The following is a 68,514-nucleotide window of genomic DNA, read 5'->3' as shown; positions in this document are numbered from 1 at the left end:
GCTCACTGCAAGCTCCGCCTCCCGGGTTCACGCCATTCTCCTGCCTCAGCCTCCCGAGTAGCTGGGACTACAGGCGCCCGCCACCACACCCGGCTAATTTTTTGTATTTTTAATAGAGATGGGGTTTCACTGTGTTAGCCAGGATAGTCTCGATCTCCTGACCTTGTGATCTGCCCGCCTTGGCCTCCCAAAGTGCTGGGATTACAGGCGTGAGCCACCGCGCCCAACCTAGCTTTCAGAAATTATACCAGTAATAGCTGCAGAGTACAGAAAACAACAGTAAAAACAGAACTAAAAGTAAATGTTTCTTGCTCATCCTACTCCTGTTGCCATATTCCAAATGTAACGGCCTTTAAAACTCTCCTGTTTTCCTTGTTCTCACGGAATTCTAATATGCTTGTAGTATCTATTGATTCCCTGCTAGAAAAGATGAAGAACTGAGTTCATTTGTACCTCCTTTCTACTCTGCTAGCATTGTTACATTATTTTAAATTCTATTAATTTCAGCCAGGCACAGTGGCTCACACCTGTAAGATGGCTCATGGCCATCTTTTGTCTCGTCCTCACTCTCCACGCTGCCTAAGAGATCTCACCCATGACTACACTTGTAAGTGGTTGCTTGCTCATGATGTTCCAATAAGAGGGCAAGGGAGGAACACCTCATGGGCAATAGATTTGTTTTCTGCATGTCTTCCCTTGGATGTCCTGCAGAGATCTCAAATTCCAAAATTCCCTCTCTGTGCACTCCCTAAGTCAGCAACGGCACCCTTATCCATCTAGCCACCCTGTGCCAAAAACCCCAGAGTTAGTGTCTAGGCTGTTCCTTGCTCCTCCACCTGCTCCATATCACAGCAATCTTCAAATCCCATCAGGCTTTAGTCGTGCCCTGCTTTGACTGCTCTAACAGTCTCCTCACTGATCTCCCTGCCCCCAGTGTTGTCCCTCTCCAGTCCATTCTTTACCCTCTTATCCCTATGATCTTCCCAAAATGCAAATCTGGATTTGTGACCTCTCATTAAAGGCTTCCCTAGCTGGGTGCGGTGGCTCACGCCTCTAATTCCAGCACTTTGGGAGGCCGAGGCAGTGGATCACTTGAGGTCAGGACTTAGAGACCAGGCTGACCAACATGGTGAAACCCCATCTCTCTTAAAAATACAAAAATTAGCTGGGCGTGGTGGCGGGCACCTATTATCCCATCTACTTGGGAGGCTGAGGCAGGAGAATCGATTGAACCCAGGAGGGAGGTTGCAGTGAGCTGAGATCGTATCACTGTACTCCAGCCTGGGCAACAGAGCCAGACTCTGTTTCAAAAAAATAATAAATAAAATAAACAAAGGCTTCCCTAAGCCTTAGGATAAAATCTGTATTTCTAGCATACTATTCAACAGCCCCTATGATCTTGCTCTGCCTGCCTCTCTGATCTATAATAAATATGCTTTCTCTCTCCTCCATTTTTTTTCTCAGCCTAAAGAGTTTTCCTGCTCTTCTTTTCTTGGTCCAAAAGAACCAGTAAATCTACCCTTAGGCTGGGGCACGGTTCTCACACTTGTAATCCCAGCACTTTGGGATGCCGAGGCGGGCAGAATGCTTGAGTCCAGGAGTTCGAGACCAGCCTGGATGACATGGCAAAACGTCATCTCCACAAAAAAATACAAAAATTAGCTAGGTGTGGTAGTGTGCACCTGTTATCCCAGCTGAGGTAGGAGGATTGCTAGAGCCCAAGAGTTGAGGCTGTAGTGAGCCCTGATTGCACCACTGCACTCCAGCCTGGGCGACAGAGTAAGACCCTGTCTAAAAACAAAAAAGGCCGGGTGCGGTGGCTCACACCTGTAATCCCAGCACTTTGGGAGGCTGAGGTGGATGGATAACGTGAGGTCAGGAGTTCAAGACCAGCCTGGCCAACATGGCAAAACCCCGTCTCTACTAAAAATTGGCTGGGCGTGGTGGCACGCGCATGTAATCCCAGGTACGCAGGAGGCTGAGGCAGGAGAATCGCTTGAACCTGGAAGGCTGAGGTTGCAGTGAGCTGAGATTGTGCCACTACACTCTAGCCTGGGCAATAAGAGCGAGACTCTAGTCTCAAAAAAAAAAGAATCTACCCTCAAGCTCAGGGGTCATCTAAGGATGCCTTTCTATCTCCAGCCTTTCCCCAGCCTGAACCCTTCCTTTCTTCCCCACAGTGCCTTTTACCTCAGTTACCATTCTGGAAGTTTCATCTGGTTATTTTTCTCCCAAAACAGAGTGTGAGCTCCATAAAGATAAGAAGTCAATCTTTTGGCCGGTTGCAGTGGCTCACACCTGTATTTCCAGCACTTTGGGAGGCCGAGGTGGGCGGATCACCTGAGGTCAGGAGTTCGAGACCAGCCTGGCTAACATGGTGAAACTCCATCTCTACTAAAAAAAAATGCAAAAATTAGCCAGGCATGGTGGCGGGTGCCTGTAGTCCCAGCTACCTGGGAGGCTGAGGCAGGAGAATGGTGTGAACCCAGGAGGCGGAGCTTGCAGTGAGCCAAGATAGCGCCACTGCACTCTAGCCTGGGCGACAGAGCAAGACTCTGTCTCAAAAAAAAAAAAAAAGCCAATCTTTTATCTCATCTCTGAATGCTCTGTGCCTGGTTTCCTGCCTTGCCATGGCAGAAATCTGCTAAATATTTGAAGAATGAATTTACAGTACCTGCAACTCTAGGTTCTCAGTGTGTGGTTTCCTGATGAGAAAGGAGGCACTCTCATCCCAGACAGGGGCTGAAGTTTGCGAAACAGTCTGGTGGAGATGAGGGCTTATGATCAGTGGCTGATACTCTTATTTCTCTTGTCCCTCCCATTTTTACCCTGCAGCATTTGTTCATACCTTGGTTTTATGAGAAGTATCTCCCACAGTGAGAGTAGCATAAGGGCTGGGGTGCTTGGTGCCTTTTCGCAGCTAGAAAGACAATACTGTGTTAGTCTTAAATTTGGACCTAGTTAGGCAGATCCCCTCACAGATTATATCCACAGCCAGCAGCCATGTCTCCATTATTACTTGGCAGCCACTACCCCTGTGGCCTTGAACAGACAATTTTTCCCACCCCTGCACCACCCTCAGGAAGAGGGGCCATTTTTCTTATTCTAAATACTCCAGGACCATCCAAACCGGAGGGAAGTGGAAGAAGGGCCAGGAAGTTATTGGGCGTGGGGAGCGGGATCTCACCGGCAGGTCCTCTGCCCGCTCCATATAGATGGATAGCAGGGCCGCCGCCAGCTCCGCACTTTTCTGAGTCTGGATCAAACTATTCACCTGCAGCACCTGTGGAGGGGCACACGGGGCTGGGGAGTGGTAACTGACACCTTGGGTTCTGGCATGTGCCTTGAACGCTAAGAGAAGAGCTCATCCTGCCCCACCTTGGGTCCCTTCCTTCCTCCAGTCTCCTGCCCTACCTCCTCTAACTCAGCAGCAGTGGGACGGGGGGTGAGACGCTCCAGGCGCAAGTGCAGGCGGCCAGATGGGACATCCTCCAGGGTCAGCCACTGTGGAAGTAGGCAGGGTGAAGACTTGGGGATATGCAGACAGGAGAACTATGAGAATGAAGCTTGGGCAGGATCAGGAGGGGTTGTTGACCCTTAATTCCATGCTTACCTCATCAAGGAAGCCACTGTTTAAGACTGTGGTGAGACTCACTTTACACCTGTTGAAGAGAAAGATTAAGACAAAAGCTAGATGGTGAGAACCAAGGAGGCCAGACTCCATGGCCTAAAGAGCCCCAGCCTCTTTTTCACCTAGACTCCTATGCTCTCACCTGCCCAGAAAATCATCCTTGTCCAAGTCCTTGTCAAAGACTTCAACCTCTAGCTCCTGGCCTGGAACTGATGTGACAATCACCTAGTGGGAGAAAACAGTGCAGATGAAAGAAGATTCTCTCCTTTTCCTTTGCAAATGACTGGACCCCCCCAGTCAACTGAACCTCAGAGGTTTCTGGACCACTTTTGGGATTGGGGGAAAAATGGGGCAGAACCAGGAGTCACAGCCACTCAATTCTGACCTCAAAAACCTCATTCCAGCGGGGATTGAGATCTTCCCGAACAACATGGCTCCGGAAGCTTCGTCCTGCCAGCTTTAGTTTGACATAGGGGTCTGACTTGCCCTTCACCAGTCCCCCCAAGAAACGGTCTTTGGCAATCAGGTCCTGGGCCTCTAATACATGGATCCGAAGCACATGCTGCAAAAGGGACAGGGGGGTGCCAGATGGCAAAGGGAGAGAGACCTGTCAGAATCTGCCCTGAAATAGGCTTTGCACACTTAGCGGGGCAAACAGACCCTAGTCCTTTCCAGATATAGACTCACCTCGGTCCCAAACTGGCTATCAGGAGTCGTGTGACAGGGTCGAGGTGGGGCATCCACACTGCTGCCTCTCTGGGGATTCTCACTGTCCACGTCCCAAGCACCAGGACAACCAGGCACAGTGGGGAAGCATATTTCTGATGAATCCAAGTACAGGATCTAGGAAGGGTAGCATAATGCTGAATCAAAGAAGTGCAGCTCGCCACCAGCAGGCAAGGCATGTGGGGTGGGGTAGAGGAGGGGCTGTGACAGGGGAACTAGGTGCTGCCCTGGCTGGGCTCATCTTTACAGCGTTCCCTCCGCACCCCCTCAACTCATAAGCCATTCCTTCCACCAGTCAGATCAATATGTTTTTGTGCCTGCTTGGCACTTCTACATGTATTAGCTCTTTTAATCTTAGGAGGCTCCCTTTCCTTATTCTTAATACCAAAGAATCAACAGGACTTTCCCCACCTCAGTACCTCCTCTATTTCCATACCCTCATGACTAGTTTCATGTAGAGTCTGGAGTTTGGGCCAGAGCTGCTGAGCTGGAACCACTGGTCCAGGATGAGTTCTGGGGCAGTCAGCAGGCGGGCCAGAGGCAGTGTCAGTGCTCCTAAAGTCAGGGCCCTGGAATCATCCTTCACCTACAGGCACAGGAGGAAGGACTGTAGTGAAGGGATTAGGGGAAAGGGAGGCATACTGTGAAAATGATAACATGGCTCCAGCTTCATTCGTCTCTGTGCCAATCACAAACCTCCTGCTCTACTCAGGGCCATCTTTTTTTTTTTTTTTTTTTGAGTCAGAGTCTCACTCTGTCGCCCATGCTGGAGTGCAGTGGCGCCATCTTGGCTCACTGCAACTTCGACCTCCTGGGTTCAACCCATTCTCCTACCTCAGCCTCCCAAATAGCTGGGACTACAGGCGCATGCTGTCACGCCCAGCTAAGTTTTTGTATTTTTTAGTAGAGACGGGGTTTCACGGTGTTGCCCAGGCTGGTCTCAAACTCCTGAGCTCAGGCAATTCGCCTGCCTCGGCCACAGCCGTCTTTTATAGTCCTCTGCCCAATCCATGGCCCCTTCCACCTTTGTTCATTCTGCTCCCACTATTTGGAAAGTCCTCATTCTCTTCCCTCAGCCTATTTAAATCCTACTCATCCTTCAAGACGCAATTAAAATCCTACTTCTTGCTTCACAAAATCTCCCTAGTTACTCCAGCCTATCCCTTTCTCTGACCCTCCTTAGTCCTATGCTATGGATATTTTACTCCCACAATTCATATGTAATTGTTGCTGTTCTTCTGTTCTTTTTTTTTTTTGAGACAGAGTCTTACTCTGTCGCCCAGGTGAGAGTGTAGTGGCGTGAAATCAGCTCACTACAACTTCTACCTCCCAGGTTCAAATGATTCTCCTGCCTCAGCCTCCCAAGTAGCTGGGATTACTGGCACATGCCACCACACCCGGCTAATTTTTGATTTTTTATTTTTTTTGAGACGGAGTCTCACTCTGTCACCCAGGCTGGAGTGCAGTGGCGCTATCTTGGCTCACTGCAACCACCGCCTCCCGGGCTCAAGCAATTCTACCTCAGCCTCCCAAGTAGCTGGGATTACAGGCGTGCGCCACCATGCCTGGCTAATTTTTGTATTTTTAGTAGAGATGGGGTTTCACCATGCTGACCAGTCTGTTCTCAAACTCCTGACCTCAGGTGATCCACCTGCCTTGGCCTCCCAAAGTGCTGGGATTACAGGTGTGAGCCACCATGCCTGGCCTTAGTTCATATGTACTTGTTCTTGAATGATTTTATGTATGTGTGTCTTGTCTATGAAACTGAAACTGGCCAGTAAGCATTGTGAAGGCAGATACTATGTTTTGTGCTTTTTCTATGACCTTTAAAATGCTGAATGTTGGGCCGGGCACAGTGGCTCATGCCTGTAATCCAGGCACTTTCGGAGGCTGAGATGGGCGGATCACCTGAGGTCGGGAGTTCGAGACCAGCCTGACCAACATGGAGAAACCCCGTCTCTACTAAAAATACAAAAAAAATTAGCCAGGCATGGTGGCACATCCCTGTAATCCCAGCTACTCAGGAGGCTGAGGCAGGAGAATCACTTGAACCCAGGAGGTGGAGGTTGCAGTGAGCCGAGATCACGCCATTGCACTCCAGCCTGGGCAACAAAAGTGAAACTCTGTCTCAAAAAAAAAAAAAAATGCTGAATGTTAGCAATTTTATTGAGGCATAATTTACATACCATAAAATCACTCATTTTAGGTACCGTGCCCAGCCTCAGAATAATTTTTTATAATTGGGAATTGTATACCTAAAATGAGTGATTTTATGGTATGTAAATTATGCCTCAATAAAATTGTTAACATTCAGCATTTTAAAGGTCATAGAAAAAGCACGAAACATAGTATCTGCTTTCACAATGCTTACTGGCCAGTTTCATAGACAAGACACACATATATAAAATCATTCAAGAACAAGTACATATGAACTAAGGCCAGGTGCAGTGGCTCATGCCTATAATCCCAGCACTTTGGGAGGCTGAGGCAGGCGGATCACCTGAGGTCAGGAGTTCGAGACCAGCCTGGCCAGCATGGTGAAACCCCATCTCTATTAAAAATACAAAAATTAGCCGGGCATGGTGGTGCGTGCCTGTAATCCCAGCTACTCGGGAGGCTGAGGCAGGAGAATTGCTTGAACCTAGGAGGTGGAGGTTTCGGTAAGTCGAGATTGCACCACTGCACCCCAGCCTGGGCAACAGAGCGAGACTCCATCTCAAAAAAAAAAAAAAATTATTCTGGAGTGACAGTTGGGGAACAGTGGAGAGAGATTCAGGGAGGTGGGGAGTCTAGGTAGATGGATTAAAAATAGGAATCAAGGGAAAAGAAGGAGAGGAGAAATGGTATAGATCTGGGAAGACAGAATAGGGTATTCAGGAGGGATGAAGAGGTGATTATCTCACTTGCACATCGAGCTCCTGGCTTTGAGGGTCTTGTAGGAAGAACCGGAACGCTTCCTCCCACACTGGGCAGTTGGTACTGTAGACAGCCTGGAGATGTAGAGGAGGGATTAAGGGTGTATACCACAGCACCACTCCTGTTTCTGCAAAAAACCCCTGCACGTAACAGGCATTCTAAAGGGGAAACCATCCCAAGAATAGGCCTCTCCCTGTCCTACCTGGCCACCCACAATGATGTCCTGGCCCTCACCTTGCTCTCCTGAGTCACATCCTGAATTGATAGTTGTACCATAGGGTTGGGTTCCTTGTTCCCCTTCTTCAGCTGTGGTGGGTACAATTCAGAGGTCACCATCTTGGGGGATTTGGTTTTGGTTTTGGTGAAGGAAGGTGGGATCGCATCAGAATCCTTTCCCTGAGATGGATCTGATCCCCTCCCTGGGACCCTTGTGTTACATGCTGATACTTCTGGAGCAAAGCAGGCAGGCACATTTGCATCCTCAGCAAGGCAGGGTTGGGGAATGCTACATCCAGGGCTCCTGTTCACCCAGCCAAACTCACAGGAAGATCCTGCGCCCGATCCAGGTAGACAACTAAGATGGCAGCTGACGGGGGCTCTGGTCGAGAGGAGACTCCCTGATTCCACTGTAGAACCTGGGGAGGGGTGGCAGTAGTCAGATCTTGGTCACCGTTCCAAGTCCCCTACACTTGTAGCTACCTATTTCTCCCCTGCCAGCTTCCTATTTCCCATGTGGCTTACCTGCTCCAGTTTCTCTGCATCTGACAAAAGTGACAGCCATTCTAGCCTCAAGTGAACTTGGCCTTGCCCACCTTGTAGAGGGAACCACTAGAGGAAATTGAGATGTAGTAGAAATCAGATACCTGCTCAACTACTTCCCTACCAATGTAGCAACTACCGTCTACCCAAAGGGTGAGATCAGCCCCCACCTTCCTCTTCTCCCAACTTACATCATCCAGAACGCCAGCCTGTAACACCTTCCCTACATCTAGCTTCATTCTGGGGGTGGGGAGGGGAGAGGGTAGTGAAAGGAAGAAAAGGGGAGTGTTGTAATTAGCAGCATGTCAGTGGCCCTCCACTCACCCACCCAGAAATCAATGGCAGATCTCAGACTCCCTTCTTCCTCTCAGAAGACACTCACCTGCATGCCTGAGTATGTGCATGGTAGGGGCTGGGGGTGGGGAGGTTAGGAAGGAAAATGATACATGATTCCCAGGCCCAGAAAGTGAGTATAATTACCTCCAGAACCTCGGTAGCATGGGCTTTATTTTTTTTATTTTTATTTTTTTTCTTTAGAGACGGAGTCTCGCTCTGTCGCCCAGGCTGGAGTGCAGTGGCATGATCTCGGCTCACTGCAAGCTCCTCCTCTCGGGTCCACCCACCATTCTCCTGCCTCAGCCTCCCGAGTAGCTGGGAGTACAGGCGCCCGCCACCACGCCCGGCTGATTTTTGTATTTTTAGTAGAGACGGTGTTTCACCGTGTTAGCCAGGATGGTCTCAATCTCCTGACCTCGTGATCTACCCGCCTCAGCCTCCCAAAGTGCTGGGATTACAGGTGTGAGCCACCGTGCCCGGCCAGCATGGGCTTTAGAATCCTAACAGGCAGAGTCTCACCTGCCCAGAAAGTCATCTTTATCTGGATCCTTGTCGAACACCTCCACTTCAATCTCCTGCCCTGGGACCTCGTGTACCATCACCTGGGGAACACAGAAGGCTGAGTGTCTCATGGGGCTGCAGCTGTGAGGATCATCCAATCAGCATCTTCTCTCACAACCTCCTGGGGCTTCCCCATTTCACAGAGCTGCTCAACTCTCCCACCTCATAAGTCTCTCCCCACTGTGGGTTGAGTTCTTCATCAATGACACGACTGCAGAATGTCTGGGTACCCAAACGCACAAGTGCATATGGGTCTGACTTGCCCTCAATCAGGCCCTTCACATATTTGTCCTTGGAAGTCAGCCCTCGAGCAGCCAGCAGGTGAATTCGAATAATGCCCTGGAGGAAGGAATCAGATGGTGAGAAACTAAGGACCCAGCAAGGGGTTCCTGAGAGAAGGATCTATCTAGTGGGGGAAAGGCCATACCCTGGGCAGAGGGGAACGCAACTGAGCCACATCTTGAAGGTCAGGCACAAGGGGCACCAGTAATCGATTGGGCAACACGAGGAAGGCAGCAATGGAGTCCATGATCATGGTGTCAGAGAGTGAGCTGAATGGGGGAGTAGAAAGGAGTGGGTATGGCCTCAACTTCCAATTTTCTCCTAACCCCAACTATGTTTCCCACACCCAAGAGAGACCTAAAGCTGTAAGAAAGTCCTTTTGTGAAAATCCTTTGTGCTACTCTCCTACCCTAATTCCCCACCTACTGCTCTCTCCCTTCTTCACTGCCATCCCCATTGCCTTTTGCAGTCTTCAGCCCTCTTCATTCCCTACCTGCTCCCCCAACCCGAAGAAAAATCACAGTATCAAACTTTCCAGGAGTATTTGTCTTCGCTCCCCAACTGAAGTTGAGGCTCCTAGAGGACATAAGCAGCATCTCTGACTGCTCTGTGTCCCTTAAACCCCCAACCCAGCGCTGGAACACTCAGCAGGTGCTCAATAAGTCCTTGATACCTAAGTCCTGGGATATCCAGCAGGTTGGTCATCCCTGTCCAGTTGATGTCTAGGGTCTGGAGGGAAAGAGCAGGGGTCAGGACAGATCCTTTGGGGTGTGGTCATACCCATCAAACAGTTGCCAGAACCCCTTGGCCTTCTTGTCAATTCCCTTCTCATTCCCCTTCACTGGCTGCCCTCATCCTCCCAGTCCTCTGTTTCTCCTGATTCCCCATACCCCTTCATTGTTTTCCCTTACCGGGCGTCGGATGAAGAACATTGACACAGCCCCCACGATGGGAAGGTCCCCAATGAGTGGCTCCAGTATCACCCGCAAAACGCCATGTAGCTGAGGCAAGAAGAGAAAATCAAAGCCTTTCCCCAGAAAAGTCCCTCTTCTGTCCTCCCAGACTTTGTCAGCCTTGGTCTTTCCAACCTCACACTTCCCCATATCCCATGAAACGCAGGACAAACATTCCCTATTATGTGGCCCCTGACATCTGGCCTACCTGCATGCCCTTGACTCCTGCTTTGCAAAAATATTTCTTCACTTCCACATCAATCTGCACATCACCTACATAGCTGGGGATTGGTAAAGAAGAGAACCAAGAGAGTTAGTCCTTGGCTGAAGTTGCGGGGAAGGGGAGTGAAGTAGCCTGGACTGACCAGGACACATTGAAGGGGAAGCAGTAAGAGTGGTGAGTGGTATTACCTGATGTTCAAGTCCAGCAGGATCTGCTCTTTTCTCTGACCTGGGTGAACCTTGACTCCAATGATGCGCAATGGCTAGGGAGAGAGAAATTCCTGAGAGAGGGGAGGGAAAGGGAGAAGTACCTCAGTCTACTCCGGGCCACTCACCCTCCCTAGCCCACCTCCTCACTTTCCCTTCTCCACACATACCTTTTCACCCAGTTCCACTCGTGTAAATGTAAATGTTTGCAGATGGGGGTTAGATCCCCTAACAGCCGGAGCCACAGTTTCAGCCAGAAGCTTCTCCATATACTGGCCCAGGAAGGGCCAGACCTGGGCCACAATCTGGGATGAAAGAGAGAGGGTCAGAGGAGAGTCCAGTCTTCCCTCTCAAGGCAAGTTCCTCCAGAATCCTCCCCATGGAGAGCACTGAGGGTTGAGGGTGGGTCTGGCAAGAAGAAACAAATTCCCATTCTCCCCTAAAGATTTGAAGACTAAAAATCAAATCAATCCTCACCTTATTGAGCCACTCAGCCTTTTCCACGTCTGGGAAGCTGACCTGGAGGTGGGGAAGGCAGAGACAGTGACGTGCACACCCTCGCCTCTAGTTTCCTACTAAGATGCTGGTGGTGTGCCGCAGAGGAGAGGGAGTGTGTAAGTGTGACAGACTCCTCACACCCAGGGTGGGTGAGTGGCTGGGATGCCCCAAAGGTTCATTCCTCACAGAGTTTGGGGGCTGAGGTCTCTCTAATAAGGGGAGCTGACAGGGTAGAGGTCACACTGTTGCCCTGTGGATAGCTCAGGGACGTGGTGAAATGACAGCTGCTGAGAGAGGAGCGGGAGGAGGAGAAGGGCACATTCTTTCTGGAGGGGGAGGTCCGGTCAAATTGGAGTTTGAGGGAATCCTGGGATTTAAAAATTCCTGGTTCCAGGCTGGCCGCGGTGGCTCACATCTGTAATCCCAGCACTTTGGGAGGCGAGGCCGGCGGATCACGAGGTCAGGAGTTCGACACTAGCCTGACCAGCATGGTGAAACCCTGTCTCTACTAAAAATACAAAATTAGCCGGGTGTGGTGGCGCATGCCTGTAATCCCAGCTACCCAGGAGGCTGAGGCAGGAGAATCGCTTGAAGAGGCAGAGGTTGCAGTGTGCCGAGTTCGGGCCACTGCACTCCAGCTTGGCAACAGAGCGAGACTCCGTCTCAAAAAAAAAAAAAAGTCCCCTTTTCCAGCCTTTCAACTCCCCTCAGACGGGGCTTCTAGAGTAGGAAGGTGAAGAGGGAAGCAAGTCCTTCCTTGAGTCAGGGAGGGGCCAGAAGACCTAATTAGGCCTGGCTTTGTGGGTTTTTTGGGGTGTGTGTGTGTTTTCCTCTATCTTTCTTTGTGTGACTCCTTTTAAGGGAAAGGACACCTGCGCTTTGTATTGGGGGTAGGAAGATTAGTTTCCATGATGATGATGAGGAGACAAACACTTGCTGCCTAGGCTACAGGTCCCCTAGGGCCATTTCGCCCTCTTTCTCCTCCCCTTTCCAGTCCAGGGCCTGGGAAGCTTGGCTGTGTCTGCCTAGTGTCAATTTTGATTCCTCTCTGCTGCCATTCTCCCCCTAGACTGGCACCTCTGCTGGGAGGGGCCGGGTAACGGGCTTCGCCTCTGCAAGACTAGAGAGAAGGCATCCGCCTCAGCACAGGAGACGCGGCCGCCGCAGAAATAAGGGTCTCTGCCCCAACGGTACAAGGGCAGCCCACAGTCCGGAAAAGGGTGTGGCCGGCCGAGGGGTGGGGGGGAGTGCGGGCCGCGGGCACTGCAGCAGCCGCACCACCTCCTCCCGTAGCCCGCCCTCCGTCCAGCAGCCGCCTCTGCCGCGCTGCAGTCTGGCGGCTGGTGGCTTGAAGGTGGCTGCCCGAGGGTCGTCCAGGGGCCGGGGCTGGGTCCTAGCGGGTACCCGGGGATAAAAGCGAGAAAAGAGAGAACCGTATGGCTTTAAGTAGGTAAAAAGTCTCGAGGAGGCTGAGAAAGACTAGGGAAACCTTTGAGAGGTAACGGGACCAGGATTTCCAGGAGCAGCAAAGGCGCGAGTGGCACCAAAAGCAAGAGGGACGTTCAAGATGGCTTGGCTAGGAGGGAGAGCTTCGGCTGAGACGGGGTCCCCAGATGTTATTACTGCTGTTGCCCAAGTAGAGGAAGAAGTCCTGATTCTGTGGAAGGATCCAGTCTGGGCATGCGAAAGGGTGGGTGGGGAGAGTGAGCAGTCGGTCCCAAGAGTAGCGCGTCCAGCAGGCAGGCGGCTAGCGGGGAGAGAGGGGAAAGTCTGGGGCCCAGTGTCCCAAGGCAGGGAGCTGACTCTAGGCATAAGGAGCCCCAGATGGAAGGGGTGGAAGGGGGCTATGCTGCACAGAGGACCGAGGGTGGTCGCTCACCCAGGCAGGTAGCTCTCGATGACTCATATAAAGAGTTTTCGCCGTGAGCTGCTCCTCATCGTCCAGTAGCTGCCTCGCTGCTCGAAGGCTCCGTTCTTTCTCGTCGCGGACCCGGCGCCAGCCCAGGTAGAGGGCGAGGCCGAAGAGCACGAAACCCACGCTGAGTCCCACTGCCCCGGCCAAATACACAGGTATCAGCACCAGCAACCGCTTCCCGAATGAAGTCAGCACCGCCAGGGCCTCACCCGCCGCGCCAGGGCCAGCAGGTTGGCCCCCAGAACCTGGGTCTGGCTTTGCGTGAGCAGCGGGGGGCTGGCCAGTGGGGTCGGAGGGAGCAGAGGGCTGGTCCGTGGGGCTGGGGCTGGGGCCCTCTCCTGGAGATCGCTCCATTGTGCCACCTCTGGGAGGATCCGCCCGACCCAGGGACTGGCTGGAGGTTGCCTAGTCTTGCGATCAGCTCCCCCCGGCAAAACGTGATCCCCGGGATGGAGGAGGGGACTTCAAGCCACGCCCCTCCTTTCTGGCGATTTGGGTTGGTCCGCGCTGCACAGACCAAGGTGGAGTTAAAAGGTTGAAACTCCACCCCTCTTCCGCGGGGAAGGGACCGGGTTTCGGATAGGTAGGGCCTCCCTGATTGGGCCCGAAGGCCAAGATGGGAGGTCTGAGATGGCGGGAAAAGGAAGAAAGGGGCTCAGGGGCGGCATTCGATTGGTAATAAAGAGGAGGAGGCGTGGTGCACCATTTCAGGAGAGGCGGGACCAAGAGCTCCCCCACGTGGGATTGGAGTGCCTGTGGTATGACGTCATGCAGAGCCGCACCGCCAATTTCTTGGTTTTGGAGAAAGCCCAAGTTGCGAAGTTGAGGGGTTGTGGAGCTTCAGGATTTCCCTCTACTCATTCGGACGGTTTGGCAGGATTTGGTCTGGGATATATATATATATATATATATATGTTCTTTTACCGACTTTCTCTAGTTTTCATACTCTAAGCACATTCCTTACCCTTCAACTTTTTCCTGCCTGCCCTTACAAAAGGAAAGGATACGATCGTATTTGGAATGAAAGTGTTTGAAGACTAACCCTGTCTATCCCGTCCCCAATCCCCTACCTTGTTTGTGTGGTGTAACGACTGACCCTGGAGAAAACTGGAGAGTCAGAAAATTACAGAGTTGAGATAATCCAGCCTTCAGGGAAAGGGGGGAAAAAAGCAGAGTGAATAGAAAGTGAGGCTTTATTTCTTTTTGGAAATTTCCAAGAGTTAGTAAGTCATCTCTATCTTAGAGGATGGATGTAAGACTAGTTGACTCCAACAGGGAGGGAGGCAGCGCAAATTATTACATTTTCCAAGAATTTTCTGACCCTGAAGAACTTCTAGGACACTAAAATGAGGGATCAAGAGTAAGGGAAAGACAATTCCCTTTCACATTTGCCCGAGTTAGAAGGAAGGTTTGCCATACAGTCAGGTGCAGAACTAATGCAGTCCCACAGTGTACGGTGTAGGTTTAGGAAGGAAAAAGTGCAGGGTACACCGATGACTATTGTTACTAGTTAACTGGCCTTAGAGGTGGAGTGTTGTCCTAGGATCTAGGTACTAGACTAATTGGAAGTTGATGAGGGAAGTGTTGGTCATAAGATGATTACCTTTTAATGCAGTATATATGGGGCATATTATGTAAATCTGTTAGATGCAGCAGAAGAACTGGGGTTGATCATTGGGGAGAAACTAGCCATTTCTTAGAGGAAGTGTCTTACAGGATGATGCCTGTAGCTGATAAATTTTATCTGGTTCTGCAGGGCATAGATTTCATCAGCCTGTGTTTACCAAAACTGCTTAAAACCTGTCCCTGCCCAGCCTCTATCCCTTAAATTTATTCACTTCCTTTTTTCTACTTCCCTAGGGCTAGCAGTATCTCCACTGCTTCATTCAGTTTGCAGAACTATTTAAGAAACAATATTCTGTCTCTTATATCCTCCATATTCCCAGAGGTGAGCAGGTAGAAAAGGGAAACAAGGAACTTAGAGGAATTATGAGTGATCTGCTCACCAACTGATAAAGCAGAACTACAGAAGGAACATGGATGAAACTTAGAGAGAAACCTCTCTATAAACTGAAATTTGCCAAGCACTGGAGTAGGCGAGGAGGTTCCTGAGAATGGGGGAATGGAGAGGGTGACCTATGGAGGTTCTTTTCCAAACTTCTCCCTTCCTCACCTCATCCAGATCATCAGAAATTATATAGGGGATAAAACTTCATCCTCAGGAAGTTCTTGTCCCAGCTGGGGCCCAGGAGCCACAGGATCAGCAGCTGCAATGCAGTTACCAACACAAGTAAACAGGCTGGGTCCCCGCCCACTGACAATTCTGCTGCCCAGGTGCCACCTGGTGGTGATAAGCAGTAAGTGGACAACAGGAAGGGGTGGCCATTTGTTAGAGGAAGTGTCTTACAGGATGAGGCCTACAGGAGGAGAGAGAGTAAACTTCCTGGACTTGCAATCTGCATTTATATGTAAACCATAATCACCTCCAAGGGGCAGAGAGTGAGATAACGGTACTCTGATCTCAGCTCACAAAGATGGGAAGGGCAACAAGATTTGAGGAAATTCCTTCTGTATTCTTTATTCCTCAAAAGTTACTGCCAAGCCAGGCGCGGTGGCTCACGCCTGTAATCCCAGCACTTTGGGAGGCCGAGGTGGGCGGATCACGAGGTCAGGAGATCGAGACCGTCCTGGCTAACACGGTGAAAGCCTGTCTCTACTAAAAATACAAAAAGAAAATTAGCCGGGCGTGGTGGTGGGCACCTATAGTCCCAGCTACTCTGGAGGCTGAGGCAGGAGAATGGCGTAAACCCTGGAGGCGGAGCTTGCAGTGAGCAGAGATCGCGCCACTGCACTGAAGCCTGGGCCACACAGCTAGACTCTGTCTCAAAAAAAAAAAAAAAAAAAAAAAGCCATTATTCTAGAAATCCCTTATTTCCTGTGTAGCAAACAGGATCTTCCTCCACTGTGCAGCCCTTCAAATATTTGAAGACTTCTATTTGAAGCTTTCTCTTGCCAGCCTTTTCTTTTTTCCAGCAACACATTGGTTTGTCAATGGCCCTCTTTAAAAATTACATTTAGAACAACACACTACTAAGTGGTTACACTTAGGCAGAACATAGAACTGCTGTATTTGTAATCTATTACCAAGGTTCTACTACCCTTATGGAGCTCCTAGAAAGATGCCTAGAACATAGCAGGCTCTTAATAAATATTTATAAATGGACATCTTGAGGGCTAAGATTCTATTTTTTTGCAGCCAACTGGAAGTCCCAGTTTGTTCTCATGTGAATTATTGCTAAAATAGATCTCTAACATTGTTCCTCAGACTAGTTCAAGATCTAAGCAATTTTTTAGTGTGAGAGTGCTCCAGTGTTTTAGTCAATCCAAGTTACAGACACTTTGAATATTATTTAGCTCTTCCTGTGTTACTGTTGATAAATGGGTTTTTTATATGTTTACCCAAGTTGGGTTTTTTCTTTTTATAATAAAACATAGCCCTTGGGCTTATCACTAGAGAACAGAGATTTCTCTAACATAAATGCACTAACCAACACTAAGTGTTCAGTTTGATTCTACCAAATGCTACTATTTTTTTCTCATTATTTTTTGACCAGAGCCATTTGCATGGAAAAAATGCTACTATTAACTGACCCGTAATTTTCCTCTTATCTGTGATGACTTAGAAGGTGAGAGAGAGGAAAGCAGCTCCTGTAATCTGGGAATTGGCCTGACACAGCCAGGCTTCAGAGCTGTTAGGGCTGACCTGCTGCTTACAGGTAGCCAATGAGTTCTCTTGGACACAAACAATCTCACAAAACACCAGCATCAGACAAGGTCACTCAGTGACTGTGATGAAGTGAGACAAAAAACAAAATCACTACACAATTTTGTTTAAGCACAAAACAAGGTCAGTGTGCAAACCACAAAACAGCAAACATCCCCTTTCCCAGCTAGTGAGTGACTTCATCATTGACTGCGCTTAGGTTCACTTGTCTGCCCTTCTTCTAGACAAGCTACCCAATTATCCTGGATTCCCTTAACAGCACCCAATCCAAAAGAACACCCACTTTCTTGAATCTTCCCCAAAATCAGTTAACCAAAGTCTAAGTTCTCTAAGTTGTTCCTAACACCCTCATGCTGAGACACACCACGTTATCCCCAACGGTAAGCCCTCCCCCTCACTGCAGTGAGCATTAAACCCAACTTGCTCAATTACCAGGTGTATTCTTGGTGGTCTTCAGCTGGAGTAAATACATACAAGACATACAATGTCTAAAGTTTCCCAAATCTACCTCTTTGAAGATAACTTGGCAAGGAGGAAATAAAGTCAGTCAGGATTTGACTGAGAATTCATGTTGGTATCTATGGTTACATTCTTCTCTAAATGCTCTTAAACCATCTCTTTTAATAGTCTAGAATTGCCAGGCACGGTGGTTCACGCCTGTAATCCCAGCACTTTGGGAGGCTGAGGCAGGCGGATCACGAGAGATCGAGACCATTCTGGCCAACACGATGAAACCCCGTCTCTACTAAAATAAAAAAATTAGCCGGGCGTGGTGGCGGGCGCCTGTAGTCCCAGCTACTCGGGAGGCTGAGGCAACAGAATCGCTTGAACCCAGGAGGCGCAGGTTGCAGTGAACCGAGATTGCACCACTGCACTCCGGTCTGGTGACTGAGCAAGATTCCATCTCAAAAAAAACAAACAAAAAAAATCGTGTCCCAAAAAACATTAAGCTTATCAATGTGTTGTTTCTAAAATCCACAATGTTAGCCCACTTTTAGTCTTTAGGCTTTTTTTTTTTTAATGACTGGCCTTGACCTAGCCCACCATCTCCAGTGCCAGATGTGACCTGAGTGATCAACCAGACAAGAGAGCAAGAGGTAGCAGGAGACATGATGAGGGGGAACACAATCCAGGATCACTCTCTACCCCCAAATCTACTGTCCCATTAGACTAGACACCTGAGTTGTTTTCCCTACATCAGCCGTGAGCTGAGGAGGAACTGAGGTTTGACTACTGGGGCCCCTGGCCTTACTCACTTAAGTAGATTTAAAACTTCTGGTCCTATGTGGGGACAGAGGAAAGGAATGGACCCTGAGGCTTGTATCCCTAGAAGGACTCTCTTTTCCCAGACCCCCCAAGCCTTGAAGGCTTAAGGAACTGGCCACTGAAGAGGTGGGGTAGGAGGGACATTAACTGCCATCAACTGAGCGGCAATTGCCATCAACTCCACCTGTCCTGCTGTTTGAATAAGGATCTGTCAACTATGTAACATCCCATCCCCATTTCTCAGCAAATACACTCTCCTTACTGCCTGCCCTGCTAAATGACCCTAGGAGCCCTGGTTACTAAGGCAACCTGGGAATAGCACATACAGACAGAGACCAGAAACAGATGGCACTATTTTTAAACTAGACTAGGTGGCTCCAAAGCTTTTACCCCATAAAGTGCCTTCCCCAAAGCCCCATTTGGTCTTGTTCTGGGTCCCTATCCTTCTTCACTGGCTTCTGTCCATCTTACCAAGGCTATGTGAGGCTGGGGTCTTTATCCCATTTTGGCATGAGATCTATTTACTGCTCCCATCTTCCACACGGAATATCTAAGCAAGTTTTCACTGCCTCCATTTGTTAAAAATAATTGTTCTTTTATTTCTTTGGAAAGTAGTGGGCCCTGCCCTATGGATTTTCAGGTCAAACTAGGGTAATGAATGCTCCCCTAGACTTTGGGCTGGAGCACTATGGTCCCAGCCTTCCTAGGGCCCAGAAGCAATTCCTGTTACTGTCCAACCCAACCAACCAGGACCCAAATTGTCTGAAGGCTCCTATCAGGCCTTCTCTCCTGACCACCCACTTCCCAATCTTTCCTGGCTTTCTCTGTGGGCAGGGTATTTTTTTCTTCCAAAACCAGTGCTGGAACCTGTGCTGTGCAGAAGACAGGACAAGACGAGGGATGTTCCCGAATTCCCATAAAAGGACACAGCCCCTCAGTCAGTCCTTCCTCTCTGCTGGCTTCAGTCTGCACTCCTCTGCAAGCCCCCACTGTGAGGCTTGAAGATGGACAAGAGGACCCTCATAAAAGGGAGGTGAGAGAAAAGACACCATCCCAACCCCTCCTCAGGACATACTCCTTGTAGTCTCTTGTCCTAGTTCTCAAAGGAGCCCTTCAGACAGGGCTGGGGAAGGCTAGGTGAGTGGACAAGGGCCCCCTGACCCCAGCCCTGCGAGGCTATACCAGGGGAGTGTCCATTAGCCCCATCAGTGTGGCATGGCCGTGATGCGCATGCTCTGGGAAGCGATAGGGTAAGTCACCATGGGAGTGGTGGTGTGGCTCATTGTGATTCCTGCCAAGGGTTGGGCCATCGATACAGCCACAGGGGCCACAGGAGCCACAGATACAGCCACAGGAGCCATGGAGACAGGTGGGGGTGCCATTCCCTGGGCAATTGTTTGAGCCAGGGCAGCTGACAGTGGCGTGATCTCTGGGGTCAAGTGTGGGGGTGGGGGTGGTGGAGCAGCAGGAGGTGCAGCATTAGTTGGGGGAGCAGCTGGAGCTCCAGCAGGGGCCACCAGTTCTTGCTGGGACACTGGACGAGGCTGTAGAGCTTGGCTGCTGAGAGTAGTGTGAGTCTGGGCAATGCCATGGTTAAAAGTGGCAACAGTGCCCACAGTGGGGGCCAGAGTCTGCTCAGTCGCTGGTGCAGTGGAGCTCAGGGTTATGACCTTGGCCTGATTGCGGAACTGAGCATTTTGTTCCAGTAATACCTCATTGGTGGCCAGCAGGTTACTGACCTGCTTCTTTAACTCCTCTACCCGCTTCCTGAGCATGGCATTCTCCTCCTCTAGCAGTCTGCACTCCACCCCTCGCGGTGGAGCCAAGCTATATTCATATGACTCAAAATGAGGGCCATCAGGGGGGCAGCATCCACCTCGCCGGCGTTTTGGGCCTGGCTCATGGTCCTCAAAGCCCCTGTCAGGAAGGTCATAGATATCATAGAGATCATGACGTCGTCCTGGGAGGACTGAGCCTGTTGAGCCCCCACCAGTGCCTCCTCCACCCCGACCATCAAACTCAAAATCCCGTTGCAGGTGACGGAACTTGCACTTGGCTCCTCTCTGACAGTCACCCTTGAGAAAGTCACGGCAGATAGGGACCTCCTCCTTGCCATTTGGTAGGTCAGCCGGTGAAAGGCCAAGGCCAGCTGCTACTTTCTGCCTCAGCCGTGGGGGAAGCTCTCCTGTCTTCTTATAGCCGTCCTCATCTTCCTTGGAGCCATGGATGAAACGGCAATTTGGGCGGCTACACTCCTTGTTCTGGAAGTCATGGCAGAAGATGAACTCGTTTTTGCTCACCCCCAAGTTGGACACCTCGCTCATGTCTGGGTGGCGATATCGGCAACGCTTGCCGCGCTTGCACACATTCCTCAAGAAGTCTCTACAGATGGCATCTGAGCTGGCCCCGCCACTCCCTGCCCCTGCGCCATTGCCCTCCTCGCTGCCACCGCCTCCAGGGCCTCCACCGCTGCTCCCGGTACCGTTGGCATAGCTGTCCCGGTCAGGCATCCTGGTCCCGCCCAACTCAGGGTTTTCTTTATCTTGCCACTCTTGGTGACCACTACAAAAGAGGAGAACTGTATCAAACAGGAGTCCTCCAGGGAGATCCCACTCTTCCTGACTATAAAGCAGGCAGCCCAGAGGGGCAATGGCTTTAGAGATGGAGAATCTAAGGGATAAGAATTCTGGCTGAAATGTCTGACTCATCAAAAGTCCCTCCCAGGCTTTTGTGCACATGGTCTGGGTCAGAATGATTCACACTTGCCTGGCTAACGGAGGAGGGAAGGAGTTGGGGTGAAGCCACCTTATTTCACTAATGATGATAGGCCCAGGAGGGAGCAGGGAAAAAATAGTGTTGGATTTCATCTTTCCTTCTGAGCTGACCTTATTAAAGTTGTGGAAGTGAAATTAAAACTGCAGTCAGTATCTGAATAGTCTGGGAGGACTGGAAATAGTGCCCAAGATGGGCTACTGAGCTACTAGGGCTGTAGAAGATGGGACACTGGTAACAAAACTTCCTTAACCCCTTTTCCTTTTCCTCAGGTGAGGGCTGTGTACACATCAAATCTCTAGAAGCCAAGAAATCCTGGGTGAAGAGACTGGTGTCACCAGCTTGAGGGGAGTCTCAAAACCTGTCATATTTTAGTATTCCCTCCCAGCCGTCATCACTGTCAACCGCAGAGAGGTCAGCCCCCTCTATTTCAGGGTAGGAGTTCTAAGTTAGAGTCTCCACTTCTAGATTTCCCAGGACAAACCATTTGTGATAAGGTCAAGTGGGAAGGAGTTAATTTCACAGGAACAAGTGACCTTTCCCCATTCCCCACCCCCTTCCTACTCCCCTATGTGAAGATCCCACTGACATCCAACCACACCATTCCTCAACCCATAAAGATCCTCTTTATTTATAGACTCCATAAAAGCTTTTTAAGTCTCCTATTTCCCAAGAGAGCTTTGGAATGTCAGTCCACTGCCCTGGTTCTAGCCCTCCCCTCTCTCCACCCCCAGTAAGACCTGGAGTCCCTGCTACCACGTGTCTGACCTCCCAAACCTTTCCTATGCGGTGTTCAGGCTCCCCCTGCTGCTGAAATAGGAAAACTTCATATTGTTCCCTTTGAGCATAAGGGAATCTTTCCTGATTACTTTGGCCTTGACCCACCCCCACCCCACTGCTGTGACTTTGCCTTCAGATCTCCCTAAAATGAACTAACCAAACCAGAGGCCAGAGTTACAAGAGAATCTGTAAGAGGGTCCTCCTCCTCTAAAGAGAGGTAGTCCTAGAATAGAAGCAATCAAGGAAAGAAGTGGTAAAAGAAGATACAAACTTTTAGTAAAGGGGAATGACCGGGTGAAGTACAAATGCCATCTATCCAAGCCTGGCTCACGTTGCAAGTCGCACCAGCAGCAGATAATGTTATGATGCTCCTCCCCACCCAACTCTCCCAGAATTGATACCTGAGGTAGCTCAGGTGAAGTCCGGGGCTCCTGTGGGTCTCCACCTCCACATCACTGCTGGGTTCTGAGCAGGAAGAAAAACAGAGACTTGGGTGGAAGAAGGAGTAAGAGTGGAGGACTATGGGGTGGTTGTCACAGGAAAGAAATCTGACAAAACGGCAAAGCTTCGGGAACGTCAGGATTTCCTCAGGGTTCAAATTGAACTTCACCTCTCCAAGGGAGAAGTTGCCAGTAAGAAGAGTAAGAGATAAAACTAATTCGGAGGGACTGGGAGGATGGGTTGGAAAACCAGCCCTGAGTGAACAAAGAGTGCGGGGCGCCCTGCCTCAAGATGAAAGAGGATGTGAGGGTCAGAGCCCGGCTAAGGGTTGGAGTTAGTAATAGCTAGTGAGGAACCTTAAAAGGGCAGCGTCTGACAGTGCATTGGGATGGCCGATTAGACTTGAAGGCAGTGATTGTGACGCTTCCCAACACCCTAGAGTTTGCGAAAGAAGTCCTAGGAGTTTTCCCGCAGCAAGTCTTCTAGCTTGGCAGGTTCCGTGCAGTGCCGCCGGCGCTCAGCCGTGGGCTACGTGAATGGGACACTAAGGGCGCGCGAAGTGAAGCGGGGAGCTGGAGCTCCAGGTGTCATCAAGCTGAGGGGATGGGCAGGGTTGTGACGTCACGAAGCTGGCGTTTGCTCGCGATGCGGGGTCACTCAGAAAAGGGGCACTGCCCTGGGGTGTGAGGACGAGCCAGCTCGGTTCTGGGGGGCCTTGTGTGGCCCGGCCGAGCCCAGCCGCTGGGCCGGCCCCGACTCCTCCCCTCCGGGCGCGGCCTCCACCTAAGTCTCCCGCCTCCCTCACCTGCCGCCGCCGCCGTAGTTGCTGCTGCCGCCTGCCGGTCCTCTAGCTTCGACAAAGAGCCGCCTACCCGATCGCTCTTCCGCTTCCTGCGGAAGAAGTGACGCTCTAGCCCCCAGACCCGGAACTATACTCTGTGGTGTACGAAGTACGCGTGCGACATGCCGCAGGAAGTTCCCAGCACGCTTTGCGTGTCACCATGGCAACCCAACCCAAAGGGACGACGTGGTCTACGAAGCGGTAGTCGCCAAGGCAGGCCTCCTGGAAAGGGGCGGTACCAGTATTGGCCCCAAATAACCCGCGAAACCTAAAACCTGCCTCCAGAGATGTACCATATCCCATCCAACTCCAGCGAGATGCAAACCACACCACATAACCCAGGCTGTTGCCTTTATAGCTTTGATACCCTCCATAGCACAGGTACTGACAGGGCAAACTGTAATGACAGAAAACCCCCACCCGATGGAACCATAAAAAACATAATAGACAAGACGATTTAATTCTTCAGCTAAAACAGCGGAAGAGGTGATTTATTATATGGTTGTTACACTCGGCCACAAATAAACACAGAAATAGTCCAGAATGTCACAGGTCCAGGGCAGAGGACCAACATGGGCATTTTGTTTATGAGCAAGGTGGGTCTCAGAGGTGATCGGCGATCAGAGGGCGATGAAGTTCTAGATCCATTGAGACAAGCTCTAGACAGTAGAGTAGCATGCAGTCCCACAACTTGTACCAGCATCCCCAGCGTCTGGCATTCCATGTTTCTGCTCCTGTGGCCTCCACGGTGCAACAAGCTAGCGGTTTACTTGGACCTCTGCCTCATCTTTCTTCTTTTGCGCTTCAGCCTGAAAAGCAGACACAGGAATGGAATACACCTATCCTCAAACCAGAGTTGTCTTTCCCTCCCACATTAAATCAAACGTCCATATAAAGAATGAGGTGGTAAAATGAACAAGCACTACGGTTCTATCGTCCTCTGTTCTGTTCAATCCTTGGCTCTAGGAAGAAAACACTCAAACGTTTTCCTTCTAAAGATCTTTTAAGATTTCCAAACCAAATGTTTCTCCTAAGTTTTGTCCAAGGAACTTCCCTCCTCCTGGGCTAGCAAAGTCTCAACATACCTGCGCATTCGCTTCTTCCTCCACTAGCAACCGATCACAAGCAGCAGATAATTTTTTTAAAAAAAGAAGAGATGAAGCTTATTAGTAGGCTTAGGAGGAATATGAAGTGCACTCTTTAGAACCGTACAGATTCTTAACCAAGAAGTATGAAAGATTGGTCGGAACAACTACATCAGTAACTTGGACACCCTCCCAACATAAAATCAGAATTCCACCCTTTTCTAATCCCACCCTCTGTACCCATAGCACTTAACCGCTAGCTCTCTCACAAACTACCTTTTCTCTCCCACCAGTTCTTGGGCACCCTTGAAACCCAGTAGTTCAGGAGGTATGGCGGACTTGCCTTAGTCTCCCCCCTACTACTCGCCAACTCCTACGTTCCCAAGCTTACTACCAGGAACCGCTCACCTTGGCTCTCATGGCGCAGAGGTTTCTACAAGGAAAGACAGAAAGGCTACAGTTAGTTTGCTGTGATGATGGTAAGTGCCGAGGTCAGATGTCTATGGATTGTACACGGAATCCGAGCACAGGAACCAAAAACACTTACCCAAGAAAATGGCGCTAAAGCCGAGAGAAAGCCGAAGTTCCGTCTACGGCTATTTAACGGAGCGCCGGGTGTCGTCACTTCCGCTTTCGCGCCCTTCCCCCACCAAGGGCGGGGCTACCCAATGGGCGTAACAATGGTTTCGGACCTTCTTGTAGAGGAGTAGGTTGAGTTAGTTCTCTCGGAAGACCGAGTATTTGGTTTTCGAGTTACCAATTCCCCCCCAGATTTAGTATGAGGACGCTGTGTTATTTAAACGTCAGCACCTATTTCCAATATTGGACCTAGAGGTGCAGACGGGGAAAAAATAGCGACCTCCACCTTCCCTCGCATTGCTTTTTGGGAGTTGCAGTTCCCTGGAGAAGTCCTCCATTTTGCTATGGATAGGCGCGGACTGTACAGAAATTCTTGTTTTACTGGTTTGCCTTCTTTTCTTTCTTTATTTTTTTCTTTTTTGAGACAGGATCTCACTGTGTCACCCAGGCTGGAGTGCAGTGACGCGATCTCGGCTCACCGCAATTTCCGTCTCCTGAGTTCAAGCGATTCTCCCTCCACAGCTTCCCGAGCAGCTGGGACAACAGGCGCGCGCCACTTGGCTAATTTTTGTATTTTTAGTAGAGACGAGGTTTCGCCGTGTTGCCCAGGCTGGTCTCGAACTCCTGAGCTCAAGCGATCCGCCCGCCTCGGCCTCGCAAAGTGCTGGGATTACAAGCATGAGCCACCGCGCCCAGCCGGTTTGCTTTATTTTCTAAAATAAATTGCTGCAGGGTGATTCGATTCCGGAACCATCGAAGGTCCTAAGATTTCAGAACATAGGAAGATATAAAGTGGGGATTCGGAAAAGCTGCCATACTTCAAAAAATATTCTCTCACTGTTTTAAGACAGAGCAATTATTTTTCCTAAATTTCAAGAATAAAATAGCTGATTATAGTCTTTCCCCACGATGCCTGAAACAAAATATCACTAGAGATTCCTGGCTACAATGCATCATTTGTTCAGAAAATACGTCAGCGGGCTGGGCACGGTGGCTCATGCCTGTAATCCCAGCACTTTGGGAGGCTGAGGTGGGGGAATCTCGAGCCCAGGAAGTCAAGGCTGCAGTGACTTATGCAGTGATTCTCTAGGGGTGAAGAGCGAACCAACGGACATAGGGAGAAAATTAGCTAAATCTAGGGAAAGTATGACATTTGGTGTTAAGATAAAGAACTTCCCAGTTTGATTGTATGCTCAGGTGAGAAGCACTGGAAAACAACCGGATCCCCTAAGATTTGGCTACAGGAAACTTTTGAGTTAATGGGGGATGAAAAAGAACCCTTTCCCTATAGAGACTTCATCTTATAGTTTAAAATACTGTAACATTTTGTATGTGATTGTTACAATCCCTCTTTTTTTGTGGTTTCTCTTTATTATATTCCAGGATAGCATTTCACTTTCAATCCCTGAAAAACATTTTTAAAATTAGGTTCCTTCTAAGTAGTTGTAGTATTGTCACCACCCAAATATATATGACAATTTTTTTGAAACAAAAAAAAAATCCTAGCAGAATTATTTTGTATCAATTCCACCAAGATTTCAACTAACGATTGCCAACTAGTCTATAAGCTCTTTGAGGGAAATTTTGTTTTGTTTGCTTGCTTTTAATACGGAATCTCACTCTTGTCACCCAGGCTGGAGTGCAGTGGCGCGATCTTGGCTCACTGCAACCTCCGCCTCCTGGGTTCAAGAGATTCTCCTGCCTCAGTCTCCCAAGTAGCTGGGATTACAGGTGCCCGCCACTAAGCCTGGCTTTTTGTATTTTTAGTAGAGATGGGGTTTCACCATGTTGGCCAGGCTGGTCTTGATCTCCTGACCTCAGGTGATCTGCCTGCCTCAGCCTCCCAAAGTGCTGGATTACAGGCATGAGCCACTGCACTTGGCTGTTTTTTCTTTCTTTTTTTTAATAGACTTAATTTTTTAGAACAGTTTTAGGTTCACAGCAAAATTGAGAAAGGTATAGACATTTCCCACACATATAGCCTCCCCCTTTATAAACATCACTCCACCCTGCCAGAGTGGTACATTTGTTAACAATAGAACCTACGTTGATATACCATTATCACCCCAAATCCATAGTTTTGTTTACACTAGGGTTCACTCTTGGCATTCTACATTCTTTGCCTTTGGACAAATGCGTAAGCAAGGAGAGAGAGATGAACAGGCAAAACACAGAGGATTTTTAGGGCACTGAAACTACTCTATTTTAATGGCAGATACACATCATTACACATTTGACCTGTGTTCAGTTCTGTTCACTTGTATTATCTCTAGTTTAGCAATTCCTGACATGTAGTAAGATAAACTAATTACCCATCTGACCTTAGTCTGGCCCTGAAAACTAGTGTACCAGACATTCTTCCTGGCTTCTTGAATTCAAGATAAACACTTGCAGTGCTGTTTTTGCAGTACACATTAAGTGTCCTAGCCCCAAACAAATCTTAGCAGTAAGGACTGTTTCTACTTAGAAAATTACACCACCCAACTCCAGCAGGTAACTTACTATATCATCAAAGATTCTAGGATTTGTGTCTTCTGCAAGTCAAGACATTCCTCATTTTGGGAAGGTAGAGCATGGCACTGTGGAGGAACAGTTCCAATACCACTTCAACTGACATTCTCCCCACCTCCATCAAATAAGAGCAGCATACAAAGCACATCATTATGAGCAAATCCAAATTTATTTTAATGTCATGTAATTTTCAATGTGTTTAAAAACCTCATAAGTTACTGGGAGCCCTAGTTTCCTGGGACAGCATGCCAGAGGTACTGAAATTTGTCACCTTTCTCTACAAACCCCCAGCAATCCAATCCAAGTCCATAGCTTCAGAAAGCCAGGAGTTGTGTCTTCAGTCAGTCTATCCTCTGGTTCTTGGTTTTTCTTTCAAGGGAGGGAGATCACAATATTTCAAACAGGGAACAAAACCAGCTGAGCTTCCAGCTCAGGTTTGTGTAAGATGGAGCGAGGAAAGACCCCACTGACTCCAGAGAAAAGGGTAAGGTTGAGATGGATTATTTCTTTACAGCTTTGTGAAAATGGAAGAAAAAAGATTTACAAATGAGGATCCATTTCATAGATGAGAATCTCTTCATAAATGAAGGCTCCAGCTCCTAAAATGGGAGGGGCCTGACTGGACAGCCTGAATCAGATGAGGAATCGGCCACACTGAATAAAAACAATCTGAAAAATAATCCTCTTAATTTTGAAGCCAGATAAAATATTTGGGGAGAATGGAAAAAAGAGGAAAAAGCCCCAAACAGATGGAAAAATGCTGACATCAGAGTGGTATAAAAAAATTCGGCTGAGTTTTCAGTGGTGGTGGCTAATTTAGCCCTGTTCTGTAGTAGGGCACAAACCTTGACCAAGCAGAGAGTAGTAGAAAAGGCTAGAAAGAGGGGCTTGAAGACGATGAATTTTGACTCCTGATTTTATTATTCAATTTCTTTTTTTCATTTAAAGTAGTCTTCCGTGGTTGGGAAGCCTCGCCTCCCAAGACCAGAGTCAGTTGGAGCTGGTTGTTGTTGGAAGGGAGTGGGTTGGGGAACTGGGGTGGGGGCAGGGAGATCCCCCCGCTCTGCTGGCGTTCCTAGGTGGAGAAGAAGAACTGCACTTCACAGAGTCTGGGGTTTGGTGGGAAGGGGATGAGGCAGGAGCAGCAAGCTGGGGAGATGGGACCCACCTCAGTCCCCAGCTTCATTTTCTTCTAATGTTTCCCCACTGGTGGCATTCTCTGCAGTCTTGGAGGCCTATATGCAAGGAAAGGAGAGGGAGAAGACGTGTCAGTTTCTAACTACTTGGGGGTGTCTAGGACCAGAGATAAAAGTATTTTTTTTTTCTGAGACAGTCTCACTCTGTCACCCAGGCTGGAGTGCAGTGGTACAACTTCCCTGGGTTCAGGTGATCCTCCCACCTCAGCCTCCCAGGTAGCTGGGACTATAGGCACATGCCACAACATACGATTTTTTTGTATTTTTTGTAGAGATGAGGTTTTACCATGTTGCCCGGGCTGATCTTGAACTCCTGGGCTCAAGTGATGCTCCTGCCTAGGCCTCCCAAACTGTTGGGATTATATGTGTGAACCACCACACCCAGCCATAAAGTTATCTCAATCCTGTGGGTCACAGCTGAAATAAAGACACACAGGTCTCTGACTTACAATGGCCAACTTGTGATTTTTCAACTTCACAATGGTGTGAAAGCAATATGGATATTTCAATACATGATAATTTGTTCAATAAATGTTTTGAGCACATTCAAGGTAGGCCAGGCTAAGCTCTGAGGTTCATGGTAGGTTAAGGTATATCAAAGCCATTTTGAGCCAGGCATGGTGGTGGCTACTCAGCAGGTCAAGACAGGACAATCGCTTGAACCCAGGAGGAGTTTGAGGATACAGTGAGCTATGATCATGCCACTACACGTCAGCCTGGGTGACACAGTGAGATCATCTCTTTTTTTGAGACAGAGTTTCGCTCCTGTTGCCGAGGCTGGAGTGCAACAGTGCGATCTCGGCCCAATGCAACCTCTGCCTCCCAGATTCAAACAATTCTCCTGCCTCAGCCTCCCGAGTAGCTGGGATTACAAGCATGTGCCACCATACCCAGCTAATTTTGTATTTTTAGTAGAGATGGGGTTTCTCTCTGTGTTGGTCAGGCTGATCTCAAACTCCAGACCTCAGGTGATCCGTCCGCCTTGGCCTCCCAAAGTGCTGGGATTACAGGCGTGAGCCACTGTGCCCAGCCAAAACAAGGCTGGGCATGGCAGCTCATGCCTGTAATCCCAACAGTTTGGGAGGCTGAGGTGGAAGGACTGTTCAAGGCCAGGAGTTTGAGACTCTGTCTCTTAAAAAAAATATATATATTTTTTTAAATCCATTTTGACTTACGATATTTTCAATTTATGATGGATTTACTGGGACAAAGTTCTATCATATAAGTTGAGGAGCATCTGTATAAAAATCCGTATTCCACTACAACTTAACACAGTGGGAGAAAGAGGGATCAGGTTCACCCTGCCAGAGAGGGATGATCATAATAACACACCTTCTTTTTTTTCTTTTTCTGGGTTTTTCGACTTGCAGAACTCTGGAGGAGGGCCTGGAAAACAGGAAGAAGGAAAAAAAATTTTGAGGAATGTGGAGGAAATTAAAAATAAAGGGTTACTTTCAGTACTGTAGCTCTTTTCAGGACTTTGCTGGCATTTAGCCCTCACTCCCAGGCAGGATACCATGTACATACTCACCACCTTCTATTCCATACTAACCTTTAGCTCTGCATCCTGGACCTCCATCTCAGACTTGTAGAGGTCAGGCTCGAAGGGACCACTGGTTATCCGCATGGGGCCATTGGGCATGAGCAGAACTGTAAATTTAAACTGGGCAACAAATTCACCTATGGCAAAAATGAAGATGTGTTTTGATAAAAAGTTCCTTTGTCATACTTAGCTCTTCTGAATTTACAGGAAGGATATCATATAATCAGGGAATCCAAAGTGAAGCTCTTTTTAGAACTCACCCTCCTTCTCATAGAGAACATTAAATGGTTGCAGCAGTTCATGTTTGGCGCACTCCACCACACCCATCCGAGCCTTCTTCTCATCTTCAAATGCTCTGGCAGGGAAGATGATATTCAGAGGTATCTTTAACTCCCCATCAAGTCTTACCATTTTGCTCATATTTTAAAATAGCTCCTACCCTCAGGCAGAAATCATGCTTAGGATTGCTCTTTTACATTACCTTCAGTGAGAAGGAGATGGGGAGAGAGAGGGAGGGACTGAGCACGTGCACGCTACAAGTCTAGGCAGGAAGGGAGAGGAAAAAGTGTTCCTGGGTGTATGGTCTGTGAGTCAGACTGGTTCCAAGTACTATCATTGCTAAGTGTAGTACCTTAAAGTAAACGGCATGGCATCAAAACGCCTTTCCACCTCACTGAAGAAGGCACGTGAAGTTTTCATTTTCAGTCCATACTGTTTAGAGGGGTCTCGTTTGTAAATAGTGGTTCTCTGTCCTGCATCCTTGGCCTGAAAGAGTAATTTAAGTAACATTTGGTCTGGTGAACATTCTCAGTCACCCCTCTTTGCCAACTCTGGTACTCTCCTCACCTTGCCCTCTCCTGAGCTGACGAGAACATCCACAGCATATACTTCATGTACCTCAAATTCAGCTTTTTCATGGTCCTTCCTAAAAGGAATAGAGAGAAAGGGAATTTTTTTTTTTTTTTTTTTTTTAACACAGAGTCTCATTCTGTCACCCAGGCTGGAGTGCAGTGGCACAATCTCAGCTCATTGCAACCTCCACCTCCCGGGTTCAAGCAACTCTCCTGCCTCAGCCTCCCAAGTAGCTAGGACTATAGGTGCAAACCACCACGCCTGGCTCATTTTTGTAGTTTTTAGTAGAGACAGGGTTTCGCCATGTTGGTCAGGCTGGTTCCGAACTCGTGACCTCAGGTAATCCACCCGCCTCAGCCTCCCAAAGTGCTGGGATTACAGGCGTGAGCCACCGCGCCCGGCCTAGAGAAAGGGAATATTAAGAGCATCAGGTCACTCCTGAAAACATGGAGTAGAGGGCAGACAAGATTCAGTTACGAGTATAGAAAAAAACCTGATGCCTAGTCTTGTGTGGTAGAAGGTGCTAAGTAGGGTTGGCACCTACTTCTGCTGGTCTGTGGGATTCTGGATAATGGTTTTTTCTCCATCGATGACATGCTGCTTCAACTGGTGTGACAACATACCTGTAGACAGGACACAACCTATGGAACAAGCTATCCAGTACCCCAAAAGGTTTCCAAATCCACCCACTTCAGTAGTTTGAAGGGGTAGGCAGTGAGAAAACTACCTGGTTATGGAAACACAGGGCTCTGAGATTTCTGGCTTAGACTGGACTGTAGCCAGGATAGATCTTCAAGGGAGCAAAAGCCTCAATTCTGCAAAGCCACTCATTCTTTTTTTTTTTTTTGAGAGGGAGTTTCGCTCTTATTGCCCAGACTGGAGTGCAATGGCGCAATCCTGGCTCACTGCAACCTCCTCCTCCCGGGTTCAAGCGATTATCTCGCCTTAGCCTCCCAAGTAGCTGGGATTACAGGCACCCACCACCATGCCCAGCTAATTTTTATATTTTTAGTAGAGACGGGGTTTCACCATGTTGGCCAGGCTGGTCTCAAACTCCTGACCTCAGGTGATCCACCCACCTCAGCCTTCCAAAGTGCTGGGATTACAGGCGTGAGCCACCGCACCTGGCAAAGCCACTCATTCTTAGACCCTCAACCCTGTTACCTGTTCTCACCTTCTATTGGCGTGCAGTTAAATGAGTGGGCGACTTTGTTCCAGGCTTCTGTCACTTGTGTGTTCTAGAAGTACAACATCAAATGAAAGGTGAGATATCAGGAGCTAATAAGTTCTCTACAATGAGAATAAGACGCATAAAAGAACTGAGCGTTCTTTTTTTTTTGAGATGGAGTCTGGCTTTGTCGCCAGGCTGGAGTGCAGTGGCGTGATCTTGGCTCACTGCAATCTCTGCCTCCCGGGTTCAAGCTATTCTCCTGCTTCAGCCTCCTGAGTAGCTGGGATTACAGGCACGCAACACCATGCCCAGCTAATTTTTGTATTTTTAGAAGAGACGGGGTTTCACCATGTTGGCCAGGATGGTCTCGATCTCCTGACCTCGTGATCCGCCCACCTCAGCCTCCCAAAGTACTGGGATTACAGGCATGAGCCACCGCACCTGGCAGAACTGAGCATTCTAATATGCTCCATGAAGTCCCAATGATTCTCATTCACTGGTTTTTCATTTCATAGCTTGATTATCCCTACAATCTAAAAATACTTTATACAGATGCTACTCAACTTGCAATGGGGTTACATCTCCAAAAAACTCATAAGTTGAAAATATCACTAAGTCAAAAATGCATTTAATACACCAAACCTACCTAACATCATAGCCTAGCCTATGTTAAATGTGCTCAAAGCACTTAAAAAACATTATCCTACAGTTGGGCAGAATTATCTAACACATGCCTATTTTATAATAGTGTGGAGTATCTCATGCAATTTACTGAATACTATATGGAAAATGAAAAACAGAATGGTTGTACGGGTACTCAAAGTATAGCTTCTACTGAATGTAGCATCAAGCTGAGGACCAGCTGTATCTGCATATCATTTTACCCAGTGCTTTCACAAAGATGGTCTAATTCAATAAATTTTGCAAGTGAACAGGGCAGATGGATATCCCAATCTAGAAGACAAGGAAACTGAGTCTCAGGTTAAATGATTTGCCCCAGGTTAAATGACTGTTAAGTGAAATAACTTGGTCATAAACCTGGGTTTTCTTTTTTCTTTTTGTAGAGACGGGTCTCGCCATGGTTCCCAAGCTGGTCTCAAACTCCTGGGTTCAAGCAATCCTTCTACCTTGGCCTCCCAAAGTGCTGGGATTACAAGCATGTGCCACCACATGCCTATAATGTTAAGTCCAGTGTTCATCCTTCTTTACCTGGCATTCTAATCTGTTTTGTGGGGACAGCAAATGCTTATTTTTCCTTTTTCTTTTGTGAGACAGGGTTTCATTGTTGCCCAGGCTGGAGTGCAGTGGCATGATCATAGCTCACCACAGCCTCAATCTCCCAGGCTCAGGTGATTCTCCCACCTCAGCCTCCCTGGAAGCTGGGAATACAGGCACGTTACCACGCCCAGCTAATTTTTGTATTTTTTGTAGAAATGGGGTTTCACCATGTTTCCCAGGCTGGTCTTGAACTCCCAGCCTCAAGCTATCCTCCTACCTTGGCCCCCCAAAGTGATGGGATTACAGATGTGAGTCACTGTGCCCAGCTAAATATAGCTAATTTTAAAAAGCTGTTTTATAAGGGGTCTGTAGGGGAGATTGGTAGTTTCATAGAGAGTAGCTATAGGTGCCTAATGCATCTTTGGTTCAACCGAGCTTTGGAATTGGATAAAATAGCTTACCTGATTTCCAGGTTTGACCAGGCGTAGGGCAGCTTCAGCACAAAGGTGAGCTGCCTTAATAACATCTGCTTTCCTCCCTGTTACTTGGGTCCCCTGTAGATAAGGACATGCAATCACTATCTTGCTGGAAAGTCTGTTAACTCAGCTGGCTATCTGGTTAATATCTGTGAGCCCATATGCAAAGACCAGCCAATGAACAGGACGGTAAAAACAACAACAACAACAAAAACCTTTCTCCTTTTGCTTCTCTAGAGACTCTCTCAACTTACGTGGTGATTGGGGGTGGGGATACGAAGCAAATGGCAGTGCATTCCCTCCACCCCCAAGGCTGAACAGAGATCAAAAGCAGGCCACCTACCTGAGCTACATCAACCACAAAAGTATGAGCTACATTAGCAATGAAGCCATCCACATGGACCCCAAGGTCACTGAAAGGCAAGATCAGAGTACTGCATTAGGAACTGGCATTTTGTAAATGCTTTAAAAAAAGAAAAATGCTTTAAAGCGGTTTAACCTTACATTTTTACCAAGTCACCTTCCTTGAGAATATAATCCTGGTCGCTCTTCAAAGGGGAGAAGTGACATACACAGTTATTTACCGAAATGCTGGTGGGAAAAGCAATACCTGTAAAGAAAGAATCATCAGCCTACTGCCTTGCTGTCTCCCAGGAGCCCTAGTGCCCTTCAGAAATGTAGAAGGATTTTTTCAGGGTCTTGCTTAAGTTTCATCAGTTTGGATTAGGTAGGAAACTGCTTATATCCCACTTGCCATTCCAAATTTCCAAATACCTCAGCCAGAGCTGGGGTGGGGACTGCATCATTACAGTGAAAAAAATAAAAACATATAGGATCAAGTAACGGTCAAATGGGAAATTAGTGAGGGATTTTTTTTTTTTTTTTTTACCTTTCTTCATTTCCTTTTCTTTCTTGAAGATTTTCCCTGTTTCTTCCATAATCATGGCATCACCTTTCTCACACAGGCTCAACACCGACACACCTGAGCTAGATGCTTCCACCAAGGACCGAAGTACCCCTGAGGACAGAATCCCATCATGTCAGCCTTGTATGTATTCATTGTCTAGTTACCACCCAAGGAATACCTGGAAGTTGAATTTAAGAGTTTCTATAACACTCCCTAGTGCCATTGCCCTGAGGCTGAAAGGTCAACATTCCCTTCTCTTCCTTACATTATGTGACAACTGGGTATATACAATCCATCTCCCTAGGCAAGGCCTCGGGCTTTCCAAAGACGCTACCTTTGGTGTGATAGGACAGAGTTATGAACTTCAGAGGGTTCTTGCCATGGTATCCCCACATACACGCAAAGACTAGATGAAATTTATAGGCATCAGGGACAAGAAGGTAGACAGAATTGCTGACTCAAAGCCGATGCACTGTTAAATGTTACCGCATTCCTTTCTCAGACACTCTAATTAGGTGTTAGGAATCTCAATCTATATAGACTTATTTCCTCATAAACAAGTGCATAAGCCAAGGGAACTTAATCTAAGGTCCCTGGGTTTCATTTCGGGGGATCATGGCTTATCTAAAAGAAATATGAGGCCAAAGTTATAAACTGTAAGAAAGAGACTTTCTGATTCAAACCACTAGTATCTCAAATACTAAAAGGCACCAAAAACCAGGGTACGATACTAAATGTCCACTGTGATATAAAGCACAGGCTTGATTTTTGATATCTCAGTTTTGGTGATTCTTCGAAAGCTGGTAAAACTCAGATTTTCACCCACAGCACACCTGGAATAAGGATGACTTGTGAAAATCCTAAAATCAGTCCTCCCTTTTCCAGTAATGTTCACAAGCTTGCCTAGTTGGCATAAGACAGAGACTCCAAAACATTTGAGTTGTCAAGTCGCTGAGAAAAACAAATGTGAATGCTAACTAAGGATATCTGCAGATTGGAAAGGTGGTAGTAATGAGTAACTTCAAGAAAAGCCATATATATCTCCAAGACTTGTATTAGAAGCTCCAGGAGTGCTCTCCAACGGTCCCCTTAGCTGGCCCAAGGGTAGAAGGGGGCTCCCACCAGGGTAAGAGCTGAAGTAAAGAAGGAAAGGCTCCAGCAAAGCACGTGGTGGGGAAGCTGGTGTCAGGGACAGTAGTGAAGGAAGAAGGGGGCCAGCCATCCGCAAGGGGACCCAGCAACACGTGCCGGCTTGGCTCCTGACGCCCCGGAGACGCTACAAAAACAGAGGGGCGCTTCTGTCGCCAATAGCTGGGCGCTTCCTTTTCGAGGTGGCCTCGCCGCTGCCAGAATCAGAGGAAGCAGAAATCGGGAATGAAGGATAGGAACAAGAGAAAACACGTCTTGCTGCCTAACAAACGGCCTCGGGTCGGAGCCTGCCAGAGTCCCCTCTCTGCGCTCATCCCGGTCGCCGACCCGCACCTCCATAGACTTCAGCCTGGGCCTGGCCGCTCAGGTCCCAGGCGCGACACCGGGTCTTCCCACCACGCCGTCCCCAGCGGACCGGTGCGGGCCCCTCAGTAGCTCAGTCCGCATGACCCCTCCGCTCCAGCCCCTTCGGGGCCAGCCTGTTACCCTTCCCTATCAGCCTTGATTCCCCCGACCCCCGAGGCCGCACTCACTGTTGGCGATGTCGCCCCCCATCTTATACTTGGTCACGACCAGGTCCTCAGCGATAGTTTGCTCCTGCTGCTCGTCCTCGCCCGACATCTTCCTACTACCACCACTGCAGCCTCGTTTCCCCTGAGCCGCCGCCGCCTCTGTCTCCCTTCCCAGCCACAGGCTGTGGTCAGAGTCCCCTCGATCCTCGAGGAGAGGGCGAGCCAAAGCGCGAGCAAGCAAGGGAGCGGGCAGGCAGGCGAGAGCGAGAAGCTGCGAGCGCGCGGGCTGAGGCGCAGGGCACGCTGGGACAACTAGTCCTCTCCACCGCCAGCCTCTAGCCGCTCTCGAGGGCTTTCGAACTACAATTCCCAGCCTGCCTCTCGCGCTCCTAAACCAGGCCCTGGGGCCTTGCCCTCCAAGGGCCTCGCACGCCGGAATCGCCGGGCACGCTGGGAAGGGTCAGGCTCCGGCGGGAAGGCGGAGCCGTTGGGGAGCTTGAGGGGAAGCGTGGTATCTCCCGGAAAAACCACTTCCACCGAGAACGCTGAGCGAGAGCCAGTAACAGAGAGGGGCGGGCTGAGGGAAGAGGGGCGGAGCTACGGCGGGGAAATGGGTTTAGAGTCGCGCGGGCAGGGGTGGAGTAGAGTGGAACCGCAGCGGGTGGGCAGTGTCTACACCTAGGGCGGGGAGGCTGGGTGCGCCCTTCTTCGGATCCCTGGGTCGGCTGGCGAAACCCGCCCAGCCGGTCCAGTCGTCCTCCGAAGCTGGGAGAACAGGGAGGGGCAGACAGGTGGAAGAAGACCAAGGGTGCGGGGAACATGGACTAACTGGGCAGCCAGACACCGGAGGGATCATCCATTTAAAGGCCTCGCAATCTAGACTAGGCCGGACTCCTAATGAAGTAACATGACCTTATTGTTCCAATAACAGGCACCTGGATGGAGCACCTAAGGGAAGTGTTCAGAAAGACATGTTTGTTGAGAGTTCCTACCGTGAAAAAATAAAAAGATTTGGTGACTTTTCTAAGATAATGAATTCAGAAGCATCTGGAGGTTTCAGTGTTTGGCCTCTGAAGGAGACCAGACACGTATAGGGCTTTTTATAAGTCCTCAAGCACGTGGGTTCTTTTTGTTATTCCCAATTGGTTGCCTTGTAGATTCCTACTAAAACCCTTAATGAAAAGGACTATGCGCTATGCTTGTTCTAAAGAAATAGAAGTAATAGTAGGACTAGAGAAAGCTTCATGGGACAGAGTAGCACTGTCAGAAGACAGAAAGGTGAGTATCCACTGCTGAGGAGCAGATCTCTTATCTAACATACGAAATGTTTTCATTTGACAGACAGGAAGCTGAAAAAAAACTTTGGCATTTTTATTCAGACACGTATAAAAACAAAACAAAAAACTTCAGTGATACAACAGACGTTTTCCCTCAGTTCCCCATCCAAGGGGACAGAGGTGTGAAGCTGAAGCTGGATCTTCTTTCTGTCCTACCTGGAAGCTTCTCATTGCTGGATGAGAATGGCTTCTAAAAGTGGATCTTGGGGATCCTTGTGAATTTGCCCTCGGATAAGGAGTGAAGATCATTTACGGCACATGTGGATTATGGTTTACACAAAGATGTCCAGTTATTTTTCCTTCTGACTACCGCCACCACCACTTCCTGAGATGAGATGTATAGGTATAGGAGGATGTGGCTGTTGGGGTTAGACTTGATTCAGTGCAAAAACAAGAAACGGTGCCCCTTAAACAAGGGCTGTGACTTAAATCAGTTTTTCTTGGCACCTTACAATAAGAGCGCATGCAGAGGAATTGGGAGGATTTTGCATCCTGGACCTACTGCTTAATTTATTTCATCTCTTTAAGGCTCAGTTTCTTTCTTTTTTTTTTTTTTTCCCCTGTAGAGACGGTGTCTTGCTATGTTTCCATAGGCTTGTCTCTAATTCTGGGCTCAAGTGATCTTCCCATCTCAGCCTCCCAAAGTGCTGGCTGGGATTACAGGCATGAGCCACTGCACCCAGTTCTAAAGTTTTTGTTTGTTTGTTTGTTTTGTTTTTAAAGAGATGGGGGTCTTACTATGTTGGCTAGGCTGGTCTCAAACTCCTTGCCTCAGGTAATCCTTCTGCCTCAGCCTCCCAAAGTGCTGAGATTACAGGCATGAGCAACCATGCCCGACTTCCCTTTTTGTAAAATGAGATAATATGTATGTCACAGAATTGTTGTAAGGATGATAAAGGACTAAGTGAGATAATGTAGGTGAAGTTTAGTATGATGCCTGGCTCATAGTTAAGTGCTGAATTATTATAATAGTAATCAATATCTACTCCTAACCTCTTTCTTCACAGATTTTAAGCTTCTGTCTTTCTAGGGGGTTAAGAGTCATAAACCAAAATTACACTTTCCTCTGCTAGGTTTCCTCCCTTTCCTCTTCTTGACAGTCTGATGGGAAACAAAGGCACACATAAGAGCCTAGTTCCAAGTAGTCAGAGCCTGAGAGGAAGGGATATGGAGAGTAATCCTTCATATCTCCAGGAGTGCCTGTGAAGAAGCTGAGGAATGGGACTGGGAAAGCACACAAAATAAGGAAAACCTTTCCTGGGGTTGGGAAACAGAAGAAAGTGCACAGCTGGCTACATACCATAAGAATTTTGTGTCAAAATGTTTAAAAGCCTCCAAAGATTGAATGGAATTGTCTGGGACTAGGGAAAAGGGGCTGGGACCTGGGAGAAAGAGGGAATAGGGAGAAGAGGGTACCCTCTAAAGGCACTAGCTGCCATTAAATGCTCCCTGAGTGCCACAGGGAGCAGGAGTTACGTTCTCTGGGCATTAGCCTTGGGGAAAAGCCTGCTATGCCAGTAATCAGGGTTATCAAAGGCAGAGTCTGTAGCCTCTAAGCTACGTAGAGTTTTTAGGCGGGCATAATGGACATGGGGGGCCTGATGTCCAGGCCCCTGAAAAGCTCTCATCTCTTCATACCCTTGCTCAGATGCTGGGCAGGCCCCCATGGCTGCATAATCACCCCCAGGACCACCTCCACCTCGTTGCCGATTCATATATTCATAGTCTTCATCTGGAGTTGTGCCTGCATTGGGCATGATGGGTACAGGGTGGAGTGGGCAACTCTGTGTGCTGCCCAGAGAGGCACTGAGGTCTGACCCCACATCCATGTACTCATAACCCAGCTCCTCAAGGGAACTTGGCCTAGGGGGATGAGGTGGACTGTGCCTTCTCCTCCGGTTCATGTATTCATACTCCTCATCTTCATCTTCTTCTTCAGTACCCAGGACAGAACTGAGACCCACCGAAGAAAGGGTGCCTTCCCGGGAGGAGGGAGTACCTGGGGGTTGAGAAGAAAGGCTAAGTATGTGAAGAACTTCATGGGGGTAGGGGAAGGTTTGAAAAAATTAATAGGTCAGAGAGGCATATGATCAGAGAAGAAAAAACAAGAGGAGCCTGGGGAAAGGATTCAAGGAAGAATTGAGGAAAGCCCTAGGAAGAGTCAGGCACCTTTGAGGTGTGTATCTGGCATGACATAACCGTTGACATCCTCTTCCTCTAACCCTGGTGGGGAGAGTGGGGTAACAGGAGTAAGCAGACTGTGGCGCTGGGAATGGTAGGCGCTATCTCCGCGTGGCCGTGGGCTCCGGCTCCTGCTCCGGCTCCTACACATTGACACTTTCTCCTGGAGCTCAGCCTCAGAGTGTGTTACATGGCCCTCTGATGACTCTGATGCCAGGCATCCGCGTGGCATTGGGTATAGAGAGACTGGACGGGGGCACTGTTCATTGCTCCCAGAAACTGTAGACTCCTAAGGAAGAAAATAAACAGAAAATAATGCAAGGAGATTTACATGATGAGGAAAGAAGAGAGATTTGTTTAGAAGGAAATTGAGTTGTTCACTGCCCTTTTTTTTTTTTTTGAGGTGGAGTCTTGTTCTTGTCACCCAGGCTGGAGTGCAGTGGCATTATCTTGGCTCACTGCAGTCTCTGCTTCCCTGTTCAAGTGATTCTCCTGCCTCAGCCTCCCGAGTAGCTGGGATTACAGGCACCTGCCACCATGTGCGGCTAGTTTTTGTATTTTTAGTAGAGACAGGGTTTTGCCATGTTGGCCAGGCTGGTCTTGAACTCCTGACCTCATGATCCACCCACCTCGGCCTCCCAAAGTGCTGGGATTACAGGCGTGAGCCACCGCACCTGGCCTTTTATTTTTTTTCTTTTAAGAGACAGGGTCTTGCTTTGTCACCCAGGCTGGAGTGCAGTGGTACGATCTCAGCTCACTGCAACCTCTGCCTCCCAGGTTCAAGTGATTCTCCTGTCTCAGCCTCCTGAGTAGCTGGGATTACAGGTGTGCACCACCACACCCAGCTAATTTTTGTATTTTGGGTAGAGACGGGGTTTCACCATGTTGGCCAGGCTGGTCTCAAACTCCTAACCTCAGGTGATCCACTCTCTCTGGCCTCCCAAAGTGCTGGGATTACAGGCGTGAGCCATCTCTTCTGGCCCTCACTGCCTTCTTTTTTGCAGGACACTGATTAAACCTCAAAGGTTTCTAATGTCTTCCATACTACTCCTATCAATCTGATCCTACAACCCAGCCTCTCAGCAACAGAACTTACCTGGCAAGACTCCCCAAGATTACCCTGGTTCATGGGCATGTATCCAGATGATGGACTTAAAAGGCTCTGGCTCTAGGATGAAAAAATAAGGAAAAGGTTAAGATGAAGGGAGAAATCTACATTCAGCATGGGGGCCTTTGAGTAGTTAATCTGGGTATCTGTAGGGTTTGTGAGGGCTCAGGGTGCAGTGTTGGGTAATTAGAAGGTGTCTTACCCCACGTGGCCGATTAAGTGTTCCAACTGGTAGGCTGAGGGCGGAGCCCAGTGTGGTGGTTGCCAGGTTGTCCTCCTCTGCTTCCAAGTCTAGGTCTAGGTCTAGTTCTGGCTCCAGCTCTACTTCCTCTAGCTTCTTGTTTGTCAGACCATGGGGCTCTGGCCCAGGGGCTATTCCAGGCCCACTCTCTCTCTATATCGATAGGTGATTGTTAGGGGGAATCCTGGTTCCAGCCAATTCCTCCTTTTTCTAAATTTCCTTAGCACCTCCTACTCCCTACTCACCTTTATGACCAGATACCGTGGTGGGTCTCTGGCCATCCTGGTGAACTCATTGGCTAGTTCTTTAAAGGTTGGGCGAATGTTCTCATCAATCATCCAACCTGGAGATAAGATGTAGGAGGTAGAGACATAAAAGAGAATACATTCCATGGCCGGGCGCGGTGGCTCACACCTATAATCCCAGCACTTTGGGAGGCCGAGGCGGGTGGATCACCTGAGGTCGGGACTTTGAGACCAGCCTGGCCAACATAGTGAAACCCCATCTCTACTAAAAAGACAAAAAAAATTAGCTGGGTGTGGCGGTGCACGCCTAAAATCCCAGCTATCTGGGAGGCTGAGACAGAAGAACTGCTTAAACCTGGAACATGGAGGTCACGGTGAGCCAAGGTCACGCCACTGCACTCCAGTATGGGCAACAGAGCGAGACTCCATAAAAAAAAAAAAAAAAAGGAATAGAGCCGTAAGAGGAGTACAGAGGGAAGTCAGAAAATGGCTGCAGTCAGGCCGAGCACGATGGCTCACACCTGTAATCCCAGCACTTTGGGAAGCTGAGGCAGACGGATCACCTGAGGTCAGGAGTTTGAGACCAGCCTGGCCAACATGGTGAAACCCCTTCTCTACTAAAAATATAACAATTAGCCAGGTGTGGTGGTGGGTGCCTGTAATCCCAGCTACTCTGGAGGCTGAAGCAGGAGAATCGCTTGAACCCGAGAGGCGGAGGTTGTAGTGAGCCGAGATTGCACCATCGCACTCCAGCCTGGCTGACAAGAGTGAGACTGTCTCAAAAAAAAAAAAAAAGAAAAAGAAAATGGTTGGGCTCAGCAGGTAACTCACACTTGACCATCACCATGTAGACATCAATTGTGCAGATCTGTGGCTGTGCCAACCGCTCCCCCTTCTCTAGCAGGTCTGGTACTTCAGCCAATCGCAGCCCTGCATAGGGCTCTGCCCCGAAGGTCATCAACTCCCAAACTGTCACACCTGGTGCAGGAAGACATGGACTAGTCACTGGCAAAATAGTAGACATGGGCATGAAGTGAAGGGAAGGCAGAACCTGATCTGACACAAAAATCTGAAGTGCTTAGAGATTCTAAGAGGGGGTCTCAAAAGGTAAATTTGAAATTGGGGCCAGTGATGGTAGAGAGGGCATCCAGATGCACTGACCATAGCTCCAGACATCACTCTGGTGTGTGTATTTCCCAAAGTGGATACTCTCAAGGGCCATCCACTTAATTGGAGTCTGCGGATTAAAGATAGAGGTATCACAAGTTTATTTCCACAAGTTTTCTTAGCATTTCCAAGTCCCAAGTTCTTTTTTTTTTTTTTTTTTTTTTTGAGACAGAATCTCGCTCTGTTGCCCAGGCTGGAGTGCAGTGGTGCCATCTCGGCCCACTGCAAGCTCTGCCTCCCAGGTTCATGCCATTCTCCTGCCTCAGCCTCCCGAGTAGCTGGGACTACAGGTGCACGCTGCCATGTGGGGCTAATTTTTTTTTTTGTATTTTTAGTAGAGATGGGGTTTCACCGTGCTAGCCAGGATGGTCTTGATCTCCTGACCTTGTGATCCACCCGCCTCAGCCTCCCAAAGTGCTGGGATTACAGGCGTGAGCCACTGCGCCCGGCCAGTCCCAAGTTCTTGATCATTATTTTCTTTGTTGCTCTCTGAACTAAAATATCTGGCATCTGCAGCCTTCTGTCCTTGAACTTACCATGAAGCATCTGCTTGCCTCTGGAAGAGACCACTGGCTGCTCCCTATCCCCATGCTTCACTCCACCCCCGCCTCCTTACCCTTTGTGTCTCCTCACCTTGGCCTCACTGTATAGCAGCTGCTTATCATCAGGAGGCAGCAGGTCAGCCACACCAAAATCTGCCACCTGAACCTGACTGGGTGACTTGAGTAGCACGTTTCGGGCAGCCAGGTTTCTATGCACCATACCATGTTCCTCAAGGTAGTACATTCCCTGTAGGTATAGGGGAAGAAAGTATTCTTAAGGTTGGGGGAATCAGTCACTGAGATCTGGAATTCCCCCACATCTTGAAGGTACCTCTCAGCAGTGGTCCCCAGCCTTTTTTGGCACTAGGGACCGGTTTTGTGGAAGACAGTTTTTCCAGGGGAAGGGGAGGGTTGGTTTTGGGATGAAATTGTTCCACCTCAGATCATCAGGCATTAGGTAGATTCTCATAAGGAGTGCACAACCTAGATCCTTCACATGCACAGTTCACAATAGAGGTCAAGCTCCTAAGAGAATCTAATGCTGCCCCTGGTCTGACAGGAGGCGGAGCTTGGGGGGTAATGCAAGTGATGGGGACTGGCTGTAAATACAGATGAAGCTTCACGCGCTCGCCTGCCACTCACTTGCTGTGTGGCACGGTTCCTAACCGGCCATGGACTGGTACCAATCTGCAGCCCGGGGGTTGGGGATCCCACCTCTCAGAACTTCAACCTTCCCACTTCTTCCTGGCTGGTCCCCAGCCAAGCAGTTCTTATCACAGAATTCCTCCAGGCTTCTCTCACCTTGGCAATTTGTACTCCCCAGTTGAGCAGCAGCTGTGGCCCCAGTGCCCCCCGGTGTTGTCTCACATGATCCAGCAGAGAACCCAGAGGCAAGTATTGAGTGACAAGCTGCAGAGATGACCCTGGGCATAGTCCCAGCAGCCGTACAATGTGGGCATGGTCCAGGCTGCCAATGGCCAGCATATGCTAAAAGACACAAAATGTATTATCTAGGAAACCAACAGGTTCACATACACTCAGTATGTGCACAGCCAGCCCAGGCCCCCCACCCCCAACATTCTGGCTAACATAGTAGCTGCTGAGAAGCACAGGACCCTGCTTCTATATGATTGTATCTAATATTGTCCTCTCTCCTAGCGGCATACAGAATTTCCTTCACTTACATCTGTCACAGCTTGAAAACTCTGCCGTCCACTCTTGTCCTCAATGACTTTAATGCAGACTGGAATCTTGATTGATTCACCCTCAGGGATCCACACTCCCTGGGAAGTTTGGGGTGGAGTCGGCATAAGGTCATTCTCCCTAGGTCAATCCTATGCAAAAATCTTTCACCCCTTTGCCCTAGATGCCTTCCCCACCTCTCCAGAATTCCTATGGGTCACTCACTTTGTGCACAGTTCCAAAGACACCCGAGCCAAGCACTTTAAGCTTCTTTAGCTCTGTCTCTTTGAAGATTCTGGCCAAGACTTTGTTAGCCTTCTCACTGGGGTCCAGAGGCTCTATGCTCTGAGGAGCAAATGGGAAGGAGGTACTCAGGAAAGGCCATTCCCATGTCCCAATCCAACCCCCTCCCCATAGGTGAATGCCGAAAGCGGCAGAGCTGAAAGGGCAGGAAGAGGAAGCATCGTTAGTCCTGGAATGCATTATAGGCATATTGAGGTACAGACCCTGAGAACTGAGGAAGTTATTTGTGCTCATGAGATCAGGAATCGAAGGGGTTGGGTTTTCCCTTTGATGGAGGAGCACGAAGTGGGGAAGGGGACAGCTAGGGAGAGTTGGTAATACTATTACCACCTTGAGTACCTTTTATACAGTGCTCTGTGCTTTCCAAAGCACTTTCACATACATCATCCCCCTTTACCCTTACAGCCATCCTGGAAGGATAAATGTTATTTCTTCTGTATAGATGCATAAACTGAGGCACAGAGAAGATAAGTAACTTCTTCAAAGTCATGTGGCAAATTAATGGCAAAATCAGGACTAGAATGCATGCCTCCCATTTCTCTGACCAGTGTTCTTTCTAGGGGACCACACTACTTCCTTGAAGAAAGGGATCAAATCTCTGGGGAAAGAGGGGGGGAGTGACATTTATCCCATCACTGACCCCTGGGTGCACAGGGTACCACTCAAAATTAAGCTATAAAGAGACTTCCAGGGCATGCAAAAAAGAAAGAAAAGAAAAAACAAAAGTAAGCTAAGTACTCACCTCACCCCGTTCCAAGTATCGCCTCATAGCCCTTTTATTCTGAATCCGGCGCCCACGCCAGTAGAGAAAAGTGCCACCCAGCATCATGAAAATCACTACCAATCCTGCTATCACTGTCAAAGCCATTGTCAGATGGGTTTTGCTATGGGATATATAGAAACCCAACATTATCCTGGGTTTGCATCTTCCTTACAAATGTCAACTATACTTGTGCTGAAGGTATGATGCTGATCTGGGGCAAGAAATTAACATTCACATATATATCCTTAAGCACTGAAGGGACCAAACTAAATCTGGACCAGTCTTAGACTACTGAAAGTTAATTTTAGGAAGGGAAGTCCAGAAGCCTGCATTCTTGAGTCCCAAGTGTCCAGTGATAGTGGACTGCATACATAAAAGGCCAGAATGAAGACAGCCTCCCTCTTCTCTCCAGGTAACCACCTCTCTCCCAACTCCCAAATATCCCCAGTTTCCAGAATCTCCAACCCCATCATACCCGATGAGCACCAGTGTTTGTCCTAAACAGTCTTGAAGCTCTGGTCCTTTACACCTAGGGAAGAAAGTCACCACCTTAAATGAGAGCTTGGACAACAGAGGCTCAATTTCAACAGCCTAACATAAAAAAGCTTGTTTCAGAACTTACCGTGGCATCCCATCCTGGAGCCCAAAGCTGATCCCAAGACATGGCCTCCACCTCCAGCTCACTAGCTCTCCCCAAGCCCCTCTTCTGTGAAACTCCCTTGAACTGAGGTTATTCCAGGTTCCCAAAACTGTGGTGTAATTTTGTGCTGTTACTGATTTTCCGTTTCTCCAATCTTTCGCTACACAGCTGGGAGTGATTCTTTTTTTTTTTTTGAGACGGAGTTTCGCTCTTGTTGCCCAGGCTGGAGTACAATGATTCAATCTCAGCTCACCACAACCTCCGCCTCCTGGGTTCAAGAAATTCTCCTGCCCCAGCCTCCCGTGTAGCTGGGATTACAGGCATGCACCACCATGCCCGGCTAATTTTAAATTTTTAGTACAGACGGGGTTTCTCCATATTGGTCAGGCTGGTCTCGAACTCGCGACCTCAGGTGATCCACCCGCCTCGGCCTCCCAAAGTGCTGGGATTACAGGTGTGAGCCACTGCGCCCGGCCAGCTGGGAGTGATTCTTAAATCACAGCCTCTCTCTTCTTTCTGCTTCTCTCACCCTAGTTCTGTGCTCCTACCCTTCCACCTGACCCCCTCTCCTTATTATCCCATCACTGACCCCTGGGTGCAGTTCTCATGGCAGGGCCGACATTCATTCTGAACATCTGGGTACTTGTAGATTGGGCCCTTGGCACCTAGGACTCCATGGGGGCAGCTGCTCACACAGTGGGGCCCATCTCGAAAATGGGCACATTGAGCACAAGTATCAGAGCCCTGAGTGGAAGAGAGAAGGTCAGGAAGAATCAGATCCCGAGGTCAATTCCATACCTCCCAGCAAAGACCAACCCAGACATTCAGGATCTTCTATCTGCAGGCCCTAGCATTATCTGGCCTCTCTGTGCTATCCTTAGCTATATCATTCCCCAGATGCTCCCAGTATTGCCCCTTCTCTGTCTCCCTTGGAGATCCTGGTGCTACTACTATACCGAGCCATTGCATGTGGCAGTGCCCTCCATGGGTTGGCATTCCGGGTGGCAGGAGAAGCATTCGGCCTCATGGGCAAATTCTCGAGGCTCCCTGTAGTGGGGAATAAAGGGAGGGCGGTCACTTCCAAGTCCTGACCTTCATGCCCCGATCTCACAACCATAGGTTTCCTACCTCACTCCCACCAAGGCACATGCAGAAAGCTGTCTAAAGACTTTTATTATATGCCACCTGAACAGTTCCACTGCAGGGCCCCACCCCCACCCATCCTTGACTGGCTCCCCTTACTGTACCCATTCAGAAAGTTGCAGTGGGTCACACAGACACCTCCTCGGCTGTAGTTTCGACAGGACAAGCACTGACCAGGGCCCGGGCCCCAGCATCCCCCAGAGGAGCACAGTGGGTCACACACTTTGCCCTCTGCCACTGGAAAGGAAGGGGTGGGTTAGGAGAGGAGTCTGAGGACTCCCAGCAAGCCCTCTCTTCATTATTCTTCCTCATTACTGCTTCCAGCCTCACAGCCCCCTTCTCCTTGGTTCCATCCCTCAACCCTACTCCCACGTCTAGGGCAGAATAGTCCTTTCAGCCCTCTCTTCCCTGACTCCCTATTCTCACCACCCAGCAGACCCTTTCCCTCACCGCAGTCTCTGCGTGGCCGATTATGCTTGATGTCTAGTCGCTCTTCCGTAGGCCCCCGAAGCACCTTGGTCCAGTTCAAAGAGTGGTGGTAGCATAGCTGCCTATTGGCACTTATATAGATACGCCCAGCACTAATTTCCTTCAGGGATCGGAAGCCCAGAGATGTGACATTCAAGTTCTTCATGATCAACAATGAGAAGCCCCGGCTGAGAATAAGGAGACAGGATGAGAGGAGAGACTACTAAGGGAACATTAACTATTCAAAGGATTCATGTTAGTCAAGAAATTTGCTCAGTGCTAGTCAGATCCACTGAGAGGGAATCCCCCTCCTTTTGCCTTTTCCTCATGAAACTCTGAAACCCTTTGGTTTTGAGGCACTGCTGTATGAGACAGTGCCTTGTATTTTACTAAAGAATGCCTATGACACAGGCTTCATTGCCTGAACATGCCACTTCCTCCATATCCTTTACTCACTTGTAGAGGCTTCTGCCTCCAATGGTTGTCAAGTTGGAAAAAACACTGAAGTTGTGCATGTGGGGCGGCCAGGACTGGATGTTCAGGTAACCTGAGGGGTTGGAGAGAGGCATATGGGCAGGGAGCCTTCTTCTTTCTTGGGTTCTCCTGGCTCCTCCCCTGTAACTTGGGACGTGATTTTCTCAAGTAGTTATACCGCAATTTATGCCAGTGGTTCACCTATTCTTCTAGAAAGGGGAAACTCTGCCACTCACCTGTGATCTCCCGTACTGTCTGGAAGACATTGAGCTTCTCTGGGTCCAGGGCAGGGATCTTGTGCCAGGGGTCTCTGAGTAGAACAGTAGAAACCAGTCAATAAGGTAAAGGTATAACTCAATGGCAATGAGCACACCCAGCCTCAGAATTTGGTTTCTAAATATCATTCTCCACTAAAAGGAAACATTCCTTGGAGAAATGGCTGGGATGGGGGAAATATAATATAAGCCCAGAGCATCTTGTGCAAACAAGAAAAGACTCAAAGAATTAAGGGTACAGTCCAAAGAACACAGGAGCCAACTTGGAAGGGCTGGCTAAAATAAATAATGATTGTAAAGGATTATAACCATTGACTAGAATAAAATAAGTATCCATAAGAGTAAATAAATAGGAAAGGAAGACTCTTTTTCTTTTTCTTTTTCTTTTTTTTTTTTGAGACAGAGTCTTGCTTTATCGCCCAGGCTGGAGTACAGTGGCAGCAATCTCGGCTCACTGCAACCTCCACCTCCTGGGTTCAAGTGATTCTCCTGCCTCAGCCTCCTGAGTAGCTGAGAATACAGGAGCACACCACCATGCCCGGCTAATTTTTTGTATTTTTAGTAGAGATGGGGTTTCACCATGTTGGCCAGGCTGGTCTCGAACTCCTAACCTCGTGATCCGCCTGCCTCGGCCTCCCAAAGTGCTGGAATTACAGGTGTGAGCCACCACACCTGGCCTTTTTTTTTTTTTTTTTTTTTAAAGAGACAGGGTCTCACTCTGTTGTGCAGAGAGCACTGGCTGGAGTGCAGTAGTGTCATCATAGCTCACTGTAACCTTGAACTCCTGGGCTCAAGCAATTTTCCCACTGGCTCCCAAAGTGCTGAGATTACAGGCATAAGCCACTGTGCTCAGCTGGAAAGACTTCCTAACAGTAGAATGCCAACAAACAAATGCAGAAGGAATAATGGAATTAGAAAATTATCATTTGGCAACTATCATAACAATAATTGATTCAGGCAATTATCCCAAGACATTCATTAATCGTGAATGGAAAAACAGTAACTTTACAGTAGAAAAACCTGACAGATATCACCTTAACTAAGTGACCAGAGACATCATTGTGAGTGCTGCGACAAACCAACATCACGTACATCCTCAATAGGATGCCCTGAGCTCACAGCCTCTGTGGTGTTCTTATCAAACTCCAGCCTGGCAGCAGCGCATGCCTATAATCCCAGTACTTTGGGAGGCTGAGACAGGAGGATCGCTTGAGCTCATGAGTTCGAGACCATCCTGGACAACATGGTGCAACCCTGTCTCTATAGAGAATGGCTTGAACCTGAGAGGTGGAGGTTGCGTTGAGCTGAGATCATGCCACTGCACTCCAGCCTGGGCAACAAGAGCGAAACTCCGTCTCAGAATATATATATATACACATATATAAATATATATTAATAATATATAATATATTTATATATTGTATATATAATATTTATATATTATATATATTATATTATATATATTACATATATTATATATATTATCAATATATAATATATATAATATAGAATATATTTATATATTATATATATTTATATTGATAATATATATTTATGTATGATATATATTTATATATATTTATATTTATAATATATATTTATATATAATATTTACATTTAGAATATATATTTCTATATTTATGTATAGTATATATATTTATATATAATATTTATATTTAGAATATACATTTATATATAATATTTATATTTATATATATATAAAATTAGCCAAGCATGGTGGCATGCACCTGTAATCCCAGCTACTCGGGGCTGAGGTGGGAGGATTGCTTGAGCATGGGAGGCAGAGGTTGCAGTGAGCCGAGATCATGCCACTGCATTCCAGCCTGGGCAATAGAGCCAGACGTTGTCTCAAAAAAAAAAACTACAAAAACTTGAATCTAATCATGAGGACACATCAAACTAATCCAAACTGAAGAACATGCTGCCCATTACCTAACCTATACTCATCAAGAATATCATGAAAGATAAACAAAACCTGAGGAGCTGTTATAAAGGAGATTGAAGAGCCACGATAACTGAATGTAATGTATGATCCCAAACCTTAGGAGGACAATTAGTGAAATCTGAATAAGGTCTGTAGCTTAGACAATATTTTGTGTTAATGTTAATTTTCTGATTCAAACAACTATGCTGTGGTTATGTAAGAAAACATTATTTTTAAGGAATATACACTGAAATATAACAGGGATAAGAAAGAACCATGTGTGAAAATTTACCCTCAAGTGGTCCAGAAAAACAATAGCATATGTTGTGTGTGTATGTGTGTGTGTGTGTGTGTGTGTGTGTGTGTGTAGAGACAGAGAGAGAAGTGATAAAGCGTATGTGATTTTTTTTGGCAGGAGACAGAGTCTCGCTCTTTCATCAGGCTGGAGTGCAGTGACGCGATCTCGGTTCACTGCAAACTCCGCCTCCCGGGTTCAAGCGATTCTCCTGCCTCAGCCTCCTGAGTAACTGGGACTACAGGCGTGCACCACCACGTCCAACTAATTTTTGTATTTTTAGTAGAGATGAGGTTTCACCATGTTGGCCAGGATGGTCTCAATCTCTTGACCTTGTGATCCACACCTAGTGATCCACCTGCCTCGGCCTCCCAAAGTGCTGGGATTACAGGCATGAGCCACTATGCCCGGCCATATGTGGTATGTTAACATTTGGAGGACCTGGGTAAAAGAGTATATGGGGGGCCAGACGTGGTGGCTCACACTTGTAATCCCAACACTTTGGGAAGCTGGGGCGGGTGGATCACTTGAGGTCAGGAGTTCGAGACCAGCCTGGCCTACATGGTGAAACCCTGTCTCTACTAAAAATACAAAAATTAGCCAGGCATGATGGCACACACCTATAATTCCAGCTACTCAGGAGACTGAGGCAGGAGAATTGCTTGAACCCGGGAGGCAGAGGAGGCGGAGGTTGCAGTGAGCCAAGATTGCACCACTGCACTCTAGCCTGGGGAACAAAGTGAGACTTTGTCTTTAAAAAAAAAAAAAAAAAAAGTATATGGGGAATTTTATACCATTCTTGCAACTTGAGTGTAGATCTAAAATTATGTCAAAATAAAAAATTAAAGGAAAAAAAAACAGGTGGTCATAGTGGTTTTTACACACACACACACACACACACAATTTTAAATGCTGTCCTATAGACTAGAAAGTCTCTTTGTTCTCTGTTGCTCCAAGGAGCAGAATGAGTGAAAACAGCTAAAAGTCATGGGGAGACAGAATTTTCTTTTCTTTTCTTTTTTTTTTTTTTTGAGACAGAGTCTCACTCTGTCACCAGACTGGAGTGCGGTGGTGTAATCTCGGTTCACTGCAATTTCCGCCTCCTGGGTTCAAGTGATTCTCGTGCCTCAGCCTCCCAAGTAGCTGGGATTACAGGCGTGTGTGCCACCACACCCAGCTAATTTTTGTATTTTTAGTAGAGATGGCATTTCACCGTGTTAGCCAGGATGGTCTCAATCTGACCTCGTAATCCGCCTGCCTCAGCCTCCCAAAGTGCTGGGATTATAGGCATGAGCCACCAGGCCCGGCCTGGAGACAGATTTTTATCCAAATCTAAGGTAGAACTTTTAGAAAACTTTAAGAAGGAGGTTGGGTGCTGTGATCCCCAGCACTTTGGGAGGCCAAGATGGGAGGATCGCTTGAGCACAGGAGTTCGAGATCACCCTGGGCAACATAGCAAGACCCTGTCTCTACAAAAAAGTACAAAAAAATTAGTCAAGTATGATGGTGTGTGCCTATAGCCCCAGGCTGAGGTGGGAGGATCACTTGAGCCCAGGAGGTCGAGGCTACAGTAAGTTGAGATCACGCCACTGCACTCCAGCCTAGGTGACAGAGCGAGACCCTATCTCAAAAAAGAAAAAAGAATAAAAAAGAAAACTTTAAGAAGGAGGATATGTTGTTCCTGTCCCTTGTTGCTTGGCAGGGCGATATTGAATTGCTCAAAGATGTTCCTGAGGGGACCCAAGGCCTGGATGGAGGATGTGTTAAGCATTCTTTCAGGTCCTTTGTAACAGGCTAGAATTTTATGACTTTGATTCCTAGTCAGCTCCACATAGGAAAGTTTTGGCCAATGAAATGAACTGTGAGGGGTGCGTGGGCTGGGGTCTAAGGAGGGAAGGCAGGATCTCTAACCCATTGAGGCCGGTGATCAGAAAGTCCAGGTTGCCCAGGATCTTGGTGCAGTTCACAAATCCATCAATGTTGCTCGAGTCCACAGTCTGGAAGCGGCTCCCAGAGCCTGTCCCCTCACAGGCTGCAAATGTAAGAGAGGTTCAGTGGGGGTGGTCTGCGCAGGCTCAGAGGAAAGGCTGTCTCTTTACAACTTCTTACCATCTACTACCCACCTTTGGGACATAGTCCCCCACAAGGCTCACACATCTTGAGCCCATTTTTATCTACTTCCATCTTGTCAGGAGGACAGGCCCTGACACAGGATGTTTGATCCACCACAAAGTTATCTAGGGAAGAGGAGGAGGACACCATTAGAGATGAGGGAGGAACACCACCAGCTACAAATGGAACCCTTGCTCTGGGCCTAGGCTCCCTCCAGCTCTGCACTGGATTTGTCCCCATCAGCCACCCTAGATCCCTTAAGTGCTGCCCTGTAGATTCGAAAGTCTCTTCACTATTTGTTGCTACAAAGAGCAGAAGTAAGGGTGATAGCTGAAGTCATGAGAGGACTGGACTTAAGGGTCACTCACTGGAGTGGTTAGATGATCATAACCATTCACCAATCTCCCTATTTATCACCAACTGGATTCTTTTTCCCTTCCACAGTTTTGTCTAAAATCTTGGATCTACTATTGTTGATCATTGTGCCTTCCCCTCAGACACTTACGGGGACAGCTGGCTACACAAACTCCTCCATACTGATACTTGGTGTGGGGATTGGGTTCCAGCTGGAAAGTTAGCTTGTTGTAGACAAGAGGCTGTGGACAGCGAGGTACACAGGCTCCACTGTCATTGAAGTGCCGGCAGGCCTGGGAAAAAAGGAGACTCATCAGATTTATGTTACCTGTGTACCCCCACCTCCTCCTCAAAGGCCACAATTGAATTTCAGAACCCAGGCAATGGAAAGGGTACATACAAAGCAGTCTGTGTCCTGAGGGCCTGAGCAGCCCCCGGCACACTCATCATGGCAGCACTGGTTGGGGTTGGGCCCAAAGCAGTGACCATTACACTGTGGAGCACAGATGGTCTTGGTCACTATGGAAGAAGAGAAAGCATGGCTGTTAGGGCTCTTAGGACTGAATTCTGAGGCCACTGCTCATGCCACCCCCACAGTGTTGACCCAGGCTTGGGGAGGAAGGGATATGAAAGCGTATGAGTGAAGTTTTTGGAGGGAATTTCAAACCCACATGTCTGGCAGTCTTCTGGTCCAGAACCCCAGCATCGCCCCTTGCAAACCTCATGACAGGGGGGACCTGGTTGGGAAGGAAGGCAACACAAGGGGCCATCAGGGCTAAGAAAGGCTTGTTTGAATCAACAGGGTATGATGTCAGCACACAGGCACCTCAATCCCGGGAAGCAAAAAGCCAGGGCTGTGTCCCTCCCTGCCCTTGGAGAGCAGGGCTGGGCTCAAGTGAACCTGTCAACAAGGGGCGGGGCCACACCTCCACACCACCCACTGGGCAGCTGAAGGGGAGGGACTGGGGCAAATGCCAACCTTAGTGCCAGTCCCAACCCAGGAACTTAGTTCCTCCTGGACAAACTGAATATATGCAGGAATATATGCATGTGAATGGTCAGGGGAAGATGGGCTCCAAGGAAAAGGGAGTATATTCTAGTGGAACGAGTAATAGATGTGAAGTCTAAAGATCTGGCTTCCCTGCTTAGTACCCAGGGATTTTTTTTTTTTTTTTTTTTTTTTTTTTTTTTTTTTTTTTTGAGACAGGGTCTCACTCTGTTGCCCAAGCTAGAGTACAATGGCACAATCACAGCTCACTGCAACAGCAGCCTCCTGGGCTCAAGCAATCCTCTGCCTCAGCCTCCTGAGTAGCTGGGATTACAGGTGCGAGCCACTACGCCTGTCTGATTTTTAAAATTTTTTGTAGATTTTTTGCTATGTTACCCCGGCTGGTCTTGGACTCCTGGGCTCAAGTGATCCTCCCACCTTGGCTTCCCAAAGTGCCAGGATTATAGGCATGAGCCACCATGCTCGGCCTGCTCCTTTTCTTGAAACACCTCCTCTGTGGTTTAGATTCCAGGAGACTGGCCCCTCCTGGTGGGCTGCTGAATCAGGGACCTGAGGTGTTTGTTCAGTAGGGAGGCGGGTTCAGATCAGGAATGTAAGGATGATGGAAAGAAGGGAGTCACTCTGGTTTGGTGGGACTGGGGAGCAATCTTGATCACGGCCACTTACAGCTTTTGCCATTGTCCTTCACCACTATCTCAGCGTCTCGGTCCCTCACGATGTCCCTCCAGTCAATTGTGTCCATGTGACAAAGCTTATCGTTCTTCTCAATATAAACACCCCCTGACAGAATCTCTGAGGTAGGGAAAGAAGTGACAGGGTTAAGGGCCGCAGCAGAACACCTCTTCCTTACCTCTCCACCCATCCAAAAGGACACCTGAGACTCAGGAGTGGGAGAATGAGGCAGACAGTTCCAATTAAATCCAAGCTGCAGAGAAGACTCCCTTTATAAGATGAGGAGTCAGGCCAAAAGAAACTCCTGCCTCCTCAGTCATCTGTCCAGATCCGGTTTAGCTAGTGGGGGAGGGGAAGGGAGAGAGGGAGAGAAGATTTCTGACTCAACATCCCGTCCCCCAAGCCCTGCCCGTATGTTTTCCAACTGACTGGGACAGGGAGAAGCAGAAGATGGACAGGTGGTTTTTAACCCCTATATTCCTCCAGCTCATAGGGGTTTGGTTTAGGAGAGTAAAGGTAGAATTCCTAGGGAAGGAGGGACATCCAGGTATACTGTACTTTGTTTTGTTTTTTTTTTTCGGAGTCTCGCTGTCGCCCAGGCTGGAGTGCAGTGGTGCGATCTCGGCTCACTGCAAGCTCCACCTCCCAGGTTCACGCCATTCTCCTGCCTCAGCCTCCCGAGTAGCTGGGACTACAGGCGCCCGTCACCACACCCAGCTAATTTTTTGTATTTTTAGTAGAGATGGCGTTTCACCACGTTAGCCAGGATGGTCTCGATCTCCTGACCTTGTGATCCACCCGCCTCGGCCTCCCAAAGTGCTGGGATTACAGGCGTGAGCCACTGCGCCCGGCCTTTTTTTCTTTGAGACAGAATCTCACTGTCACTTATGCTAGAGTGCAGTGGTGCAATCTCGGCTCACTGCAACCTTCACCTCCCAAGTTCAAGCGAGTCTCTTGCCTCAGCCTCATGAGCAGCTGGGATTACAGGTGCGCACCACTATAGCCAGCTAATTTTTTTTTTTTTTTTTGGTATTTTTAGTAGAGACAGGGTTTTGCCATGTTGGCCAGGCTGGTCTCAAACTCCTGATCTCAAGTGATCTGCCCTCCTTGGCCTCCCAAAATGCTGGGATTACAGGTGTGAACCATCACGCCTGGCCTCCGGTACACTGTACTTTGAAGTTAGAGAAATGGGTAACAGATCCAGCTCTGACTCCAGCCCCACAAGGACACAGGGATCCTTTCCCTGGAGCAGATGCCCCTAGCTCCCCCTACTGGGGGCCCTCTATTGCTTAGGGAGCAATGGACCTTTAGACAGTGGCCAAGGTGACAGGCACCTTGGAAGAGGCACTTAGAGTGAGCAGTCTTGGGTCATCATCAAGGAGGTACCAGTCTTGGGCTGGCTGAGGGGTGAGGCCAGAAGGAACCATCAGGAACTGACCGGTGAGCTGAGTCAAGCGGAGCTGGCGCAGAGCGTGGCTGGAGTTGGTGTTATAGTTCAACATGACAAAGATGGCAAACTTCCCATCGTAGACCTGGGTCCCTCGCACCACGCGGAGGTTGGGCAATGGTAGAGTAGAGAATTCATTCATGGCCACGAGGACATAGCCTGTCACTTCTCGAATCCACTGTGACAGAGCAGATTATGTCAATGAGAGAGACAACAGGGCAAAATAATCTCAATCCCCTCTCCTCCTTCAAGCATTAAAGACTCTTTAACTCTTTTAATTCTTCTTTCTTTCCTTTCTTTTTTTCTTTTTTTTAAAATTTGAGATGGAGTTTCGCTCTTGTTGCCCAGGCTGGAGTGCCATAGTGCGATCTCGGCTCACCACAACCTCCACCTCCCGGGTTCAAGCAATTCTCCTGCCACAGCCTCCCAAGTAGCTGGGATTACAGGCATGTGCCACTACACCTGGCTAATTTTGTATTTTTAGTAGAAACGGGGTTTTTCCATGTTGGTCAGGCTGGTCTCGAACTCCTGACCTCAGGTGATCTGCATTTGGCCTTTTTTTTTTTTTTGGTGAGACAGAGGTCTCACTCTGTCACGAGTGGCACGATCTCGCTCACTGCAGCGTCAAACTTCTGGGCTCAAGCAATCCTCCCACCTCAGCCCTCCAAGTAGCTGGGACTACAGGTGCATGCCACCATACCCAGCTAATTTTTGTATTTTTGTAGAGACAGGGTTTCACCATGTTGCCCAGGCTGGTCTTGAACTCCTGACCTCAAGTGATCTGCCTTCCTTGGCCTCCCAAAGTGCTGGTATTACAGGCATGAGCCACTGCACCTGGCCTTAACTCTTGCTAATTCCTATTTGGGAGTAGGGAGTAGACTGTGTCACACTACTGTGTCACTTCTGGGAGTGAAGACAGGCAGCTTTCTCCTCAAAGTGCCTCATACCAGGAGGGCCCCTTCCCCATCTCCCCAGGTACCCTCTTGGTCCTCAGGTGTCTCTCTGCACTAGTCCCTGCTGACCTTGCACTACCACAGAACACCACCTGCCCCTGCCCCTGCCCCCTATATATCCCTGGCTACAACAGTGAGACCATAGGTCCCAAATGACAGCCACTGTCCCCATAAATACACGGTTTTGAATCTTAGGAACTCCTGAGTCTTAGGAAGGGTGAACTCCAGCAGAAGGTAGCCCTGACGAGGGCAGGAAGGTTCTAGGGGAGAATAAAGAGGAGCAGGTTGAGGAAGGAGGGTGGGCACACTAACCTGCAGGAAGGAGAGGTCGGCATTGTGTCCCGTGAGCACAATCTCGAGGTTCCCCATCACCACCTCACACCTCTCGTAGAGCTTGTACAGTGTCTGGTATTGGTTCTCAGCATCGCCGGTCACACTCAGGCCATTCAGAGTCCCAGGACACACTGTTCAAAGCAGAGGGAAGAGTGGCTGAGGGCTGGACACAAATTCTCAGCCCATCTGCCATCCCCCAGGATCATCCCCTTGGTTGCCCTCTTCCAGTTACATTAGACAGGATCAGATGGCATTTGCCTCCAACCCTCCCACAAGCGGTAGGCAGAAGCTGTAGTGGCCTGAGAGCTTTCTCTCTTCTCAGAATCCCCTTACCATTCCATGAATGGGAAGGTGAAAAGATTTCCTTTTTCTACCTGGGACCCCTCTGTGCTTCTTTTGGGTACTAAGGGGTTAATTGACAAGGAAGACAGGGAATTTGTTTCCCTCCCTAGAAAAGAGAAGTTAGGAAAAGGCGCAACTTTGATTATCCTCCTCTCCCCGTCCAACTAGAGCACTCACTTCTCTACCCTCATCCTGCCTCTCTCTAGGTCCTGGAATAAATATCTCTTTGGGGCTAGTACACAGCCCCTATTGTGTCTACTGAGGGTGGGATGGGGGCAGAGGGTGGGGGCAGTGCCTGGGGCCACAGTCCAGCCCACAATGAGGCGATTCTATCCAGGAGGGGGGCTGCCCCACCCTGTCCCTAGACACCCCGTCCTCAGCAGCACTCCCCTCCATCCTCAAGCCTTGGGCTCAGACAAATGACCTCAGTAGAGGGGGGAGCTCTGGCAGTGGTGGGGCGGGGGTGGGGGGGGTCAATGGGAGCTTTGTCTTTAAAGTTGGAAGATAAGGAGCTAGTTGCCTCCCCGCCTTCCTAAACTCAGGCTTTCCTTCTCACTCTCTCCCCCATCCCAACACACTCTAGCAACCTCAGCATCACTTTCCAGCCCTAGAGTATTTTTCAGCAAATAGAGAGGAACCTGGAGAGAAATAGTAGCAGATGCCCCACACCGAGCCTCCACCCAATTTCACTGTTAGAAGAGGTTCATGAAAAAGCCTTTCACCATGGCAATCCTCACCCACTAGGGGAGAGCCTAGACTAGAGGTACGTGGCATGTCAGCCTTGGGAGTTCACTCTTTGCAAATGTGGTGGACAATGGGCTATGGGAAGTCCTGGACTCTGAAGCCCTACCCCAGTCTCTTTCCTCTGGTTCAGTGAAAGACCATGGTGGGGAGTAGGGGGTAGATACCACCTGTTCCAGCCACCCTTCCCTGAGGCGGTGGTAGCTCAGTGGGAGGCAACAGTGGGAATGGAGGGAGGGAGACTGGTGAGGCCCCAATCCCTCCTATAACATACACCCCTAGTCTGACTTCTTGACCTTGGAGGGCTCCTTATCACTCCCCATGAAGGTTGGCTAGTCCCAGCAAAGAGAGCTAGTTCCAGAGGAGTTGGGAACTCCAGGGTCCTTGGGCTGAAATGAAAGAGACTAGGAAGGTTAGTCATTTCTGGAACAGCTCCACCCCAATCCCCTTCCTGGCAGGATACCCCCTTTCCCAAGTTATAGTGCCAACACTTCTCCCCAGATAAGGGAGGAGGCAAGCTTTCTGCACAGGGAAGTAGTAGTGTGGGCACACACATACACACACAACATACACACGAACACGTACACGTTGGTGCTGCTGGCCCAGGAATCTATAGTTGGGTTTCCTTGCAGGAAGTATTTCAGGTGGCCCCATCTATCCCACGTGCCCATAAGTGTTTGTGCAGACTTTGTGTCTGTGCTTGGAAGGCAACAGTGTTAGAGGTAGCCCAGTTCCCTGCTACCCTGAGGGTAAAGTCCATATTACACAAACAAGGGGCAAAGGGCCTGGGCAGGAAGGGAGCACAAACAACACCTCTGGGGAGGAGCTAGGCAGCTTGGGGAGCAGGGCAGGGGAGGGGAATCATAAAAATCCCTGCTGTACCCAGGGACCGGGAGCATAGGGAGGGGCAGTGTCACAGGCCTTCCTTTGGTAGAGAGCACTAGGGGTGGGATAGAGCCAGAATCTCCAGCCCCTCCTCAACCAGAGGCCTCCCCTCCAACATCCCCCACCCCCATCACAGCCAGGACAAAGGGGCTATAGAAGGACTGAGACAGGGCCGGATGCCCAGAGGCTGCAGGACCCAGATAAAGGGTAAAGAGACCCAACCATGCCTGCCTCCTGCCTCCCAGGGAGGGTGGCCAGAATCTGGTACTCCTGGGTTTCTGGGTGAAGATTGCAGGAGTCTGGATGGGACAGTTATACAGTCACTCCACTGCTCCCTCCTACGCCAGTCTCCAGACCACCCCCCTCCACCAGCTGGGAGTGTTCACATCTAAAAATCCCAGGATCTAAATTTAGGCCCAGCAACTGTGAGGGAAGCACAGGTGGTTTCTTCCACTCCCACACTGGGGAAGGGGCCCTGGCTGTGCCAAACCCCAAGCTGAGATCTGAGGGGAGGGGAGGAGATCCACAGAACTTCAATCCTCAGGTGTCCACGGTCCCAGAGACACCCCAAAGGGGTGGGCTCAGATAGCATGGGAGTCGAGGGAGGACTGGAGAAGAGCAATCTGGGGCTCTGTCTAGGGTCCTAGAGACAGTGTCAGACAATAAGCAAAATGGGGGTGGGGGGCACAAGCTGAGCCCAGGAAGGATTCCCCAAGGCAGGAGGCTTAGAAAGTAGCAGAGGTGCCCTCTTGATCCTCAGGTTGGGGAGAAAAAAGACAAGAGGCTGGACATCCTTGCCCCTTCGGCTCCTGGCCCAGGGCCTTGTGTGTAGTAGATGCTCAATAAATATGAGTTGCGTTGACCTGGGTCTTGACAAAGAGATGTTGCTTAAGCTCTGCTATACTGAGGAAAGGGGGCGCCAGCCTTTGTTGGGCCTCCTGCCTGATGTCACCTGAACTTGGCCCTCTGGTTAATCTCAGACCTCCCCAGGGCAGGCTCACTCACGGAAGAGGAGGTGCCGCTCCTGTTTTTCCAACACCAGAGAACAACAACCCCCTCCAACCTTCTGTAGCTCCGCCCTGTCGGCAAAACAACGAAACTAGGGGTAGCTAAAATAGGCGCGGGCGGGGGGGCAGGGGGTTGACGAGCAAACCGAGACCCTTCCGCCAAGGCCCCCACCTCCAAGCACCTCCTGTTTACAGAATGAGGGTTCCTGCTCCGTTCCCTGCAGGGCCCCGCAGAAGTGTGAACTACTGTTTCGGCTCAGCCTCTTCTGGGGAGACCAATTAGAGGGTCGGCGACTCTCTGGGGAAGGGGGGCGTGAGGGTCCAGGAATGCCGCCCTCGGCCGGACCACACCGATAACCCGAGCCTGACCGCCCCTCTCCCAGGTGGCCCTGGCAAACCGGGGGCAGCACCCACTCCCCCGCGCCGCCTGAGACCGTGCCCATGCCCTCCGAGGCTGCGCGCACTGGGTTCGGGCTCCCAGTTGCCGAGCCCGCCGGTGCTCTCGCGCCACTTACCTGCCTGAGAGTTGCCCACCTCGGAGCCCCGGGCCAGGCTGAAAAGCAAGCCCAGCACCTGCAGAGCGTCGTTCGCCCTCATGACTCCGCAGAGGGTGAAGGGAGCCCAGCAGAGTCCGGCCCGGGGGCCCCTAGACTAGGACATCGAGGCAAGAGGCACCTGAACCGCAGGCGAACTGGTGGCTGCTGCGGCGGCGGCAGCGGAGGTTGCAAATTGCAATCGGAGCCGGAGCCGGAGTCTGGGGCGGGTTGGCAGGGGAGGGGTGTGTGTGTGTGTGTGTGTGAGAGAGAGAGAGAGAGGGAGGGAGGAACGCAGAGGGAAGGGGGTGAGTCACGGCCGCGCCCCCTCCCGCGCGAGGCTGGAGTAGGGATTGCGGAGCCTCGGACCGCCTGCCCCCAGCGTGCCACGCCCCGCGGTCCCGCAACTTGGCGGAGCAGATCGAGGATGGGGCTCACCCTAATTTTTCTGCAGGAGATAGGCCAAGGGGAGGTCGAGATTCCAAAAGCCCCCAGATCCAGGGAAGGGTAATGAATGAGGGAGTGGAAAGCGCTCCAAAGCCCTGCCCCCTGAAAGTTGGCCTCGCCCATTAACCAAATCACTCAACTCCCCTAGCCGGTTGGTTCACTTGGTGGATTTTCTCTCAGAATGTGAATATTTCTCTCTGTGTGTTTTTGAGGGGGAGGGTGTTTTTTGCCTCACGTCCAGGCCACCTCAGTCTCTCCCAGACTCGAAACCCCATAACTCATCCACCCAGCCCAGGAACCCGAGCCACAGAGGCCGCGTGAAATTGCACTGTCTCTGGCCGCTTCCTCCTCCAGACCCGGCGCCGGCCGGGCCTCTCCCGGGGATTTCGATGGGGGGCGGGGGTGGTTTCCAGCCTGGGAACAGACCCCGGAGCCCGCCTTTCCACTTCTACCCCGGGAGGGGCTCCCGCACCTGTCGCCGTCCCCTCTGCTGCCCCCCACGGCCGCCTGGGAGAACAGCTGCCTCCCCTTCCACACTGGAGTCTGGCCGCACCGTCCGGGCGGCCGCAGTTCCCGCCGCTCTTCTGGGGACCCAGATGGGCACACACCAAGGCGCTTACACCCTCCCAGGTGCCTTCCAAGTCCAGGCTCTCGCAGGAAAGGGGATGGGGCAGTGAAGTGGGACGCGGAGAGGACACTAGAGACTGCGTCCACGAATGGCGTGGACCTCTGGAACCTCCCCCACCAGCTGCCCGGACTTGGCCAGAGGCGGTCGGGCTCGCTGCGGGTTGCTGCCCAAAGCCCTGCTAGTCCTGGGACGGATCCGACCCGCGCCGCCTGGTGCCCGACCGTGGCAGTGGAGTCTCAGACGGCCTTGCGTTTCAAATCCCTTAAACTGGTATTCGGGATCTCGCCCGGAGAGCCTAGTTATTTTCTCCAGAACTTCAAGCCTAAAGACTTCGAAAACTGTTGATAAAGCCTTAATAAAGAAAAATTTCACCCCTCACACCTAGCAAAGACTACCGGCTAACATTCCTTAAACATGCTCCCTGTTGATGTGCAACCTAGAGGGCCTGTTCTCTGTTGGAGAATCTCTGCTTTGGGGAGGTTGGCTTTCTCCAGACCACGTGCATAGCAGTCATAATAATAATAGCAACAACAAAACCATTAACATATACAGATATTTCCATATATCATTTCATTTACAAAGTATGTCCTCAAACTTAGTGCCTTAGAGAATGTGTCACTTAACATAAAAATTATATGATTTAGGCAATACAACTCTCCATTTTACGGAACTAGAAGTGTGTGACCTCTCCAAGGTCATCCACCTGGTGACAGTGGTTGAGGTGATCAGGTGATTGGGAGGTGGGGCTCAGACTTTTACCTAGGATTTCTTTCTCTTTTTTTTTTTCTTTTCTTTTCTTTTTTTTTTTTTGAGACAGCGTTTTGCTCTTGTTGCCCAAGCTGGAATGACCCACCTGCTTCAGCCTGCCAAAGTGCTGGGATATCTTCTATCTTAAAAAACAAAACATTCGGCTGGGCGTAATGGCTCATGCCTGTAATCCCAGCACTTTGGGAGGCCGAGGCGGGCAGATCACTTGAGGTCAGGAGTTCGAGACCAGCCTAGTCAACATAGTGAAACACTGTCTCTACTAAAAATAGAAAAATTAGCTGGGCATGATGGTGGGCACCTGTAATCCCAGCTACTTAGGAGACTGAGGCAGGAGAATCGCTTGAACCCGGGAGGCGGAGGTTGCAGTGAGCTGAGATCGCATCACTGCACTCCAGCTTGGGTGACAGAGTGAGACGCCATTTCAAAACAAAAACAAAAACAAAACATTGTTTTGTTTGACCTCATGGCCTTCTGGTCTGTTGCTTTTTTTTTTTTTTTTTTGAGACGGAATCTCGTTCTGTTTCTGTCACCCAGGCTGGAGTGCAGTGGACCGATCTCAGTTCACTGCTGAGTTCAAGCGATTCTCCTGCCTCAGCCTTCCAAGTAGCTGGGGCTACAGGCGTGCGCCACCAGGCCCGGCTAATTTTTTGTATTTTTAGTAGAGATGGGGTTTCACTATGATGGCCAGACTAGTCTCCAATTCTTGAACTCAGGTGATCCACCCACCTCAGCCTCTCAAAGTGCTGGGATTACAGGTGTGAGCCACCGCGCCTGGCTTTTTTTCGTTTTTTTGAGACAGGATCTCCCTCTGTCACCCAGGCTGGAGTGCAGTGGTGCAATCATGGCTCACAGCAGTCTCAACCTCCCAGGCTCAGGTGATTCTCCCACTTCAGCCTCCCTAGTAACTGAGTCTACAGGTGGGCACCAAAATGTCTGGCTACTTTGTTTGTTTGTTTGTTTTTGAGATGGAGTCTCGCTCTGTTGCCCAGGCTAGAGTGCAATGGTGTGATCTCAGCTCACTGCAACCTCTGCCTCCTGGGTTCAAGGCATTCTTCTGAGTTTCACTTTTGTTGCCCAGGCTGGAGTGGGCAGCTTGATCTTGGCTCACTGCAACCTCTGCCTCTTGGGTTCAAGCGATTCTCCTGCCTCAGCCTCCTGAGTAGCTGGGATTACAGGTGCCTGCCATAATACCTGGCTAATTTTTGTATTTTTAGTAGAGACAGGGTTTCACTATGTTGACCAGGCTGGTCTTGAACTCCTGACCTTGGGCGATCCACCCACCTCGGCCTCCCAAAGTGCTGGGATTACAGGCGTGAGCCACCGCGCCTGGCCTTACCGCCTAGCCTTACCTAGGATTTCTTTATTATTTTTGTATGATGTGGAGATTCGGGGGTTGGGGGGAGGGTGTCTGGCTATGTTGCCCAAGCTGGTCTTGAACTCCTGGCCTCTGCAATCCTTCCACCTCAGTTTACCCAAATTGTTAGGATTTCAGGTTTAACCACCATGCATGGCCTTACTTAGGATTTCTTACTGTTCTACTGAGACTGGAGCTTCATGTGTTCAGATTCACACTCCCATCAGATAACAGTGCTGATACCACTTAAGGATCTCCACTCCTACCTACCCTCCCCCACATTAAAGGGCCTTTCATTTTATTAGTCACTCAGCTCCAGCTCAACCTGGTATTCAGGGTCCGAGTTCTGAAGGAGAAAAACCTTCCTTGGTTTCCTTGTTTATAAACTGTTGTATCTACTTATAAGACTATTTTTTGGACTTTTTTTTTTTCCTGAGACAGAGTTTTGCTCTTGTTGCCCAGACTGGAGTGCAATGGGGTGATCTCGGCTCACTGCAACCTCCACTTCTTGGGTTCAAGCGATTCTCCTGCCTCAGCCTCCCGAGTAGCTGGGATTACAGGCGCCTGCCACCACGCCTGGCTAATTTTTGTATTTTTAGTAGAGATGGGGTTTCACCATTTTGGCCAGGCTGGTCTTGAACCCCTGACCTCAGGTGATCCACTTGCCTCAGCCTCCCAAAGTGCTGGGATTACAGGCGTGAGCCACTGCATCTGGCTGACTGTTGTTTGGATTCAATGAGAAAAGTCAGGTGGAGCTCTGAATTACTGTGCTCAACCTTTAAGAAGCATTCAATGAATGCTAGCTGTATCTATTGCTATTTTCCCAACCCCAACCCTTCCCTCTCAGCTAGATCCCAAGATGCGATGGATTCTTCAACACTTAGGGTCACATCATGCTAAGCATCTGGGATATACACAGTAGATAAAGCTGCCAGGTAACCGGCCACCTCTGTTGGGTGCTGTCCTGACTGAATAAATGAAAGAAGGGAGGCTTTATTTATGAACAATCTCTGCAGTTTTCCAGCATCCCTTTATCTTTCCTAACTCTTAGCTTATGACTTTGGCTATTATTTTACTGTGAAAATAAAAGTAAAAGAAAACATCCTGGGCCCGGTGCGGTGGCTCATGCCTGTAATCTCAGCACTTTGGGAGGCCAAGGTGGGCAGATCACCAGTCTCAATAGAACAATAAGAAATCCTAGGTAAGGCCAGGTATGGTGGTTCATGCCTGAAATCCAAACAATTTGGACAAACTGAGGTGGGAGGATTGCAGAGGCCAGGAGTTCAAGACCAGCTTAGCCAATATAGCCAGACTCCCCATCTCTACATCATACAAAAATAATAAAGAAATCCTAGGTAAGGCCAGGCCTGGTGGCTCACATCTGTAATCCCAGCACTTTGGGAGGCCGAGGTGGGTGGATTGCCCAAGGTCAGGAGTTCGAGACCAGCCTGGTCAACACAGTGAAACCCCGTCTCTACTAAAAATACAAAAATTAGCCAGGCGTGGTGGCAGGCGCCTGTAATCCCAGCTACTCAGGAAGCTGAGGCAGGAGAATGGCTTGAACTCGGGAGTTGGAGGTTGCAGTGAGCCGAGATCACCCCATTGCACTCCAGCCTAAGCAACAAGAGCAAAACTCCGTTTCAAAAAAAAAAAAAAGAAAAAAGGAAACATCCTTATCTTTCTACAACTAATTTGATCAATTTACGTCCATCCTCATCTATATGCTCTAACTTTCATCTGTTACAATGAATTCTCCTTGCTTCTATTTAAAGCCAACTGGTCGTGTGCAGTAGTTCAAGCCTGTAACCTCAGCACTTTGGGAGGCCATGATGGGAGGATGGCTTGAAGTCAGGAGTTTGAGAACAGCCTGGGTAACATAGTGAGATTTCCATCTCTACAAACAAAATGTTAGCCAGCCCACGATGGTGTATGCCCTCGAGGCTGAGGTGGGAGGATCACTTGAGCCCAGGAGTTTGAGGCTGCAGTGAGCTAGGATCATGCCACTGCACTCCAGCCTGGGTAACAGAGTGAGACCCTGTCTCAAAAATAAAATAAAATAAAGCCAACTGTTACTCCTTCATTTCCATCCCCTACCCCAACATTCTAGTTCTACACCAGAGTTCATTCCTTCTTGCCTTAAGGACTGTTTTTCTGGCAGTATCCCCTTTCTCCTCTACTATTGATTTTTGTTGTTGTTGTTGTCGTTTGAGATGGAGTTTCGCTCTGTTGCCCAGGCTGGAGTGAAGTGGAACAATCTTGGCTCACTGCAACCTCCGCCTCCTAGGTTCAAGCGATTCTCCTGCCTCAGCCTCCTGAGTAGCTGGGATTACAGGAGTGCTCCACCACACCCAGCTAATTTTTGTATTTTTAGTAGAGACGGGGTTTCACGTTGTTGGTCAGGCTGATCTCGAACGCCTGACCTCAGGTAATCTGCCTGCCTCAGCCTCCCAAAGTGCTGGGATTACAGGCGTGAGCCACTGCGCTCAGCCTACTATCAATTTTTCTCTTTACTGGATCATTCACATTAGCATACAAACATGCTGTAATACCCTCCATCTTTTTTTTTTTTTTTTTTGAGACGAAATCTTCCTTTTTTTTTTTTTTGAGAAGAAGTCTCACTCTGTCACCCAGGCTGGAGTGCAGTGGCTTGATCTCCGCTTACTGCAACCTCTGCCTCCCGGGTTCAAATGATTCTCCTGCCTCATCCTCCCCAGTAGCTGGGACTACAGGCTTGAGCCACCATAGCTGGCTAATTTTTGTATTTTTAGTAGAGACGGGGTTTTGCCATCTTGGCCAGGTTGGTCTCGAATTCCTGACCTCATGATCCACCTGCCTCAGCCTGCCAACGTGCTGGGATATCTTCCATCTTAAAAAAAACAAAACATTCGGCTGGGCGCGGTGGCTCATGCCTGTAATCCCAGCATTTTGGGAGGCTGAGGTGGGCAGATCACTTGAATCCAGGAGTTCGAGACCAGCCTAGCCAACATAGTGAAACCCTGTCTCTACTAAAAATAGAAAAATTAGCTGGGCATGGTGGTGGACACCTGTAATCCCAGCTACTTAGGAGACTGAGGCAGGAGAATCGCTTGAACCCGGGAGGTGGAGTTTGCAGTGAGCTGAGATCACATCAGTGCACTCCAGCCTGGGCGACAGAGTGAGACTCCATCTCAAAACAAAAACCAAAACAAAACATTCTTTGACCTCATGGTCTTCTGGTCTGTTGCTTTTTTTTTTTTTTTTTTTTTTTGAGGTGGAATCTCGTTCTGTTTCTGTCACGCAGGCTGGAGTGCAGTGGCCCGATCTCAGTTCACTGCTGAGTTCAAGCGATTCTCCTGCCTCAGCCTTCCAAGTAGCTGGGGCTACAGGCGTGCGCCACCATGCCCGGCTAATTTTTGTATTTTTAGTAGAGACAGGGTTTCACCATATTGGTCAGGCTGGTCTCGAACTCCTGACCTCAGGTGATCTGCCTGCCTCGGCCTCCCAAAGTGCTGGGATTACAGGCGTGAGCCACTGAGCCCAGCAGCCTGCCTAATTTTTGTATTTTTAGTAGAGACAGGGTTTCACCATGTTTGCCAGGCTGGTTTTGAACTCCTGAGCTCAAGCAGGCCACCCACCTTGGCCTTCCAAAGTGCTAGGATTACAGGCATGAGCCACTGCGCCCGGTCCTTGTTTGTTTTTTGAGACAGGGTCTCACTCTGTCACCTGGGTTGGAGTGCAATGGTGTGATCTCAGCTCACTGCAACCTCTGTCTCCTGGGCTCAAGCAGTCCTCCCGCCTCAGCCTCCCAAGTAGCTGGGACTTTAGGCGCAATCCACCACACCTGGCTAATTTTTGTATTTTTGTGTTTTGATTTTTGAGACAGAGTCTCGCACTGTCGCTCAGGCTGGAGTGCAGTGGCGCGATCTCGGCTCACTGCAAGCTCCGCCTCCCGGGTTCACGCCATTCTCCTGCCTCAGCCTCCTGAGTAGCTGGGACTACAGGCGCCTGCCACCACGCCCGGCTAATTTTTTGTATTTTTAGTAGAGACAGGGTTTCACCATGTTAGCCAGGACGGTCTTGATCGCCTGAACTTTTGATCCGCCCGCTTCGGCCTCCCAAAATACTGGGATTACAGGCATGAGCCACCGCGCCCGGCGGCTCATTGCTCTTAACTGCCGCAAGATGTTCTATTTTGTGGATCCCTACACTTTGCTACCCCAGTGACAAAACCTTAGATTGCCTCCAACTTCCTGCTGCCACAAGAGATACTGCAATAAATATGCTCCTACATGCCTGAATTGGTTGTACTATAATTTCTTGTACATACAGAGCTCTACACTCTCCGGAATGTCTTTTCCCTCCCACCACCAATAGTGGGATTTCTACATTCCAACTTCCTTGCCAATACTTGACATCATTGAAGTTTCCAATTTTCCAATTTGTCTTGAGCTTAAAATGGTATTTCAGCCAGGCATGGTGGCTCATGCCAGTAATCCTAGCATCCGAGGCAACTGGATCACCTGAGGTCAGGAGTTCAAGACCAGCCTGGCCA

General features: G+C 49.1%; 5 protein-coding genes and 1 long non-coding RNA gene across 12 annotated transcripts in view; 1 reads left to right on the top strand and 5 right to left on the bottom strand.

Moving 5' to 3' along the window:
• ESYT1 (extended synaptotagmin 1) overlaps window positions 1-13,495 on the bottom strand; it is a 16,492-nt gene extending 2,997 nt beyond the window's left edge. The window contains exons 1-24 of one of the 2 annotated variants that reach the window (XM_024256145.3): window positions 12,971-13,495; window positions 11,071-11,112; window positions 10,764-10,898; window positions 10,576-10,649; window positions 10,373-10,445; window positions 10,123-10,212; window positions 9,885-9,940; window positions 9,357-9,480; window positions 9,092-9,268; window positions 8,888-8,970; window positions 8,224-8,272; window positions 8,015-8,101; window positions 7,816-7,908; window positions 7,508-7,609; window positions 7,261-7,347; window positions 4,794-4,943; window positions 4,319-4,474; window positions 4,017-4,193; window positions 3,774-3,856; window positions 3,614-3,662; window positions 3,415-3,504; window positions 3,188-3,283; window positions 2,849-2,920; window positions 2,675-2,761 (exon numbers count right to left, since the gene is read on the bottom strand). In XM_024256145.3, the coding sequence (XP_024111913.1) occupies window positions 2,675-2,761; window positions 2,849-2,920; window positions 3,188-3,283; window positions 3,415-3,504; window positions 3,614-3,662; window positions 3,774-3,856; window positions 4,017-4,193; window positions 4,319-4,474; window positions 4,794-4,943; window positions 7,261-7,347; window positions 7,508-7,609; window positions 7,816-7,908; window positions 8,015-8,101; window positions 8,224-8,272; window positions 8,888-8,970; window positions 9,092-9,268; window positions 9,357-9,480; window positions 9,885-9,940; window positions 10,123-10,212; window positions 10,373-10,445; window positions 10,576-10,649; window positions 10,764-10,898; window positions 11,071-11,112; window positions 12,971-13,360 (2,622 nt within the window). In that variant the 5' untranslated portion in view covers window positions 13,361-13,495. 2 annotated transcript variants of the gene reach the window in all.
• A 5,135-nt stretch (window positions 13,496-18,630) lies between these two features.
• On the bottom strand, window positions 18,631-23,248 carry ZC3H10 (zinc finger CCCH-type containing 10). 2 transcript variants are annotated; one of them, XM_054527293.2, is made up of 3 exons: window positions 22,406-23,248; window positions 22,010-22,073; window positions 18,631-20,618 (listed from the first exon to the last, which is right to left on the bottom strand). In XM_054527293.2, the coding sequence occupies exon 3, from the start codon at window positions 20,564-20,566 to the stop codon at window positions 19,262-19,264; it is 1,305 nt and encodes a 434-aa protein (XP_054383268.1). In that variant the 5' UTR covers window positions 20,567-20,618; window positions 22,010-22,073; window positions 22,406-23,248; the 3' UTR covers window positions 18,631-19,261. The 2 variants fall into 2 exon arrangements, with proteins under 2 accessions (XP_054383268.1, XP_024111819.1); XM_024256051.3 differs by having other exon boundaries at window positions 22,855-23,248.
• Window positions 23,249-23,354: 106 nt separating this feature from the next.
• Window positions 23,355-24,549, bottom strand: RPL41 (ribosomal protein L41). The gene is given in 3 exon segments (NM_001131169.2): window positions 23,355-23,699; window positions 23,976-23,998; window positions 24,384-24,549. Coding segments are annotated over 3 exon segments (78 nt in total). The 5' UTR covers window positions 24,396-24,549; the 3' UTR covers window positions 23,355-23,656.
• Window positions 24,550-27,215: 2,666 nt separating this feature from the next.
• PA2G4 (proliferation-associated 2G4) lies at window positions 27,216-36,348 on the bottom strand. The gene is given in 13 exon segments (NM_001131245.1): window positions 27,216-28,300; window positions 29,594-29,647; window positions 29,814-29,941; window positions 30,065-30,159; window positions 30,436-30,569; window positions 30,651-30,729; window positions 31,201-31,279; window positions 31,831-31,894; window positions 33,507-33,599; window positions 33,865-33,934; window positions 34,026-34,131; window positions 34,411-34,539; window positions 36,111-36,348. Coding segments are annotated over 13 exon segments (1,185 nt in total). The 5' UTR covers window positions 36,199-36,348; the 3' UTR covers window positions 27,216-28,234.
• Window positions 36,349-36,520: 172 nt separating this feature from the next.
• On the top strand, window positions 36,521-40,988 carry LOC134759448 (uncharacterized). Its single transcript, XR_010135662.1, has 2 exons — window positions 36,521-36,648; window positions 37,021-40,988. It is a non-coding gene; the product is annotated as an uncharacterized LOC134759448 (long non-coding RNA).
• ERBB3 (erb-b2 receptor tyrosine kinase 3) lies at window positions 37,961-61,292 on the bottom strand. Of its 5 annotated transcripts, NM_001133894.1 has the most exon segments (29): window positions 37,986-38,245; window positions 38,281-39,425; window positions 39,596-39,896; window positions 40,704-40,775; window positions 40,918-41,109; window positions 41,202-41,299; window positions 42,033-42,179; window positions 42,363-42,438; window positions 43,002-43,157; window positions 43,712-43,897; window positions 44,095-44,193; window positions 44,318-44,437; window positions 45,138-45,279; window positions 45,634-45,687; window positions 46,388-46,542; window positions 46,755-46,845; window positions 47,046-47,178; window positions 47,392-47,597; window positions 47,866-47,956; window positions 48,120-48,193; window positions 52,310-52,430; window positions 52,522-52,635; window positions 53,016-53,157; window positions 53,265-53,383; window positions 53,536-53,601; window positions 54,540-54,665; window positions 55,984-56,170; window positions 57,258-57,409; window positions 60,769-61,045. In NM_001133894.1, coding segments are annotated over 28 exon segments (4,029 nt in total). In that variant the 5' UTR covers window positions 60,851-61,045; the 3' UTR covers window positions 37,986-38,245; window positions 38,281-38,898.
• Window positions 61,293-68,514: the final 7,222 nt, after the last annotated feature.

The sequence above is a fragment of the Pongo abelii genome, chromosome 10, assembly GCF_028885655.2.
Source record: "Pongo abelii isolate AG06213 chromosome 10, NHGRI_mPonAbe1-v2.0_pri, whole genome shotgun sequence".
Taxonomy (NCBI): Eukaryota; Metazoa; Chordata; class Mammalia; order Primates; family Hominidae; genus Pongo; species Pongo abelii.
This window is presented reverse-complemented; position numbering and strand designations above follow the sequence as displayed.

Bases quoted from the DNA above. Each gene is read 5' to 3' on its own strand.
- ZC3H10 (XM_054527293.2), bottom strand. From the start codon at position 20,566: ATGCCTGACCGGGACAGCTATGCCAACGGTACCGGGAGCAGCGGTGGA.
- ERBB3 (XM_009247873.4), bottom strand. From the start codon at position 60,850: ATGAGGGCGAACGACGCTCTGCAGGTGCTGGGCTTGCTTTTCAGCCTG. The intron at 47,179-47,391 runs GTGAGGGAAAGG...CTTCCTTTCCAG, and splicing joins TCGGCCACGCAGAGACTGCG to TGGCAGAGGGCAAAGTGTGT. The intron at 45,280-45,633 runs GTATGATGGGGT...TATATCCCATAG, and splicing joins CAAACACTGGTGCTCATCGG to CAAAACCCATCTGACAATGG.